The sequence below is a fragment of the Pithys albifrons genome, chromosome 4 (genome assembly GCF_047495875.1).
Source record: "Pithys albifrons albifrons isolate INPA30051 chromosome 4, PitAlb_v1, whole genome shotgun sequence".
NCBI lineage: Eukaryota > Metazoa > Chordata > Aves > Passeriformes > Thamnophilidae > Pithys > Pithys albifrons.
In genome coordinates, this window is record NC_092461.1 from 68,385,560 (window position 1) to 68,437,264 (window position 51,705).

Here is a 51,705-nt window from a genome sequence, read left to right on the forward strand (position 1 = left end):
TTCTATTTTTCTCACTGGAAAACTTACTGGAATATAAAATATGCTACAGTTATATTGCCATTAACTCATTTATTCTGTGCTTTGAATGAACTTTGACAGAGTTACTTTTTTACCTTCTTCCTCCCAAAATTATTTAACAGCAACATGTATAGTTGAAATTTCATTTTGATAGGTTAAAAAAGCCACATCCTCTGCCTTATTCTTTGGATATTTTCTGTCCTTGTTTCAATCTAAATTAACCTGTATAAACAAGGAGGAAATAGAATTAAATACAGTATTTCAAAGAGTATCTCAGTCATGCCTTCTATGTTAGCTGTAATGCTTCACTAATCCTACCCGGAACTCTTGTGAGATAAACCCTGAGGTTATACTTACACTTTCCACAGCTTCATGCCATTGGCAGGACTGCCTGGCAGGATGAACAATTAGAAAAGGAAACATGAGTTTTGCTATTTCTCCACATCTTGAACTCCTATTTTCTTAACACTTAATGATCTGGAACACACTGTGTGATGCAGAATACCGGAGACTCCTAATTATTCTTGCTATTCTTCTGTTTCATGGTAACCTTAATTTCACGAAGCTACTAAAAATTCCTTACTACTGGGCCTGGAATTACATCTGCTAGACATTGTTCTTGCATAGATTAAGAAAACTAACTGGTTCAATTCCTACTATGTCTGAACCTTGATTTTTTCACTCCTGTTTTATCATTTCTCCTTCTTCATCTTTAGTATCCACCTGCCGATTCTCCACCTCATTACCTTAATTCAAAATTACAGCAAAGTACTTTTTCAGCCCTATTAATTTTTTATTTCTGTCTCACCTTGGTTGTTACTTTTATTTTTACCTGAAGTTTAACATATGCTCTTGATTCACAAGATAGAGTTTATTATACCATTCAGTTGGTTTTGCTCCATTTCTCATAGAATCTTTATAGCCATGATAATAGACATTGTACATTAGGTAAATTTGTAGATATTTTGGAATCTTCTTTATATAATTTTTTACCATTAGTTTGTCTAAAAATTCTAGACTGATTGAAATTTTGAATCTTTGTAATATATTTTTGCACTCCTTGAGATTCAAATGCCTAAATTCAGATTTCATATAATGGCATGAATTCCTTAGAGTAGTTTTGTCTATCATTAGAAATCTCTCCTCATATCCAAATCTGCTGCTGGAGGCCCATATCAGATTCTTAAAAATACCCTGAAAAAGCCTCATACAATTTTCTTCAAGATGACTCTCAGGAAAAAAAAAACATGAGAAGGAAAAGTAAAGATAGCAATGCAATTATTTTCTTTTTTGTTACACAATGCCATTCACAACTCTTTATTCCAAGGCATTTTTCAATACCCATATTATCATGGTTGTTATTTCATTCTGGTTCTGTTCTTCAACAGCAGTCTTTGTTCTTGCATTTCTATCCAGACTCTTTGCATGATAGTACACCATCATGAAAACACAAGGAAATATTTAAACATGCATATATACAAGAACAAACAAAACAAATACTTTATTTCAGCTACATTGGCCAGTAAGGGTTATGTACAACACTTTTTTGATCTGCTCTGATCATCTAAATGTACTTCTGCCACTTAAAGACTTTATATCTGCATTCTATTGATCTGTCTACTAGCAAAAGCACTTTTCCAATGATTTTCTGCTTCCTGCTAGGCAGGAAGCTGAGCTATCAAGTCTTTTCTTCGCTCACAAGAAAAGTTTTTATTGAACAAGTCTGTCTTGAGCCATAATAGCCAGAAGCCAGCAGAAAAGCATCACTGGTGGATGCTTTTATGCAGATTTGTGACTACTTCCCCTGAACCACAGCTACAACACAGTGCATATGTGGTAAGAAATATACTGCAGCCATGTTTCATTTCATGGGAGCCATGAGAGAGCTGCAATGAGGATGAATGTTGATGTATGAGAAGATGCTTAGACTGGAGCACTGCTTGCTCTGAGTCTTCCGAAGAGTAGGTGGCAAGCTAATATGCTGATGTCTGCTGAAGCAAGACTCTTCAAGTCTGGAGGGAGTCTTGATGCTGAAGAATCCTCTTTGGGAATAAATCCAACCCGACAATCTTTGCAAATCCCCTTTACAGTGTTACTGAATATTCTTACTTAGTCAGCAGAACACTTTCAAGTTTGGGTAACTCTTTTGTAAAGCAGTGTCACACTGGGAACAGCAGCTGGTGGGCAGTTGGGCCTTTGTTCAGAATTTGTTTCAGTCCTGAATCAGTATGCTGCATTCTGGAAGAGACACCAAGTTCTCTCTCAGAATCCTTTCCATTCTTAGGAAGTTGATTCTAATAAGATATACTTTCTTTTTCCTGGTGTTCACCTCGGAAATCAGATTCTAGCTTCTGCTCCTCTTCATTTGTAAGTTACTGTTATTCCTCAATTTCTTGTTCTGTTTCAAATCAAATAAATGAAATTCTATCAACTGTCTTAAACAGGTTGGATTGGATATTTTCTGAACTGTAAAGGTGGTACCTATTGGTCTTACCAGTCTAAATAAGACCTCTGTCACATAAGCTGTAGGGTGAACAACAGTACAATATAAAGGTATTTTTTATTATCTTTCAGGTTTCCTCTGTTTAATTTAGTCATAATAGCATTGCGTGCCTCCATTCTACTTATAATTACACTCCAAGCCTGTGTGACACGCAGTTCTCCTAAATTTTCTGAAGAGATTTTCTCCTTTGCAAAACCATTACATGTTCTCAACTCAGCAGTCAATGACAGTGTCTGAGAGTTTCCTTAATCAACGTAGACATAAATCGACTAGAAACACGTCCTGGGGAGGGCTCTCTTCCAAGCACGGAATGGTACCGAAGGCTCAACGCGTCCCCTGTCCCCTGGCGATGGGAAGCTGCGCCTTCAACTCGGTGCGCCTGGCGCTCGTCCCGGGATTTTTTATGGTTGAAGAATTAAAAATGGAGATGTGGGCGCGGAGCCCACTGGGGCTGCCAGTCCCAGCCCCGCCTCCCCGTGCTGGGCGCGGGGGCGGTAGCGCGTTTATCCCTGGACGGGGCCCCATGCGCGGGGTCCGGCGCCGCCGCCACTGGCAGGTGAGCGGGGCAGGGGAGCTGGGGCAGGGGAGCCGGGGCAGGGGTTGCCGGGGCAGGGGAGCGGAGGCAGGTGAGCAGGGCAAGTGAGTGGGGCTGGCGGGACGGAGGGCGTCGGGGGGAGGCTCTGTCGCCCCGAGGGGAGCAGGAGCCGGGAGAGAATCCGGCGGCGTACCAGCACCTCCGTGCTTTAGCAGCGATCCGCTCTGGGGGGCCCTGAAATTGGAGAAATCCTCTGAGTCTTCGCAGTGTTGGCGTTTGAAAATGTTAAATGACATTTCCAGGTAGAGGAAAGAGATATATGCAGGTGTCGGGCACTTGCTGTATTTTAAACCCAGATCTTGTTCCTCATACACCTGACCATGTGCTCTCGCAGCTCAGAAAGCCAACCATATCCTGGGCTGCATCACCAGAAGTGTGGTCAGCAAGGTAAGGGAGGTGATTTTGCCTCTGTACTCTGCTCCAGTCACATCTGGAGTACTGCATCCAGCTCTGGGGTCCACAGTGCAGTAGAAACATGGACCTCTTGGGTCTAGAGAAGGACCACAAAGATGGTCAGAGGGCTGGAGCAGCTCCCCTGTGAAGACAGGCTGAGAAAATGGGGATTGTTGAGCCTGAAGAAGAGCAAGCTTCTGGGACACCTCATGGCAAACTTCCAGTGTCAAAAGAGGCCCTACAAGAGAGCTGGAGAGGGACTTTTTACTTCAGGCAGGTAGTGACAAGACAAGGGGGAATGGCTTTAAACTGAAAGACGGCAGGTTAATTTGGATATCTGAAAGAAATTCTTTACTATGAGAGTGCTGAGACACTGGGCAACCTAGTGGAACATGTCCCTTCCCATGCTTGGAATCAGATGATCTTTAAGGTCCCTTTCAACCCAAACAATCATATAATTCTGTGATTTTATTATTCCAATTTTTGCCTGCCAAAATTCTGGCAACCAGGCTGAACAAGGATGCTCAGTCAGGGATAGTGCCTAATTTCCACATGCTCAATCAAACCTGAGTGGTAATTTAGCTACCTGTAGCTGCTGAGGCTCTAAATGGGAAACAATACTCCAGGTTAGGTATCCTCAATGTATGCAAAACGTGGAATGGCTGCAACAAGCTGGGAGACTGAGCACTGTAGTTGCTTTCTTTCCTGAGGGGATAGACCCTTCATTTTTGAAGTGGACCTATTGGAGGTAGGGAAAGCTTTAGAAACATAGGAGTGTACAAGTTGGGTGGATTTATGGAGACAAAGTGAGTGGTGACAGCGTCAGACCACCAAGAGAGTTATTTTCCATGAAACTGCCACAAAACATCCAGGAAATATAAAATTGGAATTTCATTTACATTGAAACACAAGATGCAGAATTGTAACTGTTAGATGACTCTTGTGAAACAGAGCAGTTGAGTTTGACCGAAGAGTAGGAGCCTGGCACAAGAAAGCAGGTGTCAAAAAATTCTCTCTAGAAGAGTCTGCAGTTGCTTTACAATCATCTTTTCACTATCCTCTGCTAAACTTACTGCCAGGAGCAAACTGGTGAGCAGCAAGACCAGTATTATAACCCTTTGGTCACAGCTGAAAGCCAGCTACAAGGTTTTAATTTTGATATAATAGGTCTCTTGTGACAGCTTTGTTCTTCCCTGGTATTACAGTGATGGTAAGATTATCCTTATCAACAAATCATGCTTCAGCAGGAGCTCAGGATCTGAACAACTTGTAGTACAGGAGACTTTTGTTGAAAGAGGAACTCCTCTTTAAGAAGGGAAACAGTAGTTCCATGTCTCTCTTAATATCACCTGTAATTTTACGTTGTAGATAAAGCTATTACTCTGGAATTCTATATGTTTTGTAGGTGGAGCCCAAACAAGCACCTCATATGTCAACACACATGTTGTTTTCTGTAAGAACAATGAAATCACTCAGAGCAGTAGCTTCTAGTCCATTCTTGTGAGTTTCTTTGTCACACTGGTTTCATTTGTTTGTACCATGCTGAGCATCTTTTAATGCAGTGCTTATTTCCTTTGAACTCCTAGTTTACTATCCTTCCAGCTTGTGGTCTACCTATGAAACTGTCTTTTTCTCAAACCAAGACATTCTTTTATGATTCTTTCCCCAATCTCACTGCAAGGGGGAGTGAGCAAGCGGCTGTGTGGTGCTCAGCTGCCTACTGGGGTTAAACCATGATGATCCTTTTTGGTATCCAATGTGAAATTTGAAGGGTTTGACATAAGGACAGATTTCACTGAAGTGTGCAAGACCAAATTTAGAGCTACTGCAACTGCTCAGTCCTCAGGGCTTGTCAGGGACCTTGCTTGCCTTACTGCATGTTTGACTCATGGCTGTTTTAGGTTTTGCTGTTTGCTGTACTCCTTGTTATCCATAATTCTGTAGGGAGCTGTGCTTTACACCACTTCTTCCCTATATTCTACCCAGGGCTTCAAAGAAGGAAAACAAAAATGGAGTGAGTAGTGTAAAGCAGGTTTGCTCATGTAAATGTGCAGCGGAAGACACAAAGTCAGAAAAGTCTGGGCTTGCTGTATTTTATGATCCTGGCACTGACTGGCAATTACGGTTTGTTTCTTGTAGGTAGTTGTTCTGGTGTTGGAGCAGAAAACTCGTTGAACAAGTAGCAACCTGATTGAGGCAAATAAAATCTGTATTCAGTTATGGATTACTGAACTAAATCATGATGTTTAAATCTCTGGCTAATGCTCAAGAATCTGGCGTTCCAGTGTAACCACTACTTGTTGCCAGGCAGGCAGGGTCAGCTGTAGGAACAGAGTAACTAGAGAGCTTCAGTTGGCAAATGTATTGCTGGGGCCGTGGAGCCTTCTTGGCCTTTGCTGAGGATGGAGGGTCTGAAAGCAGGGTGTGTTGGCATGGTTGTATGGATGAGGGATGAAGAGCTGCTTTTGCCAGTGCTACCGGCAGTACCAAATGCTGGCCCAGGCACCTCCAGGCATTATGAAGGAACAACAATTGCCCTGATTTGGCTTGCTGATTTGTCTGCTCACTCTGCTGTTTGGTCTCCTTACTGACAAAACTGAGGGAGCAGAAGTCCCGGCTGGGCTCTCTGCAGAGGACAGGGAGAGCCCACATCTCTGGCAGCAGTCTTGGCTAACACTGCTGAAAATACTTACTACTTAACCTCTTCTGAGGTTGTAAAATGTAAGTCACACTTATACAAAGAAATCATTTGATCAGCCGTGTTGCAGGGACCCTGAGGCTTCCTTGGACTCCAGCCCTTCTCCTTTCAGCCCCTATTATCTGGCTGTGTAGAAAGGATCCATAAACACATAGAATAATCTCATAGCTAGCACTATCTTAACATGACAGAGAGATAAAATATTTGAATCTGTGCTATGCCAAAATAGGTGTCAGGTGTACCTACAGAAAACTTTTTTCCTAAACTGAGAAACTTCCATGATTAGAAACTACAGCTGGTTTTTTTTCTTTTCCTTGCAGGACATGATAGGTAGAAAAGAATCCTGCACTTCAGGACAGATATCAATGACTGACCTCAGCTGCCTAGTCTATGCACTGGAAGAATGGACTGTTGCAGAGTTCCTGAAGAAATATCTTTTTCATTTGATCATTGCCTCACTGACAATTAGTGCAATATTAGTTTTTTTTATAGTTCCTTTAATAATCGTCTTTTTCATTTACCTTACTAATTTTTCACTTTTAATATATCAGAGGAAAAGTGAATTAAAAGCAGATCCCTTGAGTGATGTTTGGGATAGTGCAAGGAAATCGATAGCAACCTTTTGGGATATTTATGCGAGAATATGGCATGGTAAGTATGACATGGCTTGTCTGAAGCTTTGAATTACAGCAAGTGGTAAATACACAGTATTTTTAATTTTAATTTTTTTCTCCAAATGCATGCAAGTAAATTAATTTTATTATACTTTATATAGCATCTAACCCAAAAGTTTCTGCCTCAAAGACTGATTGCAATATAGAATAAGCAGAATGAAAGGGAGAAATTAATTAATATGAGGTAAATTTCTCTTAAGTGGATAGGCAGGTGTACTTCTTTGTATATGATATCAGAGTGAAGTGCAGTGTTAGTTCTAGTTGGAAATGTAATTACTGTATTTTTAGTTAGTAAAAACTACTTTGTGTTATGAAAATTTAAAATGGATGAAGAAGTAATTAGCTATCACATCTAAGTTTGTACTGTGGCAGAATTTATTACACTCAACCTTCCTGTAATTTTGACACACCCTGATCCCTAGGAAGATCCTTAGCAGCATGCTAGGCTCTTGTTCTTTCCACAGATATGTTTTATACACCAGATCAGTGATTATGGGGTCAGAACCACCTTGTAGGATTGCATGTGTGTGTGCAGGGCGGAGCGATGGGTCGAACCTCATAGAGCTGGGGTGGCATTGTATCTGTCATGACAGGGCCTGGAGCAACCATTCTCAAAAGGAGAAACTTTTTAAAATGTAAAATCCCAAACTCATCATTCTGCCTGTCAAAGAAGGGAAATTCGTACTTTCGTGTTTCAGGAAAGCATCCAGACTGTTTGCCTCTAATTCTACAAATGAAATGTTTTCACACCAGTTAGTAATTTTTAAAAATTATTGTACTATATACTGAGAAAAGTTCCTGATGGGAAATAAATATTTAGTTCCCTCACTGGGTAAAATGTAAGGTTCAGGTCTCATCTAGTGATTAAACTGACTAACAGATCAGTCCAGTGATAAGCTGTGGTGTTTGAGGGACTTTACTTTTGCTATTGACCAAAAGTTTCATCCAGAACTTAATTGTTCTAAAAACTGCTGCAGAGGCTTTCACAACTTTCTAAAAGTCATTTAAAAAAGGCAAGTAAATGATTTTCTTTAAACTGGCAGGTGATTTACAGATATCATTGTCAATGTATTATTCTCCATCCCAAACAGGTTATGAGCTTCATGGTGTGGAAAACCTACCAGACGGACCAGGCATTCTTGTGTATTACCATGGGGCTATTCCTATAGACTACCTTTACTTTTTGTCTAGGCTGTTTCTCTGGAAAAAAAGAGTTTGTCTGTCAGTAGCTGATCATTTTGTCTTTCGTTTACCAGGTAAGAACACGGTCTCTTGTATTTAAGTATTCTGGGTTTACCCGACATGTTACTGGTTTTGGTGAACTTGATGTTTTAAACACTTCACTACACTTTAAAGAGAGCTTTTAAAGGAAAAGACTGCTTTTAGACTTTTAAACTATAGATTGCTAGATGTAACAGGACAAACAGGTAAAATATCTTGTCATTTCAGCAAAAACATTGGTAAACCCTCCAAAGCCAATTAGAGGCATGTAATCCTTTAGGGTTGTAATGTCATGCCTCAGGAGAAAGTGCTGGATAGGAGTCTATTATTGATATAGTGTTGAGTGGCCAGCAATGGGCTATGAGTGCAGAAATGCTCAGTGAATGGTACCAGAAACTACACTGTACACAGAGAAAGAAAGAAATAATCCCATTGTGAAAAGAGAAGATACCAAGAAGCAAGGATAATTCCATTTTAGAAAAATAAGGCATAAAGGAGAGCATCCAGAAGGAATAGCAAGGACATTAATTAAACGAACATTTATACTACTTATATTAAAATCTATTATAATAATAAAGAGTCAAGGAAGCTATTTAAAAGGACACTCTTCAGAGAAGGAAGTTTTGTCCAAACACTGAAAACGAGTAGTATAAACTAAAGCAAGTTTGATGCAAAAGCCATGTTTAGGCACCCCTAGAAAGATGACAAGAATTTCAACAAGCACTCTTAGTAGATATTGTGTGGTATTAAGCACATCAGAAGTATTAAGTTGTCAAGAGATTATTGGCTTTTAAGAGTATCCAAGAAAGAAGAGAAACCTTAGCAAAATGTTGCAGTGGAGACTCTTTTGGAGTGATAAATAAGAGGGTACTGTTTCTACTGAAGTGTCTGTAGCACAGATTTTTTATTACAGATGTGTAGTACACTATTGTCAGGACTAAGTAACACTCTCAGCTGTGCAATTTCTGGACTACTGATGTGTACATAACCTATTGCTTGAATTATGTTCATGCCAGAGGAACAGAAGGTGCCAAATATGGTGTCAGCCCATAAAAAGGCTACAAAAGGTGTCTGGTAAAAAAGACCACAAATAATTAAGATCAGACCTCTCCATTGCAGTAGTTAAAAATGTGGTTGAAAGTAATACCCTGAGCATAATTTCTTCTTAACCTGCTCTACCATATTTACTTGCTTTTTGCAAAGAAATGTTACACTTCAGAGATTGATTCTTTAAAGAATGCTCAGGATCATATATGGAACCTCAGTTGAATTTATTTATAGGATTAATCACAGTTACAGGGGAATTCTTCTTCTTAATTAATAACTCTCCCTATCTCAGAGTAGCTGCAAAATTATAGTTACAAGAAAAGGACAGTGATGATCAGAGGTCTGGCAGGGCTTCTTTTGAAGAGCTAGTATGTAAGACAGAAGTCTTGCATGACTGAGGGATATAAAATTCTATATGACCTGGAAAAGGGGAATAAGAAGTGAAAATATGTTTATGTGATGTATTATAATTCGTTACAGAAAAAAAGTTTTAAAGCCAAGCAAATGAACTACCTCTTCACTTAATAAGGATACAGCATTTCTGACTGTAGGATAAAACAGAGATCTATGTCTGACTTCACAAAAAGTTTAAACAAAGTCAACTTCTGTCTTTGACAGAAAGGTGTATCAAACATGATACTTTGAATAAGATTAAATACAATTAAATTACAGGTTTCAGTGCTATGTTTTCCATTGTCTTCCAAAGTGTCTGTTGCAGGCTTTTGTCAAAGTTGTACTGCTAAGCACCAGTTCTGGCAGTCCATAGTTGTTGCTTACATTTATTAATATAAAAAAAAATTTCAAACTATGCTGGTCAAACAGTGAATTTGAACATTGAGGAAATTCTTGTTTGCTGAAGCCTCCTATGGGAGCTCCAAACCAATATATTTAAAATGTGAAGGTAATATAAGAAAAATTAGAATGCTTCCATGGTTCTCAATGTATTTTTTAGAGAAATCCCAGTTATGGAAACAGAGGAAAGAGATTCAATAGAACGTTTATGTGGTGCTGTAATTGCCCTGCAGACTTCTGTAATTCATGCCTCTTATTGCAGTCCAATTTAATCCACTTAGTTTGCAGTTTAACCACAAAATACTCAATTTAAAAACTCAAAACCTCAATGTTTAAAATGATAAACATTACATTTTAAAAGATATAGCTGCCTGTAGTAATCTTTATAGTACTGATTTTTTTTCTGTATTAAAATATGTAAAAAGAAGAAGGGAGCAATAGATACTTATTTTCAGATTTCTAGTTATGATGTGCAAGTTTTCATTGCATAGCATGTGTTTTAATAATTATAGAAAATAGCATGTGGGAACATTAGTTTATTGAGATGCTCCTGATAAGATGGTTCATCTTCCTAACATTTGGGCAAAAATATTGTCATGTCTTTGCTATTTTGCCAATATTTACTATGTAGGTGTCGTACTTCGTTCATAAAATTTGTCTTAGTGTAAATACATAGCTATTAGATTTTCTTTTAGCTGTAATCTGGTTCCTACATGCAAGCGGTATTTGTGATCTATTGGTATAATAATACGCATTTGCTACTTATTTATTGCAGGTCTTAAATTTTTATTGGAAGTGACAGGTATTATACTAGGCACCAGGGAGGAGTGTCTCATGGCACTGAAGAATGGATACTTGGTGTCCATCTCACCAGGTGGAGTTAGAGAAGCACTATTCAGTGATGAAAATTACCAACTCATATGGGGCAATCGAAAAGGTTTTGCTCAGGTTGCTCGAGATGCAAGAGTGGTGAGTATTATTATTATTATTAATACTAATCCCAGTTGATGCCTTTTGCGTGTGTGCTTCATTATAAATTGCAGTTTAGGAATATTTCTTGGAAAATCTTCCAGACAGAAAACATGGTTGGGGAGTAAAGATTTTTTTGCCTTTTCACATCACTTTCCTCAAGCACATTAATCCGTAAAGAGCAAGAATTTTGTGGAACTGTCAAACTTTTCCTTGACTTGCAAAGCATCTGTCTCTGCAGTTCTGTGTCTACAGTTCCATCATTCAGGTATCCAGTGTCTCGTCTTGACTGTACTTCAGGAATCTTCATTGTGGTCCTTCTCCAGATTATCCTAAGGTTTCTTTTTTTTTTTCCCTCATCCTACTAGACTTATATCTTAATTACTTCTATATAGCCAGTCATTTTCTTATGGCTCTTTAATGTATTATCCTTATCTTTCTTTCTTCTCATTTATTCTGGCAAGGTCTAGGATTTTGTCCTTACCCTTACTTTTCTTCATGTTTGTGAAAGATAGCACTGACTAACCCAAGGTGTGTCTACATCAATGTCTTGAGTTTGAATCACGTGTGCACTTCTGAAGAAGTTTTTCCATCTCATTTGCTTACCATGCTTTCATTCACATAAAGGAACATGTTAGAATAACTAAGCTGCATTCCATTTGGCTGAAAATAAACCAGGAGTGGAGCTTAATACTCTCTAGCTGCAAATGGGCATGTAGACAATTATACCAGAGAACAATTAGTTGTACATACAAACAGAGCACTGAAAGTGTTAAGTGTTGATGTCAGATCCTCAGCATCCTCAAGAGATGTGCTTCTATTGGTTTGCACTCCATCAATATACACATGGCCAGCATGTTGTTTATAGTTTCCATATGGATGATTACAAACACAACCTTCTGCCAGCAGCTCTGACTTCTTCTGTCTAAATTCACTCTAAATTCACACATGAGACTGTTTCTCTGATACAGTCTCTGGAAAATTATTTTGTTTGGTGGGCATAGAGCAGAATGAGTAGCAACCCTGTCTTTTTCCTAACTGCCACTTCTCGTCATCATCACCACCAGATATAAGTTTTCTGCCTTAATTTAAACTTAACATACCTTGCACTTTTTGTGTCTGACAATAGTGGTGCAAATCCAGGTTTTATCTGTTCTGCCATGAACGTTCTGCTGCTTTTTCATGAATTGCACAACCATCAATTTTCTTCGCATTCTCACAAATATCTCATGAATTGCAGTGCTCTTTGACCTTCCACATAAACGTTTCTCTCTATATAAAGAAGCTGTATAGGAAGTTGAGTTCTTCCCATTAAACTTGAATTTTTTATAATTCCTTTCAGGCTTTTGTGCAGTTACATATCTTTCTCACCTTATCCAATTTGTTGCTTTACAAGCTTTGCTTTGAACTCTTGTGCCATGTCTCCTACTACAAAGTACCTGGAGTTGCAAAATGCATACTTCAGGTTAATAATTCTTCATAATTCTATCTCTGAATTTTTGTGGGCAGATAGCTAAACACTAGAATAAACTTAGGGGCACTTATCCAAAAGATTGAGTAATTTTAGGCTGGGAGTCCTATTTCCACATCATTGTCTTCATATGTGGCCTTTTAAAAGTCATGTTTTATGTGATTCTCTTATCTTTTCTGTCCTTTTTCTCAAAAGTGTGGGCTTGTAAATTTTAGTCAAAATAGTTCATATATTGTGTGGGCCTGTACACCGCCTCTACTAGGAAAATATCAGAATGTGAATCAGATAAACATTTTGAATGCCCTTATAGTATTCTTATGTATTAAATGAATAATAAACAGTCAGAAGGAGGTGTCACTTTAACAACTTGAGCAATTTCTTATGATTTTGCTTTCATATCTGTTTTTCAAGCTCCTTCAGACATTTGAACAATTTTGCCAGATGCTTTCCCTTCACCCGGCACCTTACAGTAATGGAATGTAATAGGTTCTGGTTTTCTAACAGAAAAATTAGATTAAAAAACTCTTGAGTGGCCATACAGAGACTGCCACCCTGATCAAAACACATCACAGAAATCCTTGCTAGTAATCCTCTTAATTCTACTAGTCTTCCATAATTTAGAAGCACATGAAAATAGCTGAATAGTTGTACCTCAAATTGTTAGCACCCTCTATTGAGAGAATTTTGTTTGAGAGAGTGTGTTTGTTTTTCTTTTTTTAGTTTGTTTAATGAGTAGGATACTCATTGAGGATAAGATTCTTTTGGCATGAAAGGATCTTGTGGTTATTTGCGTAATGTTTGGTAAAACATGCACTATGTAGGAGTGTTACCAGCAGGGCAGTGAGAGTATTTTATCCTGCAACAACTACTATCCTGAGCTTACTTTTACAGTGTTGCTGGCTCTTGTATCACTTATTGCATTCATTCAGTCTGTTTTTTTTTTATGATCAGAAAGTCTGATTGGATCCTTGTATAGTGGGCATCACTGTAATTAGCTGGCAAGCTCCACTGAATTTTGGGCGTCTTTGATGTGTCATTGGAAATCTGTGATCAAACACACTTCAGATAACTAAACACTTCAAAAAAAAAAGAATGCTGAGCATTTAACAGGAAACGGGGCAATATTAACCTTCTATAACACTCTGAATGTAAAGTTAGGCCCATAGCAGCAACTAGATCCCATCTTTTGATAAATTTTGAATTTGATTGATCTTGCTGCATCCTTTTCAATACTGGCCAGACTAGTCTTGTAGGTTGACCAAAGTCTGGGAATTGACTCATTTATCTATCAGAACTTGTTCTATATTGTGGAAATTCATATATGTTTTGCTAATACTTATATGGATTGTGAATGAAGGCAAGATAGATTTATAAGGGCCTTTCTTGAATTTATTCTTCGTACAGTATAGCCATCAATCAAAGAACCACACACACTTTATTCAAAATGACTACGTGGTGGTTAATAATCTGCCACAGATTACTTGAATGGGGATTTCAAAACCAACTTTATATATGAATAGACATTCAGATAATATTACAGAAGTTCAGTACTTCTTCCACTGAAAAAGTTGAAGAAAAGCAAACCAGTAAGGTAGTTTCAGCCACAGTCCTTGCCTACATGTTTTTACATTCAGCTTCCACTTCATCTTGTACAACTACTTTGCTTAACTGAAGTCAGAGAAGGAAACTGTTACTATTTAATGTTATGACTCAAAGTACCTCTGGGACATATATTTGTCTCAGTCAAATTTGTCTGTGCCAGGGGCCTGACCTTCAGAAATACACTCTGCCTGTGGCTCGGGTTTGACAGGCTAATGATGTGGGATCACCATTTCTGAAGATCTCGGAATTTTTTCTGTGCCAAAAAATTGTTCCAGTCTAGTTAGGTAAAAGGTAAACAGAGACTATGGTTTATAAAATGCTCATGTATGTTCAAGGGGTTTTGACTACGTAATCTCCAGAGGTCCTTCCAGCCCCAAACTCTCTTGTGAGTCTGTGATTTCCAAGCTGGTTGGGTGTCATCCAGGTCGGTTCCAGCACAGCAAATCTAAATCTGTGGGTTACTGCAGATCTGACTATGCTACTTTACAAATGTAAAGATTCTGTGTGTACCCATTTTTACCAGCTTTGAGGCTGAGTGTTGCTAACTACTCTGCACCTCGATGGCTGATCACTGTATGAGAGTAACTTTTATTTTTGCCATATTTCTTTGTAGCCTAAGACATGTTTCTCTTCATTATTCCAAAAATTTAAAGTCTTTTATCTGCATGACAGAGGATTTCAAACATTTAATGTGTCAGAGGTACAATATTCAATCTATACGCTGAAGGAAAGTGTGGTATTTTAAGTATGCAGTAATGACATATTTTTAAAAGATTTTACTGTTTATTTTTTAAGTTTTTTTTTTTCCTTGTAATGGTTTCTATCACTTTGAGTTGTTTTTAGGCTCTAATGAGGTGGTTTTCTTGCTTGTTTTTTTTCTTGTCCTGTATTTTCTGTTCTGTGGTAATAATTCTTAACAGCATAAAAATCTTCTTTCATTACCTTATATGGACAACATGCTAAAAATACAGTTTCAAAAAAAAGGAAAAGGGACAGTAGTGGTGAAAAAAGCCATTGTATATATGGACATAATCACTGTCAGTTTGCCTACAAATTGCGAAATCTTACCTCAGGCTGTAAGACATGACTGTTTCAAGTGCAGGTATCTCAAGCATGTTTCTTTTAAGTCACAATAATGAAGTGAACTTGTTCTGTAACTACCTAAGGATCCGCCTTCCAGCAGATGTGTAGTCCAGGTCAGTGAAGACATACAATTGCCTTATTTGTCCAAGGGATCTGCAGAAGTTTTTTCTAGTGAAGTATAATCCAAACATTACTGCTTCAGTGAGACCCTTCTTTGAGAAGCAGATAAGCCAAGCATGAATGTCTTCTTGCTTTCTGCTAGACTTCACATACTGAATACTTTGCTATTCACCACTCATGATGAAAGCTTTAGATGGGGAAACTGCAAAACTTCGTTTATGTTCCAGTCAGTGATACTGCAATAAATATGTAAGTTATATAAATCCTAAAACAATGTTGGTCACTTTCTTTACAAATAGTGACTTTAAAATAGATGTTTGTGGGAGCTAAGAAATAGAGTTTTATTTCTGTTCTTTAGTTTATTTTTTATATCAAGATTCCTTGTTTGCTATCTGACTGATAATTATCCTCTATATTCAAGTGATTTTCTTAGCTGCATTAACAAGCACTAAAATGTAAATTCAGCTAGTACAACATTTCCACCATTTTTGGTTTTTTTGTGATTCCTTAGCCCATCATTCCAATGTACACTCAAAATGTCCGTGAAGGCTACAGGACGTTTAAAGAAAGAAGTAAGAAATTAAAAATATTTTTTTAAATATGTGGAATGGTTTATTTACTTTTCTCTTAGATTTTTCTCTTTTTTTCTTAGATTTTGCTCTTCAGACTTCTGCTGGCTTTGGATTCTCTAACACACCTGCTATGTTGCTATGGGTCAGAGGTATCTCAAATATGGCAATAGGTTGTGCATAACTTGTTTGTGCTGTGTGATCTTGTTCTTTAATGCAGTCTTATTTCACTGTTCTGTTAGGTCTCTTGAGCTTTGCTTTGGTGGAAGGTTTCCTCAAACCTGTAACAAATTCTTGACTGTCAGATAAAACATGCATTTTTAATAAGTCTTCCACATTAATCAGATTTTGGGTTTAGATTGTGTTATCTGTGACTATAATCTCACTTTTTCCTTCCATAAACTATTTCAGGATTTCTTAGACAATTATATGAAAGTACTCGATTGCCTTTTACTCCTCCTTATGGAGGACTTCCAGTTAAATTTCGCACATACATTGGGAAGCCAATCCCTTACGATCCGAATATAACTACAGAGGAATTAGTTGAAAAGGTAAGTTATCTCTCCTTGCAAAATTGAACAATATACTTTGCCTTTTATTGCATATGCACTTAACACTATTTTTTGCATGCTTGAATAAAGACGAATACACTTCTAGTATCTTGTTAAAGATGGGCAGTTCAGTTTTGGGGTTATTTAATGTATGGATATGTACAAGTAAGTATTGACATAGTAATAGTTGATTGAGATGCTCTCATCCTTTCAGAATGTGTGAGCCCTGTCTTCTTGGCATGTTAACTTTGTTTCTCCCATGCCTTTGATAAGACTTTGATAACTGGAGTGATGTAAACTATGTTTTAAGTGCTCTTTGCAGTAACTATGAAAATAAATTTCATAAATAACATATAACTTTGAGAATCTTCTCTAAATAGCATAGGGGTCTAGAAACAAAGTTCCGCAAGAGCTTCAGTCTTATAGTCAAAGGAAAATGTTAAAAAAATAAGTTGCGTCCAAAATACAAAAATATTTTGAGTACCTACAGCTTGGTGAAATCAGTGGTGCCCAGGAGCATAAAAGTGTTTATAGATCCAGCATTTAGGCATTTTTCAGAATTTTAAACTAAACAGAAAATTCAGTTTTTAAAATTTGTCATGGAAGGTGTGAAAGGAGGGCTTCATGCAAAAACATGAAAAAATCTGCTGTGACCCGGAAGTACACAGATCAAAACACTTGTTAGGAATCACTGATGAAAAAACACCTTGCTGCCCCCCAAAAGATGCAAGAACACTAGCTTTACTTTCTTTTTTTTTTTCTTATAAGGTCTACTACAGATTGTTCTGGGCTTCACGAAAGTGAAACCAGAAAGACAGGTTTGGTCTGTTGCAAGGGAACTGCCCCAGTAAACTGTGGAGTTTGGTTTTAGCAGATTTAGGCTGGAAGCAATATGACTGCCCTTACTGTTTTTCATATTCTTGTATTTTTAGGATACTGTATTTTGTGTACCTGCAAAACTGAAAATGAAATTTCCTGTGACATTGATTTACTTTACTAAAGTCAAGGCTTTGTCCACCTACTTTGACTGCCACCCACTTCGGCAGGAGTTCAGTTAGGTCATATAACTGGTAAAAAAATAGCAACTTTAAGGGGGTTCGATGTGAGCAGTGGCCTGGCTGACTGCTGTCTGATCATGCCCTGGAATGGAGTTAGGACATGGATCTGAAAAGAAAGGTTTAGCTACTCTTCTTGTATTCATGGTGATATTCTACCATCACTCTGAGTTAGATCGGTGGAGTACGTAGCTACCTTTGTTTCAAGCTTAAATATACAAGAAAAACCAAAAGGAGATAGTTTCTTATTTCTTTTAGAAATACAAAATATTGTCCACATTCTCTTCCTGAACCTTCATTTAAATCTCATGTAGGGAGTACTGTGAATTCTCCCATTATGTGCATGCTGTATATGAGACAATTACAGGGGAATTCAAGGTGGAAGGGACAGAGAGAGGTTCCTATGCCAAATTCCTAGTGCCAGCAAGGCTATGGGTTCAAATGTGGCTAGTCAGACTTTATTCAGCATTTTTCATGAAAACCTTCAGGGATGGAGATTGCACAAACTTAGTATTTGCATGTGTTAAAGGCAGCTTTGATCTAGTGCCCAGGTTTGGTAATTTAAACCTATCCAAACTGCAATCAATTTTTTTGTTCCTTTACTTTCCAAGAGAAGTTGTCACTAGGACAACTAGCTAATATAAAAGACTGTTTTTTTTCTTAAAGTACATCTTCTGAATGAATTTCCCAGTGCTTTTTGAACCTCCGAGAAGTCAGTGGTCATACTGTTCTTCCATGCATAAGCAGGTCTGTAAAGGCAAATTTCTCTTCTCTTTTCAGACTAAGACTGCTGTCCAGGCTCTCATAAGAAAGCACCAAACAATCCCAGGCAGCATCTGGAAGGCTTTACTGGAGCGATTTGATAAACGTCGCAAAAGTGATTAGAATGCTTATGTTTATTTCATTGTTTTTACAGCATACAGTAAAAAACAATGTCCTACAGCACTGATGACTGATAGTTGGTGTTCAACCAGTTTAATTTACAAGTTTCTACAGGTTTGATAGAAGAAAACAGTTAGCCTCTTCAAAGTTGCCCTGTGTCTTTGAGAATATCCTGAACTCAGAAAGATTGAAGATGACTTACATATAATAGCAATGCAACAGCTAACTGCCCCAAAAAGGAACTCATGTAGCCAGGTTTTTCCTGGTTCCCAAAACAAGTAGGTACTTATATCTGAGAGCCTTAGCAGTTTTGTCTAGATCTGTGGTTTTGTGTTGTGAGCAGATCGTAGTCCAGTGTCAGAGCAGAACCTCAGAGTCAGTGTTGTCCCACCAGAGGTCACCCCGCAGTGGGCACCTTCCCTGTTGGACCCCATGCAAGGCAGTGTCAGAAGAGAAACTGTCTCACTTTAGCTAATGATCTACTGCTTAGGCATTTTCCTAGAGACTGTACAAAGAGACATAATCCCTTTAAAAGAGATGCTAGACTCCTACAAACACTTCAGCTTAGTGGTTTGTACCCTGGAAAGCAGGACTGCTACATCCAAGACTTAGCCCCCTTGAGAAAAGGTCTCTCAAAGAGAGGAAAAAGGTTTTAACTCGGTGTAGCACTATGCAAATATATGTAGAAAGTAGTTTCAAGCCTAAGCTGGTACATGCATGCACTATTGCACCATACTGTAGTTGTTTAGTGGATGAGCCTGCCTCCAGTCTGATAATCCCTGGATATAGTGTGTGCAGTACAGATATGCTGTATTTATTTCCCAGTGAGCAGGGAGCAGGCTGTGGGGGAGCTTACTTAGGCAATGCAGCCCTGGGGCTTATCATCACTGGTGGTTTGCCTAAAATGCAGTACTGCAACACTGCTGTCTCCACATGGATTAAACCAAAATGCCTGTTTGGAAAGGTAGATGTAGACAATGTTGTCTTCCTAATGCGATTTGTGGAAAACTGAAACTTGCTACAAAGCAGAATGTGTTTTATAGGCTGTGGTATGTTGTTACCAGTGGGAGTGGGAGAACTTTGTGTAATCTATCCAATATGTCATTAAATGCAACCAAGTCTGTTAACGTCAAACACCAAGAAAGGTAATTTTTTTGCCTCATTTTTCATTGTTGCACTTCTAATACCTATATAATCTTTTTCCTCAACATCCTGAAACATTACATAGCATCTAAGGAACTATATACATGGTTTGCCCATTTTTCACTAGAAAACTAAATCTACTCTTTGGATTAAAAAAAATTCTTCCTCTTCCCATGCTGGTTCTCCACAGATATTTCATGCACATCTGGAGAAAGGAGCAGGATAGACAGGTGAGCTATTTCCCCGGAGCAAAAAGACAGGAATCCTGTCCTGAAAAAAAAATCTCAACTCTCTCCTAAGATGTAGGAATTTTTATTTGGACACCCTAAATATAATTGCTGTATACAGGTAGAAGGATTTTTCTTCTAGCAGAGTCAACATGCACAGGAGATGCTAAACTAAAGCAAATCAAGATCCAGACTGATATGCCTGACCAGGAACAGGAATTCAAGTCTTACCGGAAGTCTTATCTGGCGCACTCTCAACGATACAAGCTGAAATTCAAATCCTGAGCTTAAGTCAAGGGAAAAAAGGAACTAATGGAAAGGCCATTGAATACTAAAATGGACACAGATGAAGAAGCAAGTGGAATTAAGAGTAACCAGAATCTGAAAGCATTCTTCATATTGCAGAAACTGCAGAAAGACTGGGCAGAACCATTCTCTGACAATCCTATTTTTCAAGCACATTAATGTCATCATGGAATGTGTCCAAAGAAGGGCAACAAAGCTGGTAAAGGGTCTGGAGCACAAGTCTTATGAGGAGCATCTGAGGAAGGCGGGATTGTTTATCCTGGTTACAAGGAGGCTCAGAGGGGATCCACAACTACCTGAAAGGAGGTTGCAGCCAGATGAGGGTCAGTCTCTACTCCCAGGTAACAAGTGACAGGACAAGATGAAATAGCCTCAAGTTGTGCTAGGGGAGGTTTAGATTGGATATGACTAAAATTTTCTTCACTGAAAGGGTCATCAAGCATTGGAACAGCTGCTCATGAAAGTGGTGGAGGTATTTAAAAGATTTGTAAATGTGGCACTTGGGGACATGCTTCAGTGGTGGGCTTGGCCAGGTTAATGATTGGACCAAATGATCTTAAATGTCTTTTCCAACCTAAACAATTCTGATTCTCTGACCAGTTAAATACTCCAGTAATCTGAATTTGCAAAACCTTCCCAATTCCAGGCTCTCTGATATGTGATGCTAGGGGTTGTGCTGTAGCTCAGAACAGAGCACAAGCCTTGAATAGGAGATGCATAATCAGAGCACTGATTATCTTTCAAAGAAAAGATTCCTGCCTGTATCTCCACTATTTAGACAGCTGTCAACATTTTATTAACAATGTTCAGGTTTTTACTGGGCTATTTAATCTTACAGCAGCATCACTGGTTATCTGCAACTTCTCTGAAGTGAGCTGAAGTAAAAATTTCTGTTACTTCTGTCACAGTTGTCTTAAGAGTATTTTCTGGGATGTCAAGATGATAGACAGAATTATTATTGAGAAAAAGGAGTGACTTTGAATGATGTGTATGTGATCTTTCTAATAAAAAAATTTTAAACGCTGCTCTAATAAGCTCCCTCCAAATAGTAGTGGCTCCCTCTGAATTTTTACTATTTTTAGGGCAACATTATAGAAATTAGAACTAGAAATTGGTACTACAGAAACTATAGAGCTTGTCATACAAATAGAATTGCAATTGCAAATCAAATTACTGCTACCCTTATTTTTAGCCTCTCCATCATACAACAAAAAAGAAATGAAAACAGCAAATGCAAATGACCTGTACCTGCCTCAAAGTGAAAGCAGCATTTAGGAGACTTTGGTATAGTTTGCCCAGTGAATAATGCAGGGAAATCCTGTTTTCATGACTTGTTGCATACAAGGTTTATCCAGCTCAAACTACATGGTTTTTCATTGGGGAAAACTATCCTTACTGGTAACAATTGAAAAGTAAATTTATAAAAGCACAGAATTGTGGAATATCCTGAGTTGGAAGGGATCGTTGAACCCAGCTCCTGGTCCTGTGCAGGACCTCCCCAGGAATCACACCATGTCCCTGAGTGTTGTCCAAATGCAGCTTGAACTCTGGCAGGCCTGGTGCTGTGACCACTTAATGTGACAGTGCAAACAGAGTTACACAAATGTGCCAGCTGAGCAGCCACAGACATCGAGCAGACCGATGATGGAGAAGACTGCTGGTTGGAAAAGCACAGGAGGCAGAGGTCCGAAATAGCTTACAGTCAGTGGTGGCCAAGTTCTTCTCACCTAAGGCTGAGGAAGCAGCTATGGAGAGTCACATGCTGTGCCAGAAGGTAGGGCAGCTACACCAACCTGTGTGTTGGCATCAGTGCTTATTTCTTTGACTGATTTTTTTTTTTATATATATAAATCCAGGGATCACATCGAAGTCTGCTGGCCAGTCAGGAACACCTTAACAGCTCCATGAATGCCACATCTGAACTGTAAGCTGTCCAGAACGTGGAGTGCATGCAGTGGGAACGAGTGGGTACCTCTCCAGCCGTGGGTCCCAGGTTCGGCTGCCGCTGCTCCCATGGCACCGGTGGGGCTGGAGAAGGGAATTGCACACCGTGGGCCGGCAGGTACCGGGAAGGGGCGCATGGCAGGTAAGCAGTTCTGGAGGCAGCAGTGGAACAGGTGGTACCCAGGATTTTCCAGTGGACATCGCAGCCAAGGGGCTGGGATGGTTTAGCCTGAGAAAAGGAGGCTCAGGCGGGACCTCATTGCTCTGTACAATTCCCTGAAAGGAGCCAGGTGGGGGTCGGCCTCTTCTCCCAGGCAGCCAGTGACAGGACAAAGGAACACTGTTAAGCTGTGCCAGGCGAGGTTTAGGCTGGACATCAGGAGGAATTCCTTCACAGAAGGGGCGATTAGACATTGGAATTGGCATAGGGATGTTGGTGGGAGCACGGTCCCTGGAGGCGTCTAAGGCTGGATGTGGCAGTCAGTGCCGTGGTCTAGCTGACGTGGTGCTTCGGCCGTGGGCTGGACTCGCTGCTGCCGGAGCTGTTCTCCATCCCGACGGATGCCGAAATCCCGGGATCGCCAGCGCCTCGCGCGCCGCCAGGGGGCGCCCCGCCCGCTCGCGGCAACGCGCGCCCCCTGCCGGCGCCCGCGGCCTGCCGGCGCGGCGGAAGCGGCGGGCGGTGCGTGCCGGACGCGGGTCCGGGCGGGTCCCGCGCCCCCGGCGACGCGGAGTTCCCGCCGCCCCCGCCGCGCCCCCGCGCCCAGGACGCCCTCCTGCCCCCGCCCCGCCGCGGGAGCCGCCCCGGCCCCGCCGCCCCGCGGGCACCCGGCCTCCGCGGGGGCGGCGGGCGAGGAGAAGTAAAACCGGGCCCCGGCAGGGACGCGGGGCTGGAGTCGGAGCCGTCGTCGCCAGGGCAAGGTGAGCGGGCTCTGCCGGGCGCGGTGTGGGGGCCCGGTCCGGGCCTGGCCCCGCTGCCTCCCGGTGGGTTCGGTCACCCCCAGGCTCGGGGCCTTGCTTTGACTAGCGCCGGGACAGGGCCTGGAGAGGCGGCGGGGCCGCCGGGATCGCGTCCTTAGTGCAAGGAAAGGACCCGCGGCCCTCCCCGCTGGGAGCCGAGCGCTGCCCGCCGGCACCGGAGCCAGGCCAGCCCTTGGGCCACAGCAAGGGCTAAACCACCCTCTGGCTTTTAGGTCTCAGATGCCGTTACCAGAGTTATCAGGGTCTTCAGGGTTTTATGGTTTGTTGGTTGGTGTGTTTGTTTTTTGTATTTGTGATGGCGTTGCTGATGCTGCTGGAAATGCGTTCTGTAGTGTATATTTCTGTCGGCTGGGGCATGGCGAAGGTAATACTTTGCAGTGTCTCTCCAGGTCGGAGATACCGGAATCAGCTCCAGAGGTTTCACTTGGACATTTCACATAGGTACTGAAATCGTGCTGTGTGCGGTTTACAGCAGCGTGTGTTGCTGTCCGTGATTACTTCTATTGGGAGCAGTAGGGTCTCGGTTAACTCAGCCCCTGCTCGCTGCAGCTGAAGAGCAGTGTTGGAGATTAGTTTAGGACTTTCCTGGCTCATGTACCAGAAGTCAGTGAAAGGAATTGTTGTGTGTTAGGCGTGTTTCCACTTCACCAGCAGCATAAAGCCTTACGTGTGAGCCTAAGTCAGTGTGTAGTATCATTAGTCAAATGAGAAAGTACATCTTTTTGAACTAGTGCAAATGTATGTAAGCTGATGTATTAGGAAGTTAGAACTTAATAATATGTAGTTTGAACTGCACAACAGCAAGTGTGTCAGTGATGTCAATTAAAATAAGAATGTGCTCATGTTATGGAGGGATTCTGCCTGTAACTTGGCTAAAGGTGAGATTTAGTAGTAGTACACTTAGCTGTACTGCACCCCGTTGTAGTTTTTAGATTTCGATAGTGGTGGTTTTCAATAAAACCTCTGACAGGGAAGGCAGGGTGATCTCTCTGCTTGGATAACGTCTTAATCTGGGTGACATTGCTGTTTTTTCTAGAAGACAGTGTGCATTATCATGTAGTGTTAACTGTTCTGTACAGACATAGAGGAGACAGCTGTACAGTTGGAACAGACCAACCTGTTGTTACCAGTTATCTGGTAACCTCTATTCAGCGTGTAGCTCCTGTCCTTTTTCTGGTCATGATCTGCCTTCCCTTTGTCACTGCTATTGCACCCACATTTGGAGGACCTTACTGCTGCTCTTAATGAGTGATTATAGAGAGGGGGAAGTGAAATCCTTGAAGCAAAGGAACAGGGGGCAACAGGCACAGACTGTAGTAGGGGGAATTCTAACTAGAAGAAATAAAACATTTTCACCATGAAGGTAGTCAAGCCCTAGACTGGGGGCCTAAAGAAGCTGTGGAATCTATCCATGAAGATAATACAAACTGGACTGGATATGGCCAGCCCTGAGCAACATGATCCATCTAGAAGAAGTTGGACGAGTGCTGTTCAGTGCTGTTTCCAGTGTAAATTATTCTATGATTATCTTCAAGATGAGGAAAAAGTTCAGAGTAGAGCTGACGGTTCCTAAGAGAAGGCAGCACTTTAGATCTTACCTCTGTGGCTGGTACCACACAGGCTGTCACATTTTAACTTCTGTTACTGGTTAGCACATAGATATGCAAGTAAACTTAGAGTACTGTGATGATTGCATTTGAGGTATTGCATCGAACATTGCAGGCAAAAGGACACGTAAGATTTTTGCAAGACTGACATGTGTGGACAGGACTTTAAATTTACTTGGTGGGGATTTTGGATTTGGAGAAAGCCATAAACAATTAAAATTATAATCAGTGGGAGAAGATAGCTTTAAATAATCTTTTAAGCTACATAATCACCTCTCAGTTTTGAAAAACTGTTTCTGTGCCATAACCCGTGCTCCATATTGTTCTCTAGGTGGTAGGTGGAACCACTGTAGAAGTCCAGGCATAACAATCTAATAAATATTGTGGTGTTGAATGCTACTCAAATCCTGCTTGGCCTCACAAGTTGTGTTTCTTATACTTGCTGTGGGTGTTTGCTGCCTGACAGGTTCTGGAGTTTGGGTCTGGCAACAGGAATGAGAAGGAGCTTTCTCTTGCTCTCCCACATGATCACTCTCTCCCTTCCTTTCCCCCTAATACACACCCCAAACATGTGTGCGTGAAATCAGTAAAGTGTGTGGCACTAATGCTGTGTGCTTGCACATTGCTGAAGGTAAATCAGCTGCTTGTCACTGTCATGCTGTGAAGCAAAGAATATGCTGGGAAGCAAAATGTTGTAAGCCTGAATTAGTGGAACAGACATGGATCATGGGAGCAAAGGCCTTGTAATGAGATCAGCTTTCTTCTCATTAGTGGGAGTTATCTTGAGCAATGTGGGTAGAGGCTGATTTCAAATCTAAAGGAAAAGGGACATCCTTGGTTTGTTAGAATGTGAGGGAAAATTGAGTTGGGGAAAGTGAGATGAGTTCCAATATGGTACATATTTCAATGTCTTATGGCAGATGTGGAATAAAACTGATTCGCATCATAATTTTTGTCATTGGGGTTCTGATAGTATTAACAAACTTATTTTCTGAGTTCCAGTCACTTGTTTCTGGCAAAACCAGAGCAAGAGTAAAGGAATGATAGACATATGTCTGTCTAGAATAGGAGCTCTGCCGTCATAAAGACTGTAAGTCATACTCTAATAAAAAACCAAACCACAACAACCTTGAGCTTAGATTCTTTCAGAAATATTGTTCTTAATCCTTTTCACTCTACAGTCACGTTATAGTTGAAATATGTTTTTCTTCTTAGTCCTGGCTAGCAGAATGTTGAGTCTTGACCACCACTTTATCGCAGACTAGAATAACTTTTGTCCACCAAGGTATTACATATGCTGTTCAAGCACTGTAGCTAAAAGAGCCAAGCATTCAGGTTGTCTCATACTTGTAAGGTGAGGTGAATGGCAAGTTTTCCTCTAAATCATACAAAGCTAAGAAAGAAGTGTTGCTCCAGAGTTATAGAAAGCCTGAAATACCAGCCCAGGAACTTCTCAGGAGCTGGCACTGGAGAAGGGAGATTCTTATACACAAACACAGTAAAGCCAGAGCAGTTAAAGCTTTTACAGGACTTTCTGTGACCTTTGTGTTTTGAGTTTTTTTTTCCCATGTCTTTTCTGCTGCCTCTCTGTATTTGTGCTCTGGGTCTTGGCATTTCATGAGCGGTAAATTTCCAGATACAGTTAAAGGTCTCTCTAGGCCTGAGACTTTCTTATTTCCGAGTCCTCAAATGGTTGTAGTTAGTGGAGGTGTTCATGAGGGAGTTTTTTACAGCACTGGATTTGCGATTGTGCTGTTTCCTGTTGTAGTTAGTGCTTGGGAGAAGGCTTTGTTTTACTATAGCAATACATTTGACTATCAATACAGCTTTCTGAAAATCAAAATTGCAGTATTAATTTGTATTGGTAACGGTATCAATGTTCTGGATCTGTGTAAGTTCAACAATTTTGAATAAGATAGAATACTAGCCTGAAAGTAAGCAATTGCACCTTCTTTGTAAATTAGAATTGTCAACATTTCCAGTACACAAAAGAAAAGGACTGTAAAAATCAAGCAGAAATTTTGCTGCTTGTACCTTTGATTCTAATAGGTGCTAATGGGAAGTGGGGTAAGTGGTCATTAATAAAATGCGTATGTGATTTATGAATAAAGACAGGTCTATCTTTTTGAACGATTTATTAATCTACTTTTTTTTTTAAATTTTAACAGGAAATGACAGGTGGAAATGAATCCTGTAGTGCAGGACAGATACCTTTGTCCTACTTAACTTGCCTGAGTTACATTCTGCAAGAATGGACTGGCGTGGAGCATATAGGAGATTATCTGAGTTTCGCGTTCTACCTGGTGTGGGTGCTTTTTCCACTCGTAGTAGTTTTGATACTCCCGGGAGTCATTGTCGTCCTCTTCTACGTTTCTGCTCTCTTTGTTCATATTTACAAAAGGAAGAATGAACTGAAGGAAGCTTATTCTCATGATGTTTGGCTGGGTGCAACAGAAATGTTGGCTACCCTATGGGATGGACATGGAAGAATATGGCATGGTAAGCAAGACGTGACATTTCATTAAAACCTGATGAAGCTCTTATTCCTCATTTACCTTTCAAGATTATCAATATATACCTGATTGTTGTTACTATTGCATGCCAGTGCAGGACGGGTTTGTTTTCTGTTTTATCCATGATGGCCAGTGGTACTTGAGAGTTAAAACCCAAACCATTGAGACTTTTGTGTATGTGAAATCTTTGCCTTATGCATTTTTTCCTTTGGTGTTACAAAATGAGCTCCTTCTTCTGGCTGAATATATATGCTATTTTTTAATTGCTTTCTTTTTCCTCTTTCACTTTTTATAACTACCCCTGGATTTCCTCATTTGAAGAGCACCTGAAATGTTTGTTATGTTAAAAATTAGGTAAATTAATTATATTATTTTGGAGTCAATATATGAAGACTGGAATTTAAATGCCAATTCCCTGATAGCTGGTATGTCAGCATGTGTTAGCATAATTTAATTGTATTTAACCAGTCTTTTACATAAAATGCCAGATGAGAGCTAAAAGAAGCACTTAAGTCTCAATTCACTCACTAGATGCTTCTTGAAATTAACTTTAGAGCCTAAAACTGTTATGGAACGATACGTTATTTTCTTTCTATGTATTTTGGACAACTAGTTTCTCTACTAGAATGTCAAAACTAAGGCCCTGTTCCTTGTCCTTCTACTATTATTTTTTTATAAAGGCAGACTTAATAAATGATTTGGTTTTTCTTTCTGAGGAAATCATAAGCCTCTTTCAGAGCCATTCAGTCTAGATGCAGCTAAAGGAGAAAGAGATGCATAAGAGCAATTTACATAAAGAACAAATCCGTCTTGAAAATCATCTCTATTTGTTCTCTAGTCAAAGGGAAGCGGGTTTTAAAGGCATTGATAACCAGATGGTGCAGCAGCTGTATCATATAGGCTTTGTAAGACTAAGATGTAACTTTCAAATCCAGGAAAGTACACTACATCAAAATCAACAGCTACATCAGGCAGCTTAAAATGCTCACTTCACAATAAAGAGCTATTTACTTTTCTCATAAGAAAATGATTTTTAAGGCCTTGGCTCTTTTAAACCTTAATAATTTTTTTCTTTTTCTAAGGTCTGACTTTTTATTTGCACAGAAAAGATTCTTATCTAGTCCCTCACTGACAGCTGTGACTTTTTTCTGCCCTTCCAGCTGCTTCCCTGTTATTTATACACTTCTCTTGCTAAGGAATGAAATGTTTTGCAGTTATTTTTTTCTTTACTTGATTAATCAATATATCATTGGAAGAACTTTTCATCCCCAAATCTCACAGCATTACAAAAAAAAAAAACCCCAACAAATGAAAACAACAACTTCACTCACAATCAAAAAGCCCCAAACTGACCCCCAGAACTGGTGCATGATACCTGTAGTCAGGGGTCACTTGCACTGGTACAGGTGATGGGCTTTCAATATGTTGCAGCTCCACAGGTACACAAAGTAAAACAGAGGGAGAAGGGCCAAGAGGACTTTCAGAATTAAAAATATTGAAATACGAACTGCAGACAGAGTTTTGTTGGTTTTGTTTGTGTATTTATTTTGCAAAAAACACAAGCAAGATACTGTAACAATACTACTGGATATTAATATGTTACTGAGGCATTTTGATATTTTGTGTTAACTAAACATTTTCTGCACCCTTAAATAGAAATGTAAGTTCAGTAAGAAACTTATGTGTGTTTATGTATTTTTCAGCTAAACATATAAAGACCCAGCTAGCTTTTAGTACTTAGTGATGGAAAACTGGAGCAGGTATAACTTGGAAAGAAATAACAAAAGTAGCTTCATACCCTGGAGTAAAAGGTGACATGTAAATATGGATGCTGACATGTCAAATCTTAAACAGTCACTGGTTAATAATAGCTTGGAATAGTTATTTCACCTCTCCAGTCCTTGTGATTTCTCTTGAACGATTGATTCAGAGGACTTTGCAGCCTTGAAGACAGTGAACTGAAAACTGAAGGAAAAATGGTATAGTTCAAGACAGTGAGACTGGGTGTTTTGATGTGTTTTTTATTTCTTTCTTTTAAGTGTGGTACTTCTGCCTTAAATGGAACTTGTATTTTCTGTGGAGGAGCTTCTGTTTCCTGTAAATGCTTCAAGTCTCCTCTTGACTTGAGTGAAGGTTGCTTTGCTCTTACTACTTCTCAATAGGTATTGGTTTGGGCTCGCTGCAAGTTAGTTTCATTGGGATAGATTGTATCAAACTGTGACATCTGTTACACTTTTAACAGGTTATGAGCTTCATGGTGTGGAAAATATTCCTGAAGGACCAGGGCTTGTTGTGTTTTATCATGGAGCTACTCCTGTTGACTGTATCTATTTCATGGCCAGACTTCTGATGATAAGGAAGAGACACTGCCGCGTGGTAGCTGATCATTTCGTCTTTAGAATACCAGGTAACATACTTCATTATAAACAGGCAGTTTTGAAACTCTTATTTCAATGGTGTAGTTAATAGAAATTGTGTCACAGAAACACAGCTTTCAGAACAGACATTAAGACAAATTTAGTGAAAATGTTGAAGTAGAGCTGTCTCTCACATGTTCTCTCATGTAAACATGTCTCTCACATGTTTTCAAATGAGTTTCTGAGAGTGGGTCATACTCCTGTCTGGGCAACACCTTCCAATGTGACTCTGTGGTGTTTAGAAACAAATAGGAGATCACAGGAGAAAGAGTTATTTCTGTATTAATGATTATCAAAGACTTAAATAAGATGTTTCTTTTTTATTAATATAGGCAGAATGAGAGGTGTAACCTGATTAAGAATTAAACTGTGTGGAACCAATGCCCCTAAAGTTAAAAATACTAGTCTGGAGAAACAATGTGTTTTCTTATCCCACCCAACTGAGTATGGTGAGCAGCAGAACCTGTCCTGAAGAAGACTGTTTTGAGTAGAGTGTTTTTGGATGAAAGCTGTAGAAGTGTCCAGCATGTTTCTGTGAAATATGAGGTGAAGCATGAAGAAAATGAAAAAGATCTTTAGGCCAAGATTTTGACTGGACAGCTTAGTGAAATACACTGCTGATGGGTGAAATTAATTATGTGAGTGTTTTGGTTTTTGTCTGTGTGAAATACAGTAGTATCCATTTCTTTTCCCAGATTCAGTTTGTGACTAAAAACCTGTCAATTCACAAAATCAATTACAAGGAGTGTTTTGTAGTGTACTGATGCTTTGTGTGGAAACAATTCATATGAGAAGACTGTTGTTTTGTTAGAATAGTTTTATTTCTTAGTTCAGAAGATACTAGTGTCTTTATTTCTTCAGCCGTAGTCCCCAAAAACACCACAGTATGGCTTTGGCTCTACAACTGCTTTTGCCAACAGATTTTTTCAATTGGCTATCAAATCTTTTTCATACCGCTGACTAATATAACTTATTTAATAATGCAGATTTTGCTCCATATTGTATCAAATAATACTTATGCACAGTTGTTTATCAAATGGTATATTATGTTGTTTTTCTCCGTTTCTGCCTTACAATAAGGTTCTAAGGGCAAGTCCCCCAAATATCATTTAGAAACATTGCAGAGACATCTGACTGAATGGTTGATCTCAAAGAACTGGGTTCAGCAGTACAACATCTGGCTAACAGCTGGTTTCTACAGGCATTCCTCAGGGATTGATCCTGGAACCACTGCTGCTTATTGTTCTTATTGGACCACTGGATGAGGGCTTGGAGCATGCACAGCAAATTCACCAGTGATACCAAACTGGGAGTTGTTGACACATAGGGGGTTAGACCTTGAGTTCAGAGAGACTTCATAGAAGTCAACTGGAAGAAACCTCATGAAGTTCAGGAAAAGCAAATGTAAAATTGTGCATCTGGGATGGAGCAATTATGTGCAACAGTACCCTGGGTAAAAGGTAGCTGTGCAGGAAAGGGCTTTAGCATTCTAGTGGACCACAAGTTGAGAGTGAGTCAGCAGTGTGCCCTTGCAGCAAAGAAGATGAAGTGCATGCTGAGCTTTTTTTAGCATGAGAATGGTCAGATACCTGAACAGATTGCTTAGACAAATTGGGGAATCTCCATCCCTGGAGACTTTGAAGATTTCACCAGCTTGAGTGAAAAGGTTTTATCCCTTGGCCTGGCACCTGTGCAAGCACGTCCTAGTATGGTGTCCAGTTTTGGACTCCCCAGTACAGGACAAACTGACACACTAGTGCATATTCAGTAGATGATGGAGAGCTGGAGCACACAGTGTTTAAGGAGAGGCTGAAAGAACTGGATTTGTTTGATCTGTACCAGATAAGGATGGGGGGAATATAGTATTGCTGTCTTCAGCAACCGAGCAGAAAGATGCAAAAAGAGGGTCAGATTCTTCTGACAAGTGCACAACAGTAGAAAGAGAAGCAACAGAGAGACCAGTTAAAACACAGGAAATTTTGATTAGACATGTGAAAAGGTATTTTACCATGAGAGTGATCAGATACCTGAACAGATTGCTTAGACAAATTGAGGAATCTCCATCCTTGGAGACTTTCAAAATTCCATTGGGTGAGGCCCTGAGTAGTCTGATCTAGTCAGACCCACTTTGTGTGGGAGGTTGTACCAGATGACCTCCAGAGCTTCCCTCCAATCTACATAATTCTGTTTCTGTGAAGAAATTAAGGCTATTCATGGAAGACAAGCCCAAAGAGCCCAGAAAATGTTCTGGATTGTTTAAAAATCTGTACAGTAATCTATGACTGGCAGCCCAGGTGGATGCTGCTTCTTTTATGAATCAAACAGAAAGACTGCATGATTTTGTCCTAGTACTAAGGCTGTCTGAGCTTGATTAAATCTTCAGATTAAACTGGATACTTTTTCAGAAGGCGTTTTAACAAAAGTTACTATGCTCAGTGCAGGGGAAATCGGGGGAGGATTTGGGAGGTCTGTTAGACACTCTTGGATTAGATAATTTAGTGATTCTTTTCATTTTGCGATTATTAATTCTATGAATAGCTGTGAGGAGTGGCTTGTGCCGTGACTGAATCCCAGCTCCATGCCAGTATGCAGTTGCCAGTGTGCAGTCTCATTGCATCTTCTGCATGGGGCACTGCTGTCCCGAATTAACTAGAATTAACTGAAGTGTGTTTGCACAGTTTTGCTGTGTCTCTTAAGGGATGCCTGCAATGCATCAGACATGCCTCTCCCTACTCCTTGTCTTGAAATAAATAGACAGCTTAATGGAAGTGAATCTAACCTAATGGGAGACTTTGTACAGTTACCTGGTGATTCCTGTTGAACATTGCCCTGTGTGATTTTTGTAATGTGTCTTTCCTTCATGTTGATGCAGAAGGACATGATTTGATTGTCTCAGTTTATACTGTGTCAGTATTAAGTATGCTTTTGTTGCTTGCATTTTGGGGAAGAAGGATATGAAATATGGTCTTGTGGCTTCTGGTTTTTTTCTTTTTTTTTATAACTGGAGGTTAGCCACAGGGATAAAACCAAACAATATTCCAGGTTTCTGCTTCTTTTAGATTCTTAGCTATGTAATTCTCAGGAACACATTGATTTCTCTAAGTTGAGTTAAGAGAAACTCCTCACTGTACTGTTTGGGAGAAGGCTGAGATTCACTTGTGTTCTTCTCCATCACCCTCTGCTATAGTATAGGCCATGTTTGCTTTCTAGAGTCATCTAGGAGCCCTCTTTGAAAGGTTGTCTACTATTTTAGGGAACTAAGGCAGCCCCTCTCCTGTAATGTCTCAGAGGAAAGGAGCTGTGGCTCCTCTTGTTACAGTTCCATCAGAAACAGTAACCCAGTTCTTTTAACTAATTACTCAGAAGGCTAGATTAAGGCACGCAACTCCGATGTTAAGTCTCAAACAGCTAATTGCTTTATTTTGACAATGATTAAAAGGGGAAAATGTGAGGGAGAGATAGAGAAAAGGACAGTCTATTACCACAGTAACCAACAAGACACGGGGCAGGCAGGAGCAGGCCAAGCATGGCAAGGATGAGGAGAGGCAGGCAGGATGGAGTAACGAAGATGAGGAGAGGCCAGCAGGACTGGGGAATGGGGCCAACCATTGGACTTAGACCCTGGGTAAACCTGAGCTGGAATGGCTACTGGGCACCTCTGAGTGTTGTCATAAATACCCTCTGCTGGGCAACCACTGGTTAGCTCAGCTCTAGGCACTTCTATGGCGCTGATGTGGGGTAGCTGGTATCCAGGCAGGCTGGCTCTGCCGGGGTGGGAAAATGTAGCAACTTTTGCTGTAGACTTTCCTAGGTGCCTCTAAACGCAGCTCCCTGTGATACAGTAAGTCAGGTGTCTTCGGCTGCCTTATGGGGGCTCAGGGGACTAAGAAATAGTAAACTTTACTTCCTGATATACTGAGAGCAATCTGGCTAATTAGAGTAGTTAATCCATCTGTTACTTTGCACCACCTTGTATGTGTATCTGGTGGACTAGACGCTTGGCAGATACACAGGTGTGCTTAGCTACAGTTGTGGAAGGCTGGATTCAGTGATCCAAATGATTCCTCTCTGTCTGTGGTCCTAAGGGTCAACCACGGAAAAATGGTGACATCCTAGCCGTCTTACTACAACATAGTCAACAAGTCCTGATGTTAACGGGGCTAAGTTAGTAAAATATATAGTGCACATATGAGAGCAATGTTAAAGGCATTACTGGGTACTCCCCAAAGAGTTTTCAAATATTGGTGCAGACACAATGTTGGGGAAAATAGAAGAGTATGTTGGGGTGAAGGGCAGAGTTCAGGCTGAACTGTGGATTAAAATTAATATTGGACTTCTTGGTATCTGAAAGAATTAGTATCCCTTCATGCTCTGGGAGGCTGAAAAATGGTGTTTAGATATTTTTGAGAGTTGTTTTGTTGTTTAAAATGGAAAAATGAATTGTTGTTCACTTACATGCAAAAGCCAGGTACTACTCCAGTGTTTTTTCTGACGTCGTGACAACCTTTGCCTGGTACACAGGTACTTTGCATGGTACACAGATGTCTGGCCTGCCCTTTCAGGGCCACTGCACTAGTTCCTGTCTCTCAGCTATTGTAACAGAGGCACATTCTTCTTCTTTGCTACTGGAGCAGAAGCACTGATAGTAATGTATGTTCTGCTGTCCAGGTTATGAAGTACAGCTCAGAATATAAAGTTTATACTGAAAATCAAAGGGAGAAGTGTATCTGAGAAGTTTTGTGAAGACCTGAAACCTCCTCCAAAACTGTTCTGTAGTACAAATTTTTGCCTGTATTCTGTTCGTACTTTGCTGACTGTAAAGCAAAATATATGCAGATATTCCCCCCAAAATGCCGAAGCAGTGCAAAGGATTTAGAAGGGTTTATTTTGGAGGTGAGGATGCTGAAAGCTTACAAACAAAGACCTAGCAGTGCTGGGAGCAGCACTAGGCTTGAGAAAAGACAAACCTCCCATTCGTTCCCTGGGGCTTTATCATCACGTCTTCCACCTGCTCGGCTCCCTCACTGGCTGGTAAGAGCCTGTAGCATCTGTGAGCGTTCTCTCTCTTGTGCCTGGGGAATCAGGTCCTGTGGAATGTGTGCGGAGAAACATCTAAAACTGTCTCTGGGAAAGATGCCTCGTTCCAGTCAGGAGAACTCCTTAGCAAGAATAACTGCCTCCTCAGTAGCAATAACTTCTGGAAAAGATTTATTTACTCCTACACTGACCTATGAACTCACAGTGTTTCTCTATCACATGCACCTTCCCTATCCCTTCCCCAGCATATCCAATGAAGAAAGGAAGAATATTGTCACACCTTCTGCTTTTTTGGAGTCTCTTTTCCTGCTCAGCTCAACCCTTCTTATGATTGTTTTGTCTCTCTCCTGAGCTCTCTGACAGGAAGGACTTTGAGACAGGCGTCTTCTTACACCAGGTACATTCCATAGAGCTTTAATTAGTCTGGGAATGTAAAACATTGTAAAAAACAGCTATTGAAGATCCCACAGGCAAAGCACCTGAAATACATTACTTTAGAAAAAAGTGTATTTCAGGTGTCCTCTCTGCAAATGCTACTAGACAAGACTGTGAATGTCCCCAGCAGCGTGCGAGGCAGGCACAGCAAAATAGGAGGCAGATGTACAGCACCTTCTGTTTGTTCTGTTGTCATGTTTGTGGACAGATCCTAATTGTGTGTAGAGATGAATCGGGAGTCATTATACTCACATGAACTACAAAGACAAGTTAGAGATCAGAGTTTAGTTAAGACTAGGCTAGTGATACATTGCCTCCTAATTTTCTTCCCAAGCTCTTAGTTTATGCAAGCTGTAAGAAGACAGATGTGTCTTCCTAACTGTGTTTGGACTCTTCTTCACCATATGTGTATATGCAACAAATATGTGTTCATATTGACAGCTATTCATTTGTTATTGAGAGGCAAACAGGACTAGATCAGTTGTTTCCTTGTCTGTGGTTGATAAGGTTGTTTGTGTCAGTGAGAAACTTAAAGAAGTAATGTTGTCCATACTGCTCAGTTGTTTGAAGTTCCCATTTTGGTATACAATACTCATAATACTGTATAAATTTAAAGTTCATTGAACCAAGTGAATAGGCCTGATTTTCTGCAAACAGTGGTTTATTCTAGTTCTGTCCTTTAACATTAGACTTGTCTAAATTCATCAGATATGCTCCCATTTGATGCTTGTAAGCAAATTTTTGATACTCTGTTGTTTCTTGGAGAGTAGGGCGAGTATGAAATTTCAAATTAAAGATGATACAAGGAGTTTATTTCACATTAGGTTAACAAATTTTAGTTATAATATTAACAGAAGATGAATATGCCCAATTCAGGCTTGCCAGGTCTTTATATGAAAGGCTGTCCAGGTAGTCACAAACTGAACCAGGGAGTCAAGTGCTGCAGTGATCTGTAATACAGATCATGACAAAGAAAGTGAATCATTCTTATGCTCTTTGCCAAAGTTCACAGAACAAAAAAGCCACAACGATTTGCTGGTATTGCTTCTTGTTACATTTTATTTGGACTTTGCTATATTTGAATAGTAGACTTTGAGCAAGGAGCCAGTGCCCTGGAGCCAACCCCTTTGAAGGGGCACCTGAAAGATGTCAGAGTGCTTGCCAATTTTTTTTAGTTTAGTTCTGATCATGAGATATTAGCTGACTTAACTGGGACAAAAAGCCACTAAACCCCCATAATCATCAAGTTTACGGCCCAAAATCTATAAGCAGGACTTAATGCTTCAGTCTCTCTTGGGAACTACAGCTTATTAAACAAGTAAGTTTTAGCCATAGTGTTCCGTGTTGGGAATTTGTATGCAGTGGTTGTATGAATTACCATTTTCTGAATTACTGTTATCTTACCCTACAGGTTTGAAGTTATTACTTGATGTACATGGAGTTATACCTGGACCAAGAGAAGCTTGTGTCAGTACTCTGAAGAAGGGCCATCTGTTAGCCATTGCCCCAGGTGGGGTTCGGGAAGCACTCTTTAGTGATGAGATGTACACTATGCTGTGGAGCAATCGGAAAGGCTTTGCTCAGGTGGCTATTGATGCAAAAGTGGTAAGTATGGCACATCATGGAAGAGACACAAAGAATGCTAAGTTATTAATACTTTCTTCCAGGTAAAGCTGTTTTGATTATCATATATTTGCTGTTACAGTGCTGGCTGTCATGAATGTGGTCTACTTGCTCTCATAACTACATTGCAAGACACTTTCTGTTGCTTTTGATAGATAAGAAGGCTTTAGAGTCAGGTAAGAATAGTGTGGTCAGGAAATCCAGAGTTAAAAGAATGAGAGATGAAATACAGCATGGTTTCTCTGTTAAAAGAGTCTGCTGTTTTACACATACCTGGTCAGGTTGGTGATTGCTTAACCCCTGACCAGAATGGCTGGGAAGCAACGCTGCATCAACATTCCTGTTTCTCCTTTGACTGAAGTATGGTGTGAGCCAGCAGAGTGTATACTCACTGGCACTATGTAGTGTATTGGCATTTTATGGTAGTAAGGGATATCCAGGATGAGTATCAGGAGATGCTGGTCACTGTTGTGAACTCTCTTCAATTCTAATGTATAGCACTGTGCTTGGTCAGCAGGCAGGTAATTATTCATAGGGAATCAACTGTGAAAGGCACAACACTGTGTGATATATTTGAATTGTAAATATTTTAATAATCACTTCAGAGTCCCTCTCATTCTGTATTTTTACTTGAAAGGTGTGTGCATATGTCCATAGGTCTGCCTACATATACCTAATTTAAAAGTAAGTCTCACCAAAAGTTTTATATTTAGGTACTGTCAAAGACAGACTGGTTAAATCTCTGGATTTTATACAGAAATAAAATGCTTTTAAGACACAAGTGTGTGTCACTTTTCTCACAAGGAAAATAGCACTGTTTAAACAGGGTATTTTCAGCAGGTTTAAAGGTTCTCTAGTGTATCGCAGTAGCATGTGAAAGGCCATATTTGAGATTCAACTCTAGTGGTATTAGTTACATTTATGTTACTGAATGTGTGTTCAGTTCCCTTTATGTGCTCATAAGGGTCTTGTGTGTTCATCCCCCTAAAAAAAAGACAACTGAGAGATGCAGTGAAAAAGGAGTAGTGTCAGAGGCAGGCTGAGAGTGGGAAAAATATCTTTATTTAGATTGAAGATGAACTTTAAGTCGCCTTGAATTGTAAGCAGAACTCCTCATGGAAAGAAAAATGTGTCTGAAATGTCAGAAAAATGTGTCTACAATTCGACTCATTGAAATAGTCTCATTTCAGCGGTTTGTTTGCCAGAATTTTTGTCATATAAACTAATGTGGTGCATACAAAAATCTCTACTTCTATGTCAAAAGTAAAATGTTCCAAATAGGATTTTTCTAGAATAAAGTTTGTAATTCAGTTTAGGCAACTGCCCTCCTCTTTATTCTCTGTAATTGCATCATAATATATACAGACTTTCCCCACCCCCCCCGCAAAAAAAGCACCAATGTGATACCTTTCTGAAAAGTTTTATGTACTAGCTCATCTCCATGCTTGTCTTTAAAAAGTTACTAAGGATCTGAGTGTATGAAAATCCCATGAAGAGTTCTGTTTTTCTGATGATATTATGTACAGTGGGTACATGCTATAAAATGATAATGGAAAAACTTCATATAGTAGTTGACCCCCTTATGGTTCTTGTAAATCTTGACAGCTGTTTGCAATAAACAAAAACAGCAATAAAAACTTGAAATATTCAACACCATTCCAAGTATTCATCAGCAGAAATAAATCATGGACATGTCTTGAATATGTCACATCCTGTGTGAAGCAATACCATCAGCATAGCAGAGCCGAATCAGACAAGCTTAGTGTCCCAATCCTGTGAATTCTTCCCTTTGAATGTAACTGCAAATTAGGTAAGAGATTTAAACAGTTAAGTAACATCTGTGCAAACACTGCTGGATGGGGGGAGGAATACCTGAATGCTCTGCAGGTTCTGAAATTCTGCACTGCTTTGAGAAAGTGGACTTACTGAAACAGTGATTCCTTGAAACCTCATGGCAGAAGGTCACAGAAGAAATTAAGAATACTTGTTTTACTCTCTCTATGTCCTTGTCTGAGAAATGCTTCTGAAATTAATCTGCTTGTTTAAGTAAGGTAGAAGTTTTTCAGATAGCACTATCTTCATTAAATTCTTAATTATTTTCTTTCCCTCCTAGCCCATCATTCCTATGTTTACACAAAATGTTCGAGAAGGCTTTAGGACATTAGGAGGAATAAGTAAGATATTTTCCTATTTTTTTTTGTAGTTTATTTTTCCATATATATCTAGCCTATCTCTTTAGAATAAATCCCCATATAAATTTGAGATTTAACACAGCCTTGTGTCTTGAGGCTTACTCTCTGGCAGAGTTCAGAGATGTTATTAGGTTTTCATATCAGCATTAGATGTGGTATTGGCTCATCTAAGTTACTTTCACAAAAGTGTTCCTTTACAGAAGCAGTAGAAGAAGGGAAAAAAGAGCCACAAAAAGGCAGAAAGATTTACTATGCTTTTTCTCTGCTTACATCTGCTTGGCCAACCCTAGGTTTTCTGCTGTCTGTTAAGAAGCAAAGCAAACAGGTTTGCAACTGATATGTAATTCCTTAAATGTTCTGCTAAAGCTCTGTACTTACCCCTCAACCTGTACTTAAACTTTGAATGATTTGAACTATTGTTTAATTTGTAGTTGTTTTACTATTTTGCACTAGACCTGTGGTTCCTCACAGAAACTTGCATTTGCCAGCTCTCTTTCCTCATCTCTATGGGACTTCCAGACAGAACATGAATAGATGGGTCTGTGTCTGAAGGGTCCACCTCTGGGATAATTAGATGCTCTCATCTCTGCTGTTTTCTAGTGTTAAACTCCCTTTCTTTAAGCTTTCCAACTCACTGTCCAGCAGAAGGGGCCTGAACAGTCTCCTCCACGCCACATACTCTGCCTAAAGTATGGCACCATCAGTTTCATCAGAGGACTGCAGGGCAACACAGTTCTGTTTCTCTCCCCCTCTAATTAAGAGCTAAATATTGCATGGAGAAAGCCAAGGCATCACATGTAAAAGCTCAGAATAATTCACCTATTTGTCCTGTTGTACAAAAATAAATAGCAATTAATTGTTGCTGTATTCAGGAGAATCATCCCAAACAGAAGAAATTGAAGCCAAAATAATTCATGCTACTTGCATTTTACAGCAGAGTTCCTAGAGGAATTGAGCTCTTGATCCCCTGGAAGTAGTGCTCCAGTTTCAGTATTTTGGAATATTCTTTGTCTTTATAGGTTGTGTACAGAAAATTCCACATCTTGACCAGAAATGGTTTTCTTATGTCAGCACCTCAGTTAATGGAATTTCTTGTCTGCAATTGAGAAAGATAGTATTGGCACACATCCTTCAAAGAATCACTTTTGGGTACATTTGGATAAATGCTTAGAAGGTGGCATGTAGGGAAGGTGATGTGTCCTCTTAGAGCTGAGTGAAATATGTTTTTTTCTTTATATTGTTTCATTGTAACTAGTGTGTGATCTGAAGGAGCAGTTCAGTGGGTTTAGCATGACTGACCTTTAGGTAGATAAGGCTATTTCTGATTCACTAGATCACAGTGGAACTGAACAGTGCAGTCTTCCAGTACTAATTTCTTATGCTAACCTGTAAAATGAGCTGGATCTCTTAACTTGTAATGTGTAGCATTCCTGTCCTTTCCAGGCAGGCAGCTATTGAATTTTTCTCCTCCTCTTCCTTCTCATTTCAGCTACTCTTTTCAGGAAAGATTCCACTCCAAGTTAGGGTAGAAACAATCTGATGGTAGCATTAATACAGCTTTTGGGAAATGTAAATCAAGGGTAGAAGAGCATTTGAGATGACATGTTGTTTGAGAAAATGGGTCGAGGGCTAGATTACTTTATAAGCCAGTCTCAATGTTGAGACATACTGGGAAAAAAACTTTACATAATAATCTCTTCCTTCTCGCCCCCCCCCCCCCCAACTTCCTTCTCGCCCCCCCCCCCAACCTTCCTTCTCGCCCCCCCCCCCCCAACTTCCTTCTCGCCCCCCCCCCCCAACTTCCTTCTCGCCCCCCCCAACTTCCTTCTCGCCCCCCCCCGCACTTCCTTCTCGCCCCCCCCCACTTCCTTCTCGCCCCCCCCCCACTTCCTTCTCGCCCCCCCCCACTTCCTTCTCGCCCCCCCCCACTTCCTTCTCGCCCCCCCCCACTTCCTTCTCGCCCCCCCACTTCCTTCTCGCCCCCCCCACTTCCTTCTCGCCCCCCCCACTTCCTTCTCGCCCCCCCCACTTCCTTCTCGCCCCCCCCACTTCCTTCTCGCCCCCCCCACTTCCTTCTCGCCCCCCCCCACTTCCTTCTCGCCCCCCCCCACTTCCTTCTCGCCCCCCCCCACTTCCTTCTCGCCCCCCCCCCCACTTCCTTCTCGCCCCCCCCACTTCCTTCTCGCCCCCCCCACTTCCTTCTCGCCCCCCCCACTTCCTTCTCGCCCCCCCCCACTTCCTTCTCGCCCCCCCCCACTTCCTTCGCGCCCCCCCCCACTTCCTTCGCGCCCCCCCCCCACTTCCTTCGCGCCCACCCCCACTTCCTTCGCGCCCCCCCCCACTTCCTTCGCGCCCCCCCCCACTTCCTTCGCGCCCCCCCCCACTTCCTTCGCGCCCCCCCCCACTTCCTTCGCGCCCCCCCCCACTTCCTTCGCGCCCCCCCCCTTCCTTCGCGCCCCCCCCCTTCCTTCGCGCCCCCCCCCACTTCCTTCGCGCCCCCCCCACTTCCTTCGCGCCCCCCCCACCTCCTTCGCGCCCCCCCCCACCTCCTTCGCGCCCCCCCCACCTCCTTCGCGCCCCCCCCACCTTCCTTCTCGCCCCCCCCACCTCCTTCGCGCCCCCCCCACCTCCTTCTCGCCCCCCCACCTCCTTCTCGCCCCCCCCACCTCCTTCTCGCCCCCCCCACCTCCTTCGCCCCCCCACCTCCTCTCGCCCCCCCCACCTCCTTCTCGTCCCCACCCACCTCCTTCTCGTCCCCCCCCCACTTCCTTCTCGCCCCCCCCCACTTCCTTCTCGCCCCCCCCCCACTTCCTTCTCGCCCCCCAACTTCCTTCTCGCCCCCCCAACTTCCTTCTCGCCCCCCCAACTTCCTTCTCGCCCCCCCCAACTTCCTTCTCGCCCCCCCCAACTTCCTTCTCGCCCCCCCCAACTTCCTTCTCGCCCCCCCCCAACTTCCTTCTCGCCCACCCCAACTTCCTTCTCGCCCCCCCCAACTTCCTTCTCGCCCCCGCCCAACTTCCTTCTCGCCCCCCCCAACTTCCTTCTCGCCCCCCCCAACTTCCTTCTCGCCCCCCCAACTTCCTTCTCGCCCCCGCCCAACTTCCTTCTCGCCCCCCCCAACTTCCTTCTCGCCCACCCCAACTTCCTTCTCGGCCCCCCCCAACTTCCTTCTCGCCCCCCCAACTCCTTCTCGGGCCCCCCCCACTTCCTTCTCGCCCCCCCAACTTCCTTCTCGCCCCCCCACTTCCTTCCCCCCCCACATCCTTCCCCCCCACTCCTTCCCCCCCCACTTCCTTCCCCCCCCAACTTCCTCCCCCACCCCCAACTTCCATCCCGCCCCAACTTCCGAACCCCCCCAACTTCCTTCCCCCCCCCCACTTGGCACTTCCCCCCACTTCCGCGACCCCCCCACTTCCTTCCCCCCCACTTCCTTCCCCCCCCACTTCCTTCCCCCCCACTTCCTTCCCCCCCCACTTCATTCACCCCCCACCTTCATTCCGCCCCCCAACTTCTTCCCCCCCCACCTTCCTGCCCCCCACGCACTTCCTTCCCCCCCCACTTCCCTTCCCCCCCCCACTTCCTTCCCCCCCCCACTTCCTTCCCCCACCACTTCCTTCCCCCCCACTTCCTTCCCCCCCACTTCCTTCCCCCCCCACTTCCTTCCCCCCCACATTCCTTCCCCCCCCACTTCCTTCCCCCCCACTTCCTCCCCCCCACTTCCTTCCCCCCCCACTTCCTTCCCCCCCCACTGCCTGGCCCCCCCCACTGCCTTCCACCCCCCCACTTCCTTCCCAGCCCCCACTTCCTTCCCCCCCCACTTCCTTCCCCCCCCACTTCCTTCCCCACCCACTTCCTTCCCCCCCCCTCTTCCTTCCCCCCCCTCTTCCTTCCCCCCCCTCTTCCTTCCCCCCCCTCTTCCTTCCCCCCCCTCTTCCTTCCCCCCCTCTTCCTTCCCCCCCCTCTTCCTTCCCCCCCCTCTTCCTTCCCCCCCTCTTCCTTCCCCCCCTCTTCCTTCCCCCCCTCCCCTCTTCCTTCCCCCCCCCTTACTTCCCCCCCTCTTCTTCCCCCCCCCTCTTCCTTCCCCCCCCTCTTCCTTCCCCCCCCCTCTTCCTTCCCCCCCCTCTTCCTTCCCCCCCCTCTTCCTTCCCCCCCCTCTTCCTTCCCCCCCCCTCTTCCTTCCCCCCCCCTCTTCCTTCCCCCCCCTCTTCCTCCCCCCCTTTCCTTCCCCCCTCTTCCTTCCCCCCCCTCTTCCTTCCCCCCCACTTCCTTCCCCCCCCACTTCCTTCCCCCCACTTCTTCCCCCCCTCTTCCTTCCCCCACCCTCTTCCTTCCCCCCCCACTTCCTTCCCCCCCACTTCCTTCCCCCCCCACTTCCTTCCCCCCACTTCCATCCCCCCCCTCTTCCTTCGCCCCCCACTTCCTTCCCCCCCCACTTCCTTCCCCCCCCCACTTCCTTCCCCCCCCACTTCCTTCCCCCCCCACTTCCTTCCCCCCCACTTCCTTCCCCCCCACATCCTTCCCCCCCACTTCCTTCCCCCCCCACTTCCTTCCCCCCCCACTTCCTTCCCCCCCACTTCCTTCCCCCCCCACTTCTTCCCCCCCACTTCCGTCCCCCCCCCACTTCCTCCCCCCCCCACTTCCTTCCCCCCCACTTCCTTCCCCCCCCACTTCCATCCCCCCCCACTTCCTTCCCCCCCCACTTCCTTCCCCCCCACTTCCTTCCCCCCCCACTTCCTTCCCCCCCACTTCCTTCCCCCCCCCACTTCCTCCCCCCCCACTTCCTTCCCCCCCCACTCACCTTCCCCCCCCACTTCCCACCCCCCCCACTTCCTTCCCCCCCCCACTTCCTCCCCCCACTTCCTTCCCCCCCCACTTCCTTCCCCCCCACTTCCTTCCCCCACCACTTCCTTCCCCCCCCACTTCCTTCCCCCCCCACTTCCTTCCCCCCCCACTTCCTTCCCCCCCCACTTCCTTCCCCCCCCTCTTCCTTCCCCCCCACTCTCCTTCCCCCCCCACTTCCTTCCCCCCCCTCTTCCTTCCCCCCCCTCTTCCTTCCCCCCCCTCTTCCTTCCCCCCCCTCTTCCTTCCCCCCCTCTTCCTTCCCCCCCCTCTTCCTTCCCCCCCCTCTTCCTTCCCCCCCCTCTTCCTTCCCCCCCTCTTCCTTCCCCCCCCTCTTCCTTCCCCCCCTCTTCCTTCCCCCCCTCTTCCTTCCCCCCCCTCTTCCTTCCCCCCCCTCTTCCTTCCCCCCCCTCTTCCTTCCCCCCCCTCTTCCTTCCCCCCCCTCTTCCTTCCCCCCCCTCTTCCTTCCCCCCCCTCTTCCTTCCCCCCCCTCTTCCTTCCCCCCCCTCTTCCTTCCCCCCCCTCTTCCTTCCCCCCCCTCTTCCTTCCCCCCCCCCTCTTCCTTCCCCCCCCTCTTCCTTCCCCCCCCTCTTCCTTCCCCCCCCTCTTCCTTCCCCCCCCTCTTCCTTCCCCCCCCTCTTCCCTTCCCTCCCCCCTCTCCTTCCCCCCCTCTTCCTTCCCCCCCTCTTCCTCCCCCCCACTTCCTTCCCCCCCCACTTCCTTCCCCCCCCCACTTCCTTCCCCCCCCACTTCCTTCCCCCCCCACTTCCTTCCCCCCCCACTTCCTTCCCCCCCCACTTCCTTCCCCCCCCACTTCCTTCCCCCCCCACTTCCTTCCCCCCCCACTTCCTTCCCCCCCCACTTCCTTCCCCCCCACTTCCTTCCCCCCCACTTCCTTCCCCCCCCACTTCCTTCCCCCCCCACTTCCTTCCCCCCACTTCCTTCCCCCCCCACTTCCTTCCCCCCCACTTCCTTCCCCCCCACTTCCTTCCCCCCCCACTTCCTTCCCCCCCACTTCCTTCCCCCCCACTTCCTTCCCCCCCCACTTCCTTCCCCCCCACTTCCTTCCCCCCCCCACCTTCCCTTCCTCCCCCCCCACTTCCTTTCCCCCCCCACTTCCTTCCCCCCCCACTTCCTTCCCCCCCCACTTCCTTCCCCCCCCACTTCCTTCCCCCCCCCTCTTCCTTCCCCCCCCCTCTTCCTTCCCCCCCCTCTTCCTTCCCCCCCCCTCTTCCTTCCCCCCCCTCTTCCTTCCCCCCCCTCTTCCTTCCCCCCCTCTTCCTTCCCCCCCCTCTTCCTTCCCCCCCCTCTTCCTTCCCCCCCCCTCTTCCTTCCCCCCCCCTCTTCCTTCCCCCCCCCTCTTCCTTCCCCCCCCATCTTCCTTCCCCCCCCTCTTCCTTCCCCCCCTCTTCCTTCCCCCCCCTCTTCCTTCCCCCCCCTCTTCCTTCCCCCCCCCTCTTCCTTCCCCCCCCCTCTTCCTTCCCCCCCCCTCTTCCTTCCCCCCCCTCTTCCTTCCCCCCCCTCTTCCTTCCCCCCCCTCTTCCTTCCCCCCCCTCTTCCTTCCCCCCCCTCTTCCTTCCCCCCCCCTCTTCCTTCCCCCCCCCCTCTTCTTCCCCCCCCTCTTCCTTCCCCCCCCCTCTTCCTTCCCCCCCCTCTTCCTTCCCCCCCCTCTTCCTTCCCCCCCCTCTTCCTTCCCCCCCCCTCTTCCTTCCCCCCCCCTCTTCCTTCCCCCCCCCTCTTCCTTCCCCCCCCTCTTCCTTCCCCCCCCTCTTCCTTCCCCCCCCCTCTTCTTCCCCCCCCCTCTTCCTTCCCCCCCCTCTTCCTTCCCCCCTCTTCCTTCCCCCCCCCTTCTTCCCCCCCCCTTCCTTCCCCCCCCTCTTCCTTCCCCCCCCCTCTTCCTTCCCCCCCCCCTCTTCCTTCCCCCCCCCTCTTCCTTCCCCCCCCCTCTTCCTTCCCCCCCCCTCTTCCTTCCCCCCCCCTCTTCCTTCCCCCCCCCCTCTTCCTTCCCCCCCCCCCTCTCCTTCCCCCCCCCCTTCCTTCCCCCCCCCTTCCTTCCCCCCCCCTCTTCCTTCCCCCCCACTCTTCCTTCCCCCCCCCCACTTCCTTCTCGCCCCCCCCCCCCGTCAACTTCCTTCTCGCCCCCCCCCCGTCAACTTCCTTCTCGCCCCCCCCCCCCCTACTTCCTTCTCGCCCCCCCCCCCCTTCCTTTCCCCTAAATTTTTTTCACCTTAGAAATACTTAGATCACTGTATGAACGTATTAGATTGCCATAGTTCCCCTGTATGGTGGATTTCCAGTGAAGCTGCGCACATTTATTGGAGAACCCATTCCATATGATCCAAATATGACTGCTGAGGAACTAGCTGCAAAGGTAAGTTATTTATTTATTTACTTACTTAGTATTGAATATTGTGATAAAAACCACTGAAATAGTCTTGTCAAGTGATTTCTGCCTAGGAGCCAGTTATAAAACTTGGTGAATCTTGGTTAGTTTTGGACTTGTTAACTCTGAATGTCCTTCTTAAATACTGTTTTTTATTACTACAACTTGCGGCTGTCAAGGTCTTTTAAAGTTTATTATGCCCTATATTTGCTTTGAGAACCATCTTGCTTTAAAGAGTGAAGAAGTTCAGTCAGATAAGACAGCTCTGGGTTGATAAACAGAGAAGTGTTTCACCCAAGGGGAAGTGTTCTACTCCTTAGTCATTTCACAAAGATACTAATGAAGCCTTTCAAAGATACCATATCTGTGTTCATAAGCTGTTGGAATTTCATGCAATTAAAAAAAAGGTAAATAATTTCACTGCTTTGTCTAGTGTGTTTCTGTGAACCTCAGGACTTAAACGGTGGGGCCAGTTCTGCGCACGCTGAGCCTCACTTAAAATCCACTGCGCAGGCTGGAAGGGCACACCCACGTGGGGACAGCCCTTCCCAAATCTTTGGTCGAGAAGCCGAGCCACACACACACACACACACACACACACACACTACCGAATCCTATTCTGTTTCCTCCAACTTCTCAACCAGTTAACTTTTAAATGTTCCCCTAATTCAGATATGGGTGCTCTGTAGAAAGATTGTCAGATCCTCATGTTCATTTATTCACTAGTAGATGTCACAATGCACAGACATAAACCAGGTAAGTGGTGAAGCAGTGAGGTGAAGTAGGCTGAAATAGCCTTTTTCGAAAGCTCCACGGATGGTCACTTAAAACATTCTGAAGCCTTCACTTGAGAGAAAGACGTTGCTTCTTGACCATGCCAATGTCAGTTTAGTTGTCTCTTCTCATCTGTTTATTTGTTGATTAGGTCTTTGCAAAGTGACTTAAATATTACTTTAAACTGTTTATCTGCATTATTTTAAGCTCTGGTTATAAAAAATCAGTTGTTTCTTTTGGAGTTTCAGTCTGACAGGACTTCAGAATTCATGACTTTCAGGAGAGAATGTGTGTTTAAATGACTTTCGTATGTGCATTGGCATCCTCATTTGTGCCAGCCCTCACTTGCCTCTGACTTAAATGCAAATTCTGCTAGATAAGGCCTCTAGAATGTGAATTCCCTAGAATACTATATGTTAGTCCCTTCATATGCACAGAAAAAAAAACCCCGAAACTTTTACCGACAGTGCAGAATGATTTATGTATAACCTTTGTTCAGTTTGTTTTTTCTAAAAAGCTTTATTGTCCTTTTTTCTCAGAAATATCCTATTTTCTAAATATTTCAAAACATTCAGTTTGAGTGACTGCTTCTGCTTCTTCATAGTACTATTACTCTTAATCCATCGTAATGCTTCTGAAGCATCTCACAGTCTCTCCTTGGTCAATGCCCATTTTCTTAGATATATTTCTCTCTTTTCAGTTAAATTTAGATTGTTGTGCCTTTCAGTTCTGCTTTTTGAACTGAGAATAATTGTCCAAGTTTAATTTACTTATTACGTCTGTAGTCATAATATTTAATTATCCATGATTATGCCAGATCACAGCTGCACAGAAGTGATCTGTATTTTTGAAGCAGAATCCTAGTTAGTTTGACTGATTTTAAAGTTGTGTCTCATGTTTCAGGCTGTGGCACAGTTTGCTTTTTGCAATTATATTTAGAAAAAAATTAAACTCACTTTTTTGTCTAATGCAAATGTTAGGTCTTTGGAGACACTTAGGTCCAGATCTCTAAAGTCCTTCTCCCAGGACTTAACAGTTAATTGCATACTTCATATAAACAGTGGGAGCTCATACCAACAATTGTCTCCTCTTGCTGACTACTGATTTACAAAGGCAAAAAATTCTCAGTTCTGTCTCTGACCTTAAGAATTCTCTTTGTGCTTCTCTAGGCAGAATAGGAAGGTTACAGTGTGTCCTCACCATAGCTTTTGCATATTGCCCTGCTTTTAAATGTTCCCTATAAAGCTTTTATAATAAGAATGGCTGCTGTGAACCTCCTTGGCCTGGTTGGTTTTTCCGTGAAAGTGGAGGCTGCTGTCACATGCAGCTAAGTGAGCTAAGTGTGTGTTACAAGACTAGTTCCTTTTGGGGGCTTGGATACAGGTGTCATTGCTCTGTGCAAGTCAAATGTGCTGGGTCACAATGGTGTTTCCAGTTCTGCTTCTGAGTGTGTATAGAAGCAGAGTTCAGGGACCCTGAAGAGTGTTACTGATGCAAACCTGATGCCTATGAGTTTCTGACTTGCAGTACAGCATGCAGGCACTGACATGCTTTGCAGGCCTAGATCTCTTAATTAATTTACTTTTTGTCATTTTATTTTTGAATATCACTAGTAGAGCTTTATGAACACAGCTATCAGAGAATAAAAACTTGTTTGTTGGTCTGTTTCATGGCTGTGTTGCTGCAATCATATCCTGTGGTCTTAAATATGGAAAAACAGTATTTTGTACTTGCAGTAGTTCTGTGGCATTTGAAAGGATGAAGAAGAGCCTAGAAAGTGTGTGCATACATTAGCAATATAAAGATGACTTAATCTTACCAAAACCTTTTCTCTTTTCCTACAGGCAAAAGCAGCAGTCCAAGCTCTAATAGAAAAACATCAGAAAATACCAGGAAATATATTTAGGGCTTTAATGGAACGATTTCAAACAAAAAAGAAAGATGATTAAGGTCTTCTGAACTTAAACTACTATTTAGTTGTAATATTCTTAAAGTCACACTTGTAAATTATTCATTCTTCTAATAATAGATTTTAAATACTGTCCTAATGATACTGCTGTAAAATTTAAGGTAAAAGTCCCTTGCCCTGGCCCTTTCTCCTGTCCAGTATAAAACTCAGAAATCCAAACTTCAAATCATTCGTAATGGAGCAAAGTTTAACTTTTGATAAATGCATTCCTACCTTGAAAGTGTCTGGGATGTTGTTTTTTGGTTTGTTTTGTTGGGTTTTTTTCATAAAGCCTTTATGGACATGGTCCTTTTTTTGGTGTGTTGACATCCTCTACTTCAGATCTGGAGTTTTGCTGTCTCAATCGTCATCCCTGTAAGTAGGTTTTTCAGGCCAGATTAATGCCGTACAACATGTATGAAAACTTTGCTTGGGCTGTTACTCTCACTCTGGTGGCAAACAGTTGACCTTCGGCCTGCAGAACCTGTAGCAATGACTGCAAAACCTGTGCTGGAAAGTGTTTAGTTTTACTGGGTGAGCTCAGAAAGCGTTTGGAGGAGTGAAATTTGATTAGCGAACTGCAGTGATCCAAGCAAGTTTGATACTGAAACGCCTCCAATACAGTGAGGGAGAACCCTAGAACACAGCTGCTGTTTCAAGCCAAGCCACTGGATACTGGATATCTGCCGTTCAGTAGAGACTTGTCCCATATAGTTCTCATTGAATCTACAAATTCTCTTTTGCAAGAATTTTGCAAGAGCCAAGCATTTAAACATCAAGATGTGGAAGTGAGAGTACTGTTTAGTAAGATGAGCTCATAAAGGTTTATTTTGAAGGGAAGAAAAAAGGATAACACTCTTTAAAAGTAGAAGTTCTTTTGAAAAGCAGGATAGACATTCCCAAATGCCTTTTAGATTTAGTGTGTGAGTAAACTGTGAAACATACATATATTCTTCAGAGTTATTTACATAAGTTATTAAATCAGGGTTGAGAGGGAAGTTCTGTATACTTTCCTTAAGTGAAAACAGTTGAATCAACAGGAAAGAGTTGTGCACTTATATCAAATTATATTGTTATATTTTTTCTGAACTAAAGCCTGCCCTTTCATTGTCCAAATAGGAAATATTTGAAATGTTGTGATTTCCAGAGTTTAATCTACTGTTCTGTGATGAGGACAAATTCCTTAAGGAAAGACAAAAGAGGTTTTTGCTGTATGACATGGTCTCCTTTCAGTATTATTGGGGTTTGACCTTTTCTTAAAAAAAAAAAACATGTGCACCCCCCAAAAAACCCCAAATCCAACTTTTGAAGGAGCAGTTGTATTGAGTTTAGTATCCATTCCTGTCACCATTTAAGCACATGTTTTGCTTTATGTTCTTTTAAATGTGTGAATTACTGACATTGCATAAGTGCATGTGGATGATGGCCTACATTAGAAAAATACCACTTTATGGAAAAGTATCTATCAATTATGTTATACGAGAAGCAAAAAGCTTACTTAATTTTGTGATGTTATTTTATATACGAAGCATTTTATGTGGTGTTAAATTCTTTAAAACTTTGTGAAGAATCATGTTTATAAAAGCAAATGCCCATTCTGAAGATTTTTAAATTACTTGGGTTTTACTTGAAGGCACGATTGTGTTCTTTTTAATTTATTGATACATGTTTTAAAATATTATATTAATACAGTAGGTCATTAAAATAATAATGCCAAATTCCTGCATTTGACTATAACTTAAGTATGAGATTTTTTAACTGTCTTGAAGAAAATGTACATCAGTCAATACTGCAAGCATCTCAGAGGCAGCTGAACATACTCTGTGTTGAAGTTCCATATATATGTAAAAGAAAATCTAAAAAGTTCTGTTAGACATGAACAGACATTTGTTATCAAAGATTTTGTAAAATTTATTTTACTAAGTATGTGGGCTATTTACTGCAGTTTTGTCCCTTTAAGTATTGAAAGATGAATAAAAAAATGAAGGGCAGTATTGGTACTCTTAAGTGTTCATATTTGTATAAGCCTTTCATATTTATTTCTGGATATTAAAAATGTATAGAAGACACCTTTTGAATAAAATTGACAATGGGAACAGACTTGAAGCTTTGTGTTGTTTGTACTAAATATAATGATACGTGGCCTGTCTTGCTGAACCTTCAGTTGTTTTGAGCAGCATGTCATACCCTTGAGAAGCCCTTCTTGTTTAATGTCTGCATAGGGATGGAAGGATTAAAACCTCAGAAGGAAGGAATTAAAGGAAAAATAATTTGGACAGCAGTGGAATAAAGGACAAAAGTCGCATAAACAATAACTGCTGAGTTTTAATAGTTGCAGTCAGTGCTGCAGGAGGCCTTAACAGGCATTGCAATACCACTTTAATTAAAGGTCCTGCAACAGAAAATAGGCCCATAAGTATTGACTAGTAAGGTTCATTTGTACATATTTGTTGTGTGAATGCCTACTTTATTTCATTGAAAAAGGGGACAGACCTGTAGTGAGACTCTCACAAATAGTCATAGACCAGGCATCCTTTTAGCTGATTTGGTTTACCTTGCATCAGGCAGAAGTATTCAAGGGAAATTTTAGCAGCTTGAGACTATACTACTGATTGCCTGGTTAGACTTTGGATATGCTGAAGACATTACATGTTTTTTCATGCAAGCAGTATAAGCAGGGTTTGTGGTTTTAGGTTGTTGGGAAGTAGACTGACTGCTGTACTGACAGGTTTTCATCATTATCTCTCAGCAAGACCCAAATCTCCTACTGGCCAATTTACTGTCCTGTTGTGTAATAGCAGAGCTCAGTCTGAACATCTGTTATTAGGATGCTTTCACATGAAATTAATCTCTGCAAATGCAAGGTAGAGCAGTTAATCAGCATTGTCAACACAACTGTGTGGTTTAGCCGGTATTGGGTTTGCTGTACAAGTGTACCATTACGTTGCTTCATCTTATTATTCTGTACAGAAAGATACAGCAGTGCTTAATCCCTATTAAGCCCATCATAGACATTAGAATGCCTTTTTTGGTGTTATTTTTGTGTTAAAAAAATTACAGGACCTAAAGCAAATGTGAAAATGCATGGAATTG

The 51,705-nt window shown here is 42.5% G+C and overlaps 2 protein-coding genes across 4 annotated transcripts; both read left to right on the top strand.

Moving 5' to 3' along the window:
- The first annotated feature begins 2,843 nt into the window (after positions 1 to 2,843).
- LOC139671535 (DGAT1/2-independent enzyme synthesizing storage lipids-like) lies at positions 2,844 to 19,557 on the top strand. Of its 3 annotated transcripts, XM_071554529.1 has the most exons (9): positions 3,007 to 3,077; positions 4,915 to 5,009; positions 6,528 to 6,858; positions 7,973 to 8,137; positions 10,717 to 10,910; positions 15,698 to 15,758; positions 15,839 to 15,907; positions 16,167 to 16,306; positions 18,142 to 19,557. In XM_071554529.1, the coding sequence occupies exons 3-9, from the start codon at positions 6,531 to 6,533 to the stop codon at positions 18,244 to 18,246; spliced, it is 1,062 nt and encodes a 353-aa protein (XP_071410630.1). In that variant the 5' UTR covers positions 3,007 to 3,077; positions 4,915 to 5,009; positions 6,528 to 6,530; the 3' UTR covers positions 18,247 to 19,557. The 3 variants fall into 3 exon arrangements, with proteins under 3 accessions (XP_071410628.1, XP_071410629.1, XP_071410630.1); XM_071554527.1 differs by lacking the exon at positions 4,915 to 5,009 and having other exon boundaries at positions 2,844 to 3,077; XM_071554528.1 differs by lacking the exons at positions 4,915 to 5,009; positions 15,839 to 15,907 and having other exon boundaries at positions 2,844 to 3,077.
- Positions 19,558 to 24,212: 4,655 nt separating this feature from the next.
- LOC139671536 (DGAT1/2-independent enzyme synthesizing storage lipids-like) lies at positions 24,213 to 50,712 on the top strand. Its single transcript, XM_071554530.1, is given in 8 exon segments — positions 24,213 to 24,352; positions 26,620 to 26,950; positions 29,207 to 29,371; positions 36,265 to 36,458; positions 38,590 to 38,650; positions 45,740 to 45,775; positions 45,778 to 45,878; positions 48,509 to 50,712. Coding segments are annotated over 8 exon segments (1,044 nt in total). The 5' UTR covers positions 24,213 to 24,301; the 3' UTR covers positions 48,614 to 50,712.
- Positions 50,713 to 51,705: the final 993 nt, after the last annotated feature.

What these genes read in the sequence shown, in the direction of transcription:
- LOC139671535 (XM_071554527.1), top strand. Translation starts at nt 2,871, where the DNA reads ATGGGAAGCTGCGCCTTCAACTCGGTGCGCCTGGCGCTCGTCCCGGGA. An exon ending in GGCGCCGCCGCCACTGGCAG is followed by an intron (nt 3,078 to 6,527) that starts GTGAGCGGGGCA and finishes TTTTCCTTGCAG; the next exon opens with GACATGATAGGTAGAAAAGA. An exon ending in TTATGCGAGAATATGGCATG is followed by an intron (nt 6,859 to 7,972) that starts GTAAGTATGACA and finishes CATCCCAAACAG; the next exon opens with GTTATGAGCTTCATGGTGTG.